Genomic DNA, 63,635 nt, shown 5'->3' with positions numbered 1-63,635 from the left:
GCGTGAGACTGAGATTCGAGTGTCACCTTCTTCTGCGCGAGGAGGTGAATGTCTCGCCCAATGACTTCGGCTCGTGTTGAGTATAGTGCATCGTTACGCGTAGTATCGATGTTTTTACTCGTTAGTCCTTGAGGAGTCGGGGAGATAGGTCTGAAGTCGCGATGGATGACGGCTCGGGTCGCCTGTTATTGAGAGCAGGTTATGACGACGAATTACAAGTAAACGACATCAGTTTATGAAAGACTAGTGTGCAGTGTCATGTGAGTCGATTTATCATGGGAATTGTTATAGTATTTGTAGTGGGTTTATAGTGTGATAATTCTGGTTATTCATCTTGCATGTTGTGGCTGTGGTTTCTAACCGTGATGGTCGTACGGATACGAGAGAGATGGTAGTGTAGATAAAGTTGGATTTGGAGTACTTCTGCGAAAGAGACGGGGAGTAAAACTTGTTGAGTCTATAGGTAGTAACGAGCGTTCTTATTAGTGACGTTCGGTCTTGGTGTTAATTATTTTCAGGTAGCGAGCGTTATTAGATAACAGTTGATCTTGATGTTAGTGGATCTGAGGTAGCTAGCGTCCGATCTTAATTTGGTAACCTGAGGTTTAGTTTGATTACGTTCAGTCAATACTGAGGTGTTCAACAGAGTACTCTAGGCGTTTAACCCAGACTCAAGCGTTCCTTATTATAGTGTTCTGTCTAGTAGCGATGGTTCTCAGGGAATGATCTTTATTGGTGATGTTGCTTTGAGGTTGTAATCATTTATAGGGAGTGACCGGCTTTGATAGTCGTTGAAGTATCGATCGATTGATAAATAGTGATTAGTCGTGATGATACATGATTCAGGAAATGATCATTCATAGGTAGTGCTCGGGTCGGATGATGCCTGTCTCGGGTAAAGATCATTAATAGTTAGTGGTTGTACGTAGGGAACATTCGGTCTCGATGAGGTTACTCTCAGATAGAATTAAATTCAGTAAAGTGATCAATTAAGTGTTCGTCCGAATGGTACTTAATCTGTGGTGTGCGAGATTTGATCTTTGAGCAATCGTTCGAATAGTGTTCGAAATAATAGTAATTGTTTTAGTAGAGTACACTGTCTTAACGTGAAGTCTATGTACTCGATCTTAATTAGCGTTTGATCTTTTGGTATTCGACCTAATGGTATTCGGTATAATAGCGTTTGATGCTCAGTTTCTAGCTTAAGTGATCAATCTTAATGTTCGTGTAAACAGTATCCGATGTAATATAAGTTCGTTGTTTTATCGTTTGATTCAGTAATGTTATGATATCTGGGTATGTATTGAGGTTGAGGGTACTGTAGTAGGATGTTTGATCTGTGGTTGATTGTGGGCATATTGAGGAGACTAAGAATGAAATCACAAGTGGGGCACCTTCCGTTGATTTGCTCATCAACGTATCATCCGGATGAGAGTTTATTGTGTATTAGGTATTATTGTGGTACATTGGTTTGAGGATGTCGGACTTAATTATTATATGATATTTGTATTGAAATAACTATGCATGTTTTATAAATGATGTGTTTCAGGTTAGCTCACCCTTACTTTGCTTGTTTGTGCATGTGAATGCGATGATCGTATAATGTGTGATGTTATACGGGAGCAGTTGAAGGATTGTCGCGTAATCTTGTGAAAATGGAGGAAGAGATGGAAGATCGAATTAGAAGGATTCAAGGTTATCTTTGTTGTTGCGTTTGAGCTTAAGACTGATGTATAGATTTTAGTTTATGCTCGGGATGTTATGTATTATTACAACATTTAAGTTTTTGAAAAATTTATTTGTTTTAGGGTGTTTTTTTTTTTTTTGGGATGTTACAATAATGGTATCAGAGCAGTTCATCCTTAGGATGACCTCTGTGTTGTGGGTTTGCTGTGTCTTCGCTGTGAAGAATTTAGTGTAAATGGTATGATTTACCACTTCCTCCGTGTCTTTATAGTAAGGTGTGTATCTAACTAGATGTTTTGAGAACAGAAAACGTCTTGATAAGAGTAATGAGGGTGCACACTCATGACTTTTACCATAGATGGTTTTCCTTTCTTAATTCTGAAGGTTAGAGTTAAGAAAGAGTTAGAGTTTTAGTGGTGTTTCCTGTAGTAATTCATGTCTTGTTCTTGCTTTTGTGGTAGTGTAGTGTGCTCGATAGTAGGAGAGGAATGCATATTAAAGGACAACTTGAGTTGTATACCTTTATTAGGATTGGTTGAAGCCTTTGAGACAAGTTCTTGCCGCGAAGATAGGAGTTAGAAGACTTAAAGTTAAGCTTCGGAGGGCGAGTGAAGATATTGGAGTTTAGGAATAAGGTTATGAGTGATGAAAATTTCCAGAAATCAAGTCATAAGGTCATATGTTGTACGTTCGCAAGAATTTCAGAGGCTAGATTAAGAGAAGCTTTGGATAAATATGGTTGTAACAAGGTTGGAGAAATGAGTTGGGTTTAGAATATCAGTAACGTTAACAGTCAGAAGAAAAGGACGTGTTGGCGAGAAACGGGGTGACGCTGTGAGAGTTTGGTAACATGAACCTAGGTATTAGTGATGGTTGGAATCTGAATAAGAAAATGGAGGATGACCTAAAATTTAAGTTAAGAAAGGAATAGAAAATTCTATAGCAGACTAGGGGAAATAAGTATCAAGAAAGGAAGTAGAAGGAGAAAATTTCGAGAGGTAGTTAGAAAGGCAGGACATGAGGTATTTGAGAGAGAATGAAGTATTGTTAGGATCTTTTAGTTAAGTGAAAAATTTGAAGGATGAGATGAGAGAAACTTACCTCGACTAGTTCCGATAAGCTTAATTTTCGAGGACGAAAATTTTTGTTGTTGGGGAGAATGTAAGACCCGTATTTTGGATGATAGGGGACATGGTGGGGACATGGTGGCCACCCACCTCTTTGACTATTGGGAGTGCATTATTGGAGGTGCAATTACGGGGAAGCTTAGCAAGGGAGGGAATTCATTTTTGGTGGGCATGTGAGAAAGAAAGAGAGAGAGAACAGCCAAGGGAGGAAACCTTCCTTCCTTCCTTCCATTTCCAGCCGTCCGAAGAGCACCCATGGAAACTGTACCAACTTCAGAAGGGCTGAGAGGTAGATCTGGGTTGGGCATCTGGTGAGGGTGGAGTTCTTCCAGCAAGATCGGAAGAGAAAGTGGAGAGCTGATGAATTTGCTAGGAGATCTAGAGCTGCATGTATAGGAGGAGATAGATCCCAAAGCTTGCAAGGAAGTCTTCAAGAGGTAAGGGGAGTTTGATTTATTTCATTAATTGTTGGTATAATCTGTATTTTGATGCAAATTTGGGAAGAAGGGGTTGAAAATGGGGTTTTCTGGGTTTCTCTGGAAAATGTGCGATTCTGCAGAATTCTGCAGAATGCGCGTTCGTCCAATTTTGATGAGTCAAAATTGGACGTTCGTCCCAACAGTGCTCGACCAATTAGTGGTCGGCCTAACGTTCGTCCAATTCTGGTGAAATTGGACGTTCGTCCAAATTGCTATGTGGTGAACGTTCGGTTCTAAACGAACGTCCTTGTAGTGAGCGTTCGTCCTTGTAGTGAGCGTTCGTCCTTGTAGTGAGCGTTCGTCCTTGTAGTGAGCGTTCGTCCTTGTAGTGAGCGTTCGTCCTTGTAGTGAGCGTTCGTCCTTGGTGTAGTGAGCGTTCGTCCTTGGTGTAGTGAGCGTTCGTCCTTGGCGTAGTGAGCGTTCGTCCTTGGCGTAGTGAGCGTTCGTCCTTGGCGTAGTGAGCGTTCGTCCTTGGCGTAGTGAGCGTTCGTCCTTGGCGTAGTGAGCGTTCGTCCTTGGCGTAGTGAGCGTTCGTCCTTGGCGTAGTGAGCGTTCGTCCTTGGCGTAATCAAACTAAACCTCAGGTTACCAAATTAAGATCGGACGCTAGCTACCTCAGATCCACTAACATCAAGATCAACTGTTATCTAATAACGCTCGCTACCTGAAAATAATTAACACCAAGACCGAACGTCACTAATAAGAACGCTCGTTACTACCTATAGACTCAACAAGTTTTACTCCCCGTCTCTTTCGCAGAAGTACTCCAAATCCAACTTTATCTACACTACCATCTCTCTCGTATCCGTACGACCATCACGGTTAGAAACCACAGCCACAACATGCAAGATGAATAACCAGAATTATCACACTATAAACCCACTACAAATACTATAACAATTCCCATGATAAATCGACTCACATGACACTGCACACTAGTCTTTCATAAACTGATGTCGTTTACTTGTAATTCGTCGTCATAACCTGCTCTCAATAACAGGCGACCCGAGCCGTCATCCATCGCGACTTCAGACCTATCTCCCCGACTCCTCAAGGACTAACGAGTAAAAACATCGATACTACGCGTAACGATGCACTATACTCAACACGAGCCGAAGTCATTGGGCGAGACATTCACCTCCTCGCGCAGAAGAAGGTGACACTCGAATCTCAGTCTCACGCGTGAGACTAGCAAAAATGCTCAAAAGACAGACAAAGTTATAAGTAAATAACATAGTGTATGTACCACCTCTAACAGAATAAACGTGCTCAATCACGAAGTCATACATATTCCCAATAATATGTATAACTAAACCAATAGAATAAACGTGCTCAATCCCGAAGTCATACATATTCTCAATAATATGTATAACTAAACCAATAGAATAAACGTGCTCAATCACGAAGTCATACATATTCTCAATAATATGTATAACTAAACCAATAGAATAAACGTGCTCAATCACGAAGTCATACATATTCTCAATAATATGTATAACTAAACCAATAGAATAAACGTGCTCAATCACGAAGTCATACATATTCTCAATAATATGTATAACTAAACCAATATTGGATCAAGGAAATAACCAACAATTCTCAATAATTACTTCAAAATACACCCACGGATTATGCATTATTGCCGAACGCTATTTCCAACTCTGATGCTGTCTGAACGAACGTTCTGAAATCAATCTTCATCACAGGCCGAACGCTCACAAACCAAGGCCGAACGCTCACAACACCAAGGACGAACGCTCACAACACCAAGGACGAACGCTCACAATACCAAGGACGAACGCTCACAACGCCAAGGACGAACACTCACTACGCCAAGGACGAACGCTCACTACGCCAAGGACGAACGCTCACTACGCCAAAGACGAACGCTCACTACGCCAAGGACGAACGCTCACTACGCCAAGGACGAACGCTCACTACGCCAAGGACGAACGCTCACTACGCCAAGGACGAACGCTCACTACACCAAGGACGAACGCTCACTACAAGGACGAACGCTCACTACAAGGACGAACGCTCACTACAAGGACGAACGCTCACTACAAGGACGAACGCTCACTACAAGGACGAACGCTCACTACGCCAAGGACGAACGCTCACTACGCCAAGGACGAACGCTCACTACGCCAAGGACGAACGCTCACTACGCCAAGGACGAACGCTCACTACGCCAAGGACGAACGCTCACTACGCCAAGGACGAACGCTCACTACGCCAAGGACGAACGCTCACTACGCCAAGGACGAACGCTCACTACGCCAAGGACGAACGCTCACTACGCCAAGGACGAACGCTCACTACACCAAGGACGAACGCTCACTACACCAAGGACGAACGCTCACTACAAGGACGAACGCTCACTACAAGGACGAACGCTCACTACAAGGACGAACGCTCACTACAAGGACGAACGCTCACTACAAGGACGTTCGTTTAGAACCGAACGTTCACCACAGAGCAATTTGGACGAACGTCCAATTTCACCAGAATTGGACGAACGTTAGGCCGACCACTAATTGGTCGAGCACTGTTGGGACGAACGTCCAATTTTGACTCATCAAAATTGGACGAACGCGCATTCTGCAGAATTCTGCAGAATCGCACATTTTCCAGAGAAACCCAGAAAACCCCATTTTCAACCCCTTCTTCCCAAATTTGCATCAAAATACAGATTATACCAACAATTAATGAAATAAATCAAACTCCCCTTACCTCTTGAAGACTTCCTTGCAAGCTTTGGGATCTATCTCCTCCTATACATGCAGCTCTAGATCTCCTAGCAAATTCATCAGCTCTCCACTTTCTCTTCCGATCTTGCTGGAAGAACTCCACCCTCACCAGATGCCCAACCCAGATCTACCTCTCAGCCCTTCTGAAGTTGGTACAGTTTCCATGGGTGCTCTTCGGACGGCTGGAAATGGAAGGAAGGAAGGAAGGTTTCCTCCCTTGGCTGTTCTCTCTCTCTTTCTTTCTCACATGCCCACCAAAAATGAATTCCCTCCCTTGCTAAGCTTCCCCGTAATTGCACCTCCAATAATGCACTCCCAATAGTCAAAGAGGTGGGTGGCCACCATGTCCCCACCATGTCCCCTATCATCCAAAATACGGGTCTTACAACCGCTCGCGTAGGCCTTGTGCTGAAAATCTTTTCCTTTTCTTTTATAAAAATTAAAAATCAAATAAAAATATTTTGAAAAGGTTTAAGCACACGTGCGACCGCTCGCGTAGGCCTTGTGTTGAAAATCTTTTCCTTTTCTTTTACAAAAGTTAAAAATCAAATAAAAATATTTGAAAAGGTTTTAAGCACACGTGCGACCGCTCGCGTAGGCCTTGTGCTAGAAAACCTTTTCCTTCTTTATTAAAAGTACTAAAATATTCCCGGCTACAAGTAATCTCTCAGCTAGAACTACGTTACCCTTGATTCTTCACCAAAAATGGAGATACGTAGGAGCAAGGCCAGTCCTTGTCAGGTTCATTTCCCAAAAATACAAAATCATTTCCAAACAAATTTCTCAAACAGTTTCAGAAAGAACTACGTAACCCTGATTTCTCATTTTGAATGAGAATACGTAGGAGCAAGGTCAATCCTTGTCGGGCCCAAAAAAACTAAAAAATATATTTTGTTTATTTAGAGTTTTATTTTAGGGACAATTAAACATTTTGAAAACCACATCATATTCGCGTATTTAGTTAAAGGTACTGCCTTTGGGCAGGCGTTGTAGGGTGCTAACACCTTCCCTACGCGTAACCGACTCCCGAACCTAGAATATGGTTTTCGCGGACTGTGTCTTATTATTTTATGGTTTTTCCGTAGTTTTCCAGAATAAACTATGGTGGCGACTCCAAAATCTCTTTTCGAAACCCGTTTCTTTTTTGGATCGTCGTCCCGTCGCGATTCCGGTTGCGACAGATGGCGACTCCGCTGGGGAAGTTTAGAGAGTCGAGCCATTTAATTAAATGCGCGAATTCGATGTGGTTTTGCTTATGTGTTTTTCTTTCCCTTTTCTCTATTTGTGCTTGATATTTAGAATAACTGCAATAACTGTTGAATATTGAACCCTAGGGTAGACAATATGTTCATATCTGCCTGGGAATTTTTCTGGTTGTTTTGCAGGTGAGGGTTTGGGTGTGCATAATTTCCTCCCTTCACACACACACTTCTAGCATATCATGAGTGGGGCCCTATACCCGGGTCTGAGCGTAGCTTAGAATTAGAGGAGTTGTGTAGTGGTGTCACTCTGGGATGTACTTCCTGTTTGGCTATCGTGAGAACTCCAGCTAGAGTCTGTTCTCTTCATATGTGTTTCCACACCTAGTTGATTACTCGACTGTTGTGGAGATGCTATGAAGGGGGCCATAGCTCTAGTGACCTTTGACCTTTAGGTTCAGGGAATCATCCTTGTGAGATTGCATATACTTGACCTTGAACTCCAAGCAGTGAACCTTTGGTAGGGCACGATGGGAGGAATATGTACTTCTGTAACCCTCACGCTGTTCATTTTTTTTTTTTGTTGTGATATTACATTTCATACCATGCATGTGCTTTGTTTCGTCATGTTGTTTTATTTTCATGCATCATATTCATACATCATTTAGTAACATGTTAATTTTAAAGGAAATCACAGGTACCTACTTGACTTCATACAAGATGGATGTTAACACAAGATCCGATGCTACACGACACACCGATTCTTCCGATTTAAGAAAGAAGTATAGTCTAAGAATCTGTGTTGGAAACTTGACCGGGCTGATAAACTTGGGCAAAAAGCTTAAGACTATAAAGAGAGAAACCTTTCAAAGAAGATATGGAAATTTGTTGAATTTAATGGAGGTTGAAGTACAAATACCCGCTATCACAGCCTTGGCACAATATTATGATTCTCCGCTTCGATGTTTCACATTTCAAGATTTTCAGTTGGCGCCAACCATAGAGGAGTTCGAGCATATCTTGGGTTTGCCACTGGAGGACACCACTCCCTATCAACATTTAGAGCATCATGCCTCTATACCCACCATTGCTACCATTATGAAATTACATCCCAAGGAGCTGGAAGACAGGATGATGATGAGGAATCAATTGCATGGGTTATCACAGGGATATCTAGAGCAGTATTTACATCACCTGGCTGATAAAGAGGATTGGGAAACTTTCATGGATGTATTAGCCCTCACCATATATGGCATTGTCTTGTTTCCCAAAATAGAAGAATTCGTGGATTACACCGCGATAGACGTCTTCGTGGCGAGTAAAACCAGATCAGAGAATCCTGTAACAGCAGTCCTTGCGGATGTTTATGGGTCCTTAAGTTTTTGCCATGAGAGAAAGGGAAAGAAGATTCTTTGTTGCTTACCGGCGTTGTATATATGGATGACAGCGCGCGTGTTTAAGGAGATGGTCGATGTCAAGAGTCTATCGGAGACTTTGTCACACCAAGGGCTTAAAGGTAAAGGAGGAAACGATTGGGCCCGATTCCTTGCTGGTTTGAGCGAAAGAAGTATAAAATGGCGCCTTCCTTGGCTCGGAAATAAACTGGCTATCCAACATTGTGGTAGTTTTCCTAACGTGCCTCTCATAGGTGCCCGGTACTGTATAAATTACAACCCTCTTTTGGTGCAAAGACAATTTGGGCATCCCATGAAAGGGGCACCTTCATCAGATTACCTTGCTACCCTATTCATTTATTACGAAGACGGGCATTTCATCGAACTGTTAAGAAAGGTTAAAAGTGCATGGGAAAATGTTGTTCGAGCAGAGAAGGACTTGAGGGATGGAGTAGTGGATAGCAGGGTTAGTTATTACACCTGGATTCTGGAGAGAGTGAAAGTAGTCAAGCTGCCTTTCAAGCCAATCAAGGATCAATCAGTTAGTGAAGGACCATCCCAAGCTCCAGAAAGTGAAGAGGTGCAACAATTAAAAGCTGAGATGGAGAAATTGAAAATGAGGAATGCTAGGTTGGAAAACGAATTACAAAGGGCGCGTAATGATCTTGTGGATATGAAAAATGATAATGAAGAAAAGTCGCGGGCTTATGAAAACCTTGTCAAAAGCCAGAAGGCTGAGAGGGATTACACATTTCGAGTGAAACAGGATCTAGCTGCCGCGAGTAAGGAATTATCCATGAGGGTAAATGAGAAGAAGGTGGCTTTAGAAGAGGGAAAGGAGTGGAAGCACCTCTACGAAGAAGCCAAAAGAGATAAGCGAGAAGCCCTGAAGAGATTAAGAGAAGCGCAGATTCAGATAGAAAAAGCGGGGCATGAGATGAAAGATATGGCCATGTCGTTTGAGGCGGATATGAATCGGGAGCGTTGGAAGCTAACAGAAGCAGAGGAAGAGCATCGAACTCTGATAAAACAAATGAAGGAATATATCGAGGAACAGGAGGAGCGATGGAGGTCGATAGAATTTGAAGAAAGGCATCAGGCCTTGATAAAGCGAATGGAAGAGCACATCGCCGAACAAGAAATGGATGTAAAGCACTGGAAGGAAAGATTCTCTCAGTTGGCTGCTTTGGCAAACGGGGCAATTGAAGACATCCCCAGGATGGTGTCGAATGCTGAAGCAAGCACTCATTTTTGTAACTCATCAGCGGAAATAGAATTGTTTATTAATCATTGTAAATGGTTAGTGCGAGAGATGAAATCTTTCATTGCTCGGGCGCGGGATTGATGTACATCAGAGTTATGTGTTTTGTTCCTTAGACGATGTAATGGATCAAATTTCTTGAAATGAAAGATAGGGGATGTTTGTTTGGTATCGACTTGTGTTAATTTTCCATCAGTATTGTCATTGTTATCTTGTGATTTCCACTTATCACTAGCATGCATCATGTTTTCTTTTTGCATTTTTCATCCTTATCTAATTTAATTTAATAAAAAATAATCATCAGTACAAGTGAGAAAACAACGGCAAGTTTTCCAAGACATCCGTACAGGACCAGAGCTAATTCGAAGGTCATGGAGAATTGGGAGCAGTCACACGAATCTATTAAGGCCGATGTCAGCCAGTTGAAGGATCAGATGGCCCAGATTTTGGCGGCTCTCGAAGCCCTGAAGACTACGGGAGGGGTGACCCCTGCGCAAGTTGAGGGAAGTGCTCAATATTACCCTCCGTTGTTCAGTGCTGGGAGCCAATCTGTTTCATTCCCAATGTATGGATTGCCTCCAGGTTACACCCCACCTGTGGGAGAATACACAGAAGGGGAGCAGACTTCATTCTCTTTCCCTACCACTACTAACGTACCGCCAATCAGTACTCAGGGACCTGTTGTAATGTCTGCACCTATGGTAAATGAAGGGATGTATGCAAGCATGACTGATGGAATACGAGTAACCCCGGTGCCACCTGTGATTACCGGAGAGGGCTTTTCTACAAGGGCTGCGCCATATACTTCGTTTCAGGGGATAACTAGTAATGTTGATGGGGCGAAGGATAAACTGGAGAGCCTAGAGGCAAGATTGAGGGCTGTTGAGGGGTATGAAAGTTATGGATTTGGGGATGTTTCTAGATTGAGCTTGGTTCCTGGCGTCAAAATACCACATAAGTTCAAAGCGCCAGATTTTGAGAAGTATAAGGGAAATACATGCCCAAAGAGCCATCTAACCATGTTTTGCAGAAAGATGGCTGCTTATGCTTATGACGAGCAGCTGCTCATCCCTGTTTTTCAAGATAGTTTGGCTGGAGTGGCGTTAAACTGGTATACCCATTTAGAGCCGACTCAAATTCGTTGTTGGGCGGACTTGGCTGATGCTTTTGTGAAGCAGTATATATATAATACACATGTTGCGCCAGATCGTTTACAGCTGCAAAACATGTCAAAGAAAGACAACGAAACTTTTAAGGAGTATGCTCAGCGGTGGAGGGAATTGGCTGCACAAGTTGAGCCACCTTTGTATGATAGAGAAATGGGGGCAATGTTTGTTAATACGCTCCAACCACCATTCTATGAACATATGGTGGGAAATGTATCTTCAAATTTTGCCGAAATCATCGTGATAGGCGAGCGGATAGAGATCGGGTTGAAGAATGGGAAGATTGCATATGGCTCATCGGTGGTTGCACATTCCAAAAAACCCAATTTCAACTCAGGAAAAAGAAAGGAAGGAGATGTGCATGCAACATCTGCAACCCCGGTGTGGAGAGGTCAAGTTCCCACTCATAACTATCGACCATACTGGGGTCAACATCCACATGCAGCTAATGCGTCATTTGGTCATCAAATTAGGCCTCAACAGCAACCAGGGTACTATCAACCACAATACATTCCGACGAATAATTGGAGGGGAGGGGCGAACGTAGGTTCCAATATGAATGTGGGTCCAAATACTTATCCAAGAAGGAACCAAGAAAGAAATTATGTTAACTTTACCCCAATTCCTACTACTTATACGGAATTATTACCTCATCTTATCAAACAAGGTCTGGTTGTCGTTTGTCCCCTGAAGCCTTTGCAGCCTCCATACCCAAGAGGTTATGATGCAGATGCAAAGTGTAGCTATCATGGAGGGGCCGCTGGTCATTCCACTGAGAGGTGTCTGGCTTTCAAGCATAAAGTGCAGACTCTAATTGATTCTGGGTGGTTAAAGTTCCAAGAGGATAAGCCTAATATTGAGGCCAATCCTTTATCTGGGCATGGAAGTGCTTCGACGAATGCTGTCGAAGTAAAAGAGCATGAGCTGGTGAAGAATGTGAAAGAAGTCAGGAGCTCTAGGAGGTTTATTTTGGAGGCGTTGCTGAAAGTGGGTATCTTGAAGGGTGATTATAATGAGAGTATGGCATGCGCGCTCCACCCAGATGCTGAGCACTCTATTGAGGAGTGTGTTAAGTTTGAAGAAATTCTGCAAGACCTGTTAGATCGTGGCCTGATGCAGGTATGCTACAAGAAGGAGGAGGGAAATGTATTTGCACAAACTGGTGATGAATCCGGCATGAGTTTACCAGAACCATTGGTGATTCGTTTCACTAAGACTACCTCTATCCCACCAACTCAAGGAAGGTCGCCCGTTGTTATCCGTGTACCAGCTCCTTTTCCTTACAAGAACGAAAAAGCCGTCCCATGGAGATATGGGACGCATGCGTCAAGCGAAGAACAAAGCGTTGACCCTGTCGTCAAAAACATATCAGGGATAGGTGGAATGACTAGGAGTGGTCGAATTTTCACATCACCAGAGTTGGCACGAGAAAGAGTCAATGATAAGGAAGCAACGATGGCCGCGAAGGCAAAAGAATTCTTAAAGGGGAAGGGTGCACAGACGGAGGAGATCCCCGACAAGGAAGAGAGGAGAGAAGTTTCTGAAGAGGAGGCTTGTGAATTTTTAAAATTCATACAACAAAGTGAATATAAGGTGGTAGAACAGTTAAACCGTATGCCTGCTCGTATATCCTTGTTAGACCTTCTCATGCATTCAGCATCACATAGAAAGTTGCTAATGAAGATACTCAGTGAGGCTCACGTAGAGCAAGGTATTTCGTTGAATAAATTCGAGGGTATTGTTGGCAATATTGTTGCTAATAATTATCTCACCTTTACGGATGAAGAGATACCAGCTGAGGGAAGAGGGCATAACAAGGCTCTTCACGTCTCTGTGAAATGCCTGGATCATGTTATAGCACGTGTTTTAGTGGACAATGGGTCCTCTTTGAATGTCATGCCGAAAGCAACCTTGGAAAAGCTACCTTGCGAAGGAATGCATATGAGACCGAGTTCAATGATTGTGAGGGCGTTTGATGGTAGCAAACGAGAGGTGATGGGAGAGGTGGATTTACCAATGCAAGTTGGCCCTTGTGTCTTTCAAATAACGTTCCAGGTTATGGATATCCTGCCAGCTTATAGTTGTCTGTTGGGGCGCCCATGGATCCATTCGGCTGGGGTTGTGCCTTCTACACTACACCAGAAGTTGAAGTATGTGATGGGAGATAAGCTGGTGATAGTATCAGGAGAAGAAGATCTTCTTGTGAGTGGGCCATCATCCACACGCTACATCGAGGCGGCTGAAGAAGCTCTCGAAACAGCCTTCCAGTCGTTGGAGATTGTGGGAAATGCTTGTGTGGAACCGTTTCCAGTAAATCCTCGTCTATCATGTGCTTCTATTATGATGGCCAAGATTATGATAAAAGGGGGCTATGTATATGGGGAAGGTTTGGGCAAATATCGGCAGGGGCGAGCATTCCCTATAGAAATCGTTGAAAACAAGAACAGATATGGCTTGGGATACAAACCTACCAAGGAAGACAGGAAAAGGATGATTGAAGAAAGAAAAGAACGCAGTTTGGCCCGTGCAGAAAGACGAGGGCCCAAAGAGAGCAAAATTCACATTGTTGACATCAAGGAAAGCTTCCGCAGTGCAGGGTGGATCAACACTGGCCAGATAGCAGCTGTGGAGGATGAAGAAAGGACTCAAAGTTTGAGCTTTGTGTGGGCTTGCTCCCCTGATACTCAACTCAACAATTGGGAAACACTGGATTTACCTGTGATGCTTAATGTGAACAAAATGTAATAGTTTTAATTAAGCTTATAGTTTCGATTGGGGCTTTAGAACTGAGATTTTGCGGATTGATTCTTTTTTACTTTTCACTCAGCGTGATAATAAAGATGCATTTCATCATCATTTGGCATTTTTCTTTGTTTATCTTATTTATTTATACTTTTTCATAAATTTAAATGATGCAGATGTGACAATGATTGTTTTGAAAATAACGATATCAATGTTCCTAATTTTGAGCACCCTATCAATAATACGGAAGATGATTTCGAAGATGATGTGGAACCCTCTCCAGAATTGTTGAGATTAGTGGAACAAGAATCTAAGGAGATTAAACCCCATCAGGAGGAGATTGAAATACTCAACTTGGGAGAGAAGGATGAGATAAAGGAGGTGAAAATCGGTACTAGTATGAAAACGGAAGTGAGGGAAAGATTGCGTGTACTGTTGAAGGAATTTAAAGATGTGTTCGCGTGGTCTTACAATGACATGCCGGGTCTAGATACCGATATTGTGCAGCATAGGCTCCCACTCAAGCCGGAATGCCCTCCAGTCAAGCAAAAATTGAGAAGAATGAAGCCGGAAATGTCCTTAAAAATTAAAGAAGAGGTCCAAAAGCAATTTGACGCAGGATTTTTGGCTGTGGCAAGATACCCACAATGGGTAGCGAATGTTGTACCAGTGCCTAAGAAGGATGGGAAGGTTCGAATGTGTGTTGACTATCGTGATTTAAATCGTGCAAGTCCGAAAGATAATTTCCCGTTACCACACATCGATACTCTGGTTGATAATACGGCCAAATTTTCGTTATTTTCGTTCATGGACGGATTCTCGGGGTATAATCAAATTAAAATGGCACCGGAAGATATGGAAAAAACGACCTTTATCACGTTATGGGGAACATTCTGTTATAAGGTGATGTCTTTTGGACTCAAGAATGCTGGGGCAACATACCAAAGGGCAATGGTGACACTCTTTCATGATATGATGCATAAGGAAATTGAAGTTTATGTGGATGACATGATTGCAAAGTCGAAGTCAGAAGAGGAGCATATTTTCAATCTAAGGAAATTATTTGAGAGACTGAGAAAATACAAGCTCAGGTTAAATCCCACCAAATGCACGTTTGGAGTAAAGTCTGGAAAATTGTTGGGCTTTATTGTCAGCCAAAGAGGGGTAGAAGTTGATCCTGACAAAGTAAGAGCGATAACGGAAATGCCTGCGCCCAGAACAGAAAAAGAGGTTCGAGGTTTTCTGGGAAGGCTGAACTACATTGCTAGGTTCATCTCCCAATTAACTGCTACTTGTGAACCAATGTTCAAGTTGCTACGAAAAAATCAGGCTGTAGTCTGGAATGAAGATTGTCAAGTTGCTTTCGAAAAGATCAAACAATACCTGCAGGACCCTCCTGTATTGCGTCCACCTATGCCAGGAAGACCGCTCATTTTGTATTTGACCGTACTGGATAATTCAATGGGTTGTGTATTGGGTCAGCATGATGAAGACGGGAAAAGAGAGCATGCCATATATTACTTGAGCAAGAGGTTCACAGATTGCGAACAACGATATTCGTCGTTAGAGCGAACTTGTTGTGCACTGGCGTGGGCTGCTCATCGTTTAAGGCAATATATGTTGAGTCACTCTACTTGGTTGATATCTAAAATGGATCCTATCAAGTACATATTCGAAAAGCCCGCTCTCACTGGAAGGATAGCTCGATGGCAGATGCTATTATCGGAGTACGACATTGTATATGTTACTCAGAAATCTATCAAGGGTAGCTCTTTAGCAGAATTTTTAGCCCATCAACCCATTAGTGATTATCAGCCGATGCAACCTGAGTTTCCTGATGAAGATATCATGGCTTTATTTGCTGAGAGCAGAGATGACAAAAATGAAAATGCTTGGACAGTGTTATTCGATGGGGCATCGAATGTAATGGGGCATGGAATAGGGGCAGTGCTTATCTCTCCTAAGAATCAATACATTCCAATGACGGCAAGGTTGTGTTTTAATTGCACAAATAATATCGCAGAATACGAAGCCTGTGCTATGGGTATTCGAGCAGCAATAGAGTCTAAAGCAAAAATTCTGGATGTATACGGAGATTCAGCTTTGGTTATCCATCAATTGAAGGGAGAGTGGGAGACTAGGGATACTAAATTAATTCCATACCAAGCTTACATCAGGGGATTAATTGAGTATTTCGATTCCATCACGTTTAATCATATACCGCGAGAAGATAATCAATTAGCAGACGCGTTGGCTACCTTGTCGTCGATGTTTGAAGTTGATCAAGATGCAGAATTGCCAATGATTGAAATGAAGAGTCATGCGGGGCTAGTGTATTGTCATTTCATCGAGGAGGAAGTAGATGGTAAACCTTGGTACTTTGATATCAAGCATTATCTTAAGACTCGAGAATATCCAGAGAAGGCATCCGAAAACGATAAAAGGGCGTTAAGGAGGTTGGTTGGCAGTTTCATTTTGAGTGGGGATATTCTATATAAGAGGAATCATGACATGGTTCTCCTCAGATGCGTAGATGCAAAAGAAGCCGAGCTGATACTAAAAGAAGTGCATGAGGGTACATTTGGCACGCACATGAATGGGCACTCAATGGCCAGGAAGATACTGAGAGCGGGGTATTTTTGGTTGACTATGGAAAATGATTGTTGTACACATGTGAGAAAGTGTGAGAAATGCCAGGTATACGCAAGTAATATCAATATGCCACCCACGACCTTGAACGTGTTGTCTGCACCGTGGCCCTTTTCGATGTGGGGAATAGATGTCATCGGAGCTATAGAGCCAAAAGCGTCAAATGGACACCGTTTCATATTAGTCGCAATCGACTACTTCACCAAGTGGGTTGAGGCTGCTTCTTATGCTAATGTGACTAGAAAGGTGGTGACCAAGTTCATAAAAAAGGAGTTGATTTGCAGATACGGGCTCCCTAACAGGATCATCACCGATAATGCCACTAACTTGAATAACCAGATGATGACAGAGTTATGTGAGGAGTTCAAAATTCATCATCTTAATTCTTCTCCTTATCGTCCAAAGATGAATGGGGCAGTAGAGGCTGCTAACAAAAATATCAAGAAGATTGTGCAGAAGATGGTGGTCACATATAAGGATTGGCATGAAATGCTTCCTTTTGCTTTACATGGTTATCGCACTTCGGTACGAACATCGACTGGGGCAACGCCTTTCTCGCTTGTATATGGAATGGAAGCAGTACTTCCGTTTGAAGTGGAAATTCCGTCCTTACGAGTTTTAATGGAAACCCAATTAGAAGAGGCTGAGTGGGTTCAAGCTCGTTTCGACCAGCTCAATCTCATCGATGAAAAAAGATTAACAGCAGTATGCCATGGACAATTGTACCAAAGAAGAATGAAGAAGGCATTTGATAAAAAGGTACACACAAGAGAATTTCATGAAGGTGAGCTGGTGTTGAAGAAGATTCTACCTATACAAAAGGATCATAGAGGCAAATGGACTCCAAATTATGAAGGGCCATTTGTAGTGAAAAAAGCATTTTCTAGTGGGGAACTAATTCTCACGAGAATGGACGGAGAGGAGTTACCATTGCCAGTTAATTCTGATGCAGTAAAAAAGTTTTACGCATGATGATTCCGTGATAGTGGTTGCTATTAAGGGGATGTTGATATTATCGTTAAAGATTATTGTACTCTGTGTTTTTTTTAATAAAGGAAGTTTGCGTAGTTCATTCATATTTTGGTTGTTTGCATCCCATCTGAAATATTGCATGTCACGCTGAGCTGTTAAGTAATCAAGGAAAAATGAAAATGAAAATAAGTAAACGCATGTCGATAAAAGCATCACAGGTATATCAGGTTGGTGAGCTCGGTCCTGGAGGATGTCGAAAAAGGAAAACGAAAAAAAAGAAGGTCACATGTTGAGTTTGTTGTTAATAAAGTTGTCAAGGACATAGTATTTTCACACACAAAAAAAAAAAAAAACAAAAAAAAGAAGAAGAGGGTTTTGAAAAAATACCGTTGGAGAGCCCTTTCTTGATTCAAGGTTTTGGGTGTAACCGGTGTTCTTATCTTGATAAAGCATCTGCATTCACATTACTTGAACCCTATTTTTTCCGTTTCCCACAAGACGAAGGATTTCGCCATATGCCTAATATTGGGGCAGTTTTCATCATGTTACATATCACCGATAATCCGTTGATTAGGGAGATGAGATAAAATAAAAAAAAATAAAAAAAAAGAGAAGAAGAAGGAGAAAACAAAGGAAACAAAACAAAGGAAAAATGAAGTTGATGTGTCAAGTACTACATAGTTTAGTTTCAGGGTTAAACTCAAGAGAAAGTCAGACAAACAAGATTCGGAGTGACGTGTGGCCGTTTTTCGTTACCCAATCGTCAAAAGCAGTTCAACCAATTGCACCCCTTTTGAGCCAAAATGCATAATTGTTTTCATCACCCTAGACAAGAATCATTAGCAGGTCGACGTCAATTTAAAAGGGTACATCATAAGCATCCAAAGAAAAAGGAAAAAATGAATGAAAAGGAAAGTATCATAAAAGATCACAACAGGGGCAACGAAAAGAATGATCCAAAGGGAAAGAAAGAAAAAACAACAATAAATATGCCTGAAGTTCAAATCCCTAAGGACAGTTGACTGGGCACCTTGCAAATGATTCTTGTCTAAAGATTTTAACCGTCAAACAATTATTTGGGCCTTCATTATCCTTTCTTTCAAAACCCTTTGACCTTTAACCACGGTACAAGCCCATAAAAGTCCACGCTGACTGAAGACTGTTGGTCCTAATCTTTCTCACGAATTTAACTTTGAAACAAAATGATGTGGTGAACGACACAATTCAGTGTTATTTTCAAAAAAAAAAAAAAAAAAAAAAAAAAAAAAAAGAGGTCTCCCTGTCAATCGAAGATCATCCAATTTGGGGGAATCCTTTATACTCAAATCTTTTCACTTTTCCATTGTGCAAAATTGGGGCAGTATGGGAGCACAATATGTTAATATCACTTTTCCCCAAATGAGGGGCACACATACGTTAATTTTTGCTCACAGAAAATCATTATTCATTTGTTTTTCATAGCCATTCTTCCACATCATACAGGGTTCAAGTTAATTTGGATTGCAAAAAGCGATAAAAAGAATTTTAACTTAGGGTTACACTTTCTTCCTGCTCATTAAAGGGTTCTATACCAATCAACGTTGTTTTAAGGAATGCGTTTTGAACATACATTGTGTTTGATGACAATTTTAACAATGGATTCCAAGCATGGAATTTTCAAAGAAAACAAAAAAAAAAAAATAAATAAATAAATAAATAAATAAAATAATAATAAAAAAAATGATGATGAAAAGCGAGAGTAAGAGAAAAGACCAAAATGAAGGTCTCATGTGTCCATGCATCCATGCATCATCATGACATAACATCATCTTAGAGGAAGCGAGGAGAATTGTTTGCAAAATCTTCATGTTTTACTTGGCATTTATCAACTTTTCAAAGTTACAAATCATGGTTTTAGTTTTCTGTTATCGACCCTCTGCATGGCAATGGTCAGATTTAAATTTCTGTTCTGTGAGTTTGGCCCTCTGCGAGGCAATGGTCAAATCCAGGTTTTAGTTTTCTGTTATCGACCCTCTGCATGGCAATGGTCGGATTTAAATTTCTGTTCTGTGAGTTTGGCCCTCTGCGAGGCAATGGTCAAATCCAGGTTTTAGTTTTCTGTTATCGACCCTCTGCATGGCAATGGTCGGATTTAAATTTCTGTTCTGTGAGTTTGGCCCTCTGCGAGGCAATGGTCAAATCCAGGTTTTAGTTTTCTGTTATCGACCCTCTGCATGGCAATGGTCGGATTTAAATTTCTGTTCTGTGAGTTTGGCCCTCTGCGAGGCAATGGTCGAATCCAGGTTTTAATTTTTTGTTATCGACCCTCTGCATGGCAATGGTCGGATTTAAATTTCTGTTCTGTGAGTTTGGCCCTCTGCGAGGCAATGGTCAAATCCAGGTTTTAATTTTTTTGTTATCGACCCTCTGCGTGGCAATGGTCGGATTTAAATTTCTGTTCTGTGAGTTTGGCCCTCTGCGAGGCAATGGCCGAATCCAGGTTTTAATTTTTTGTTATCGGCCCTCTGCATGGCAATGGTCGGATTTAAATTTTTGTTCTGTGAGTTTGGCCCTCTGCGAGGCAATGATCAAATCCAGGTTTTAGTTTTTTTTTTTATACTTTAATTGACATTGGTCATTTGGCATCGTGACTTGAATTATTTTGTTCGTTTTCTTTCATGATTGAAACCCGGACAAAATTAGTGTCTTTATCTTTACTTAGCTTTACTTAAATAATACGAAAAGATTAAATTTTCATATTATTTAGTAATATCTAAGTAAAGAGGGGCAGCTGTCAACACTCAATTTTGTCCGGGTTGTAAAAAATGTGTTTTTATTTTTTATTTTTTATTATTTTTCTTTATTTCACCTTTTTGTTTTATTCTATTTCTATGTATTCAGATTTGTTTGCTTGTAATTCAATTTCTATTTTATTTCTTATTTTCAATTTGTTTTAATAGAGTTAATTAATTAAAATAATTAAAAAATTGAAAAATAAAAAAAAATAAATAAAAAAAATGAAATAAAATCAAATAATAATAATAAAATAAAATTGAAACAAAAAAATAAATAAAAAGAAAAATCAAAACGTGGGAAATGGGTATGTGAGACGTGTCCGAAGGAGGGAGACCGGGGTTGTTAAGGAGAATTTTTCCAAGATTTTTGGAAGGAAGGGGACCAGGGAGTTAGAGGGTGATTTTGGGTCAAGATTTTGGGGAGCAGAATTCTGTTGGATCAGAGAGAGAAAAAAGGAAAAAGGGTGCACACGAGAAACCATCATCTGGGATCATCACCCAGAATCATCATCGGCACTGGTACTGGCAAGAGGAGGTCACCGGATACACAACTAGCAGTAGCAGCAGCCCCAGCAGCAGGTAGGTTTTTGCTCACTTGTACATTCAAATTCATCATATATGCTTACTGCATAAGCTCCTTGCACCCCTGTCTCGCCAGCCCATTCACCATTGTCACAGAATCACCTATCCCACTCATGCTCATATGCACACTACACACTCATCGTTTCCAATACCAAATGGACAAGATTCAACCAACATTAAACCCATCAGTAAACATTAAAAAATTAGGGGAAGCAGAGAGGTAAAAATGGTGTTGCAGGGGGGCATTAGGCCTTCGAGAAAATCCTCGAATGGGGAGGAAGAGGGTGGCTGATTGTTTCATGGTTGGCGGTTTGGAAGTAGTAGTCTGCTGTGTGGTGGTGGCAGTGGCGTCGCTAAGGTCATCCTAGTAGGTGATGGTGATCGTGTAGGTGGCCGAGAAGGTGGACGAGTATAGGCACGGGGGGAACATTATCGTGACAGTGGTCATGTTTGTCGTGGAGGCTTTAGCAATGGTGAAGTTGATGTTGATGGGTGATGATGGCACGAGCGGATCGGAGATGAAGACGGAGGAAAACCATCCCTGAGAATCGCTGGTTTTCGAAGAGAGAGGAGTGGAGACGGTGGTTTCTTGGCTGACGGTGGTTCTGGTTGTGCGAGGGGTCGTCGGCGAGGCCAAGGCGCGTTCTGTTTGAGGCGACGGTGGCCGGCTATGGCAGAGCGGGCGATGAACTTGTGGTGTCGAGCAGGAGACCTTGGGTCTCTAGAGAGGCCGTGAGCTAGAGAGTGGGAAGGAGGATGAACCTCCTGAACCCCTAGAAAATTCTAGGTTAGAAATTGACCATGTGGGCCGGGCCCAGAAATGAGCGTACGTCCGGGAGCCTTGGGCCTCTTTTGGAACGCTCGTTATATAGCGTTCGTTCGCCATCTCCCCAACACGAACGCTTGTTATGAAAACCAACGAGTGCTAGTTATCCAAACGAGCGAACGCTCGTTATCCTTAAGCCTTTTTGACCGTTCGTTCAACATTCTCACCAATGAGCGCTCGTTCGCCATCTCCCCACAACGAACGCTCGTTACTTAGCGCTCGTTCGCTACTTCCACAGCGAACGCTCGTTACTTAGCGCACGTTCGCCACTTCCACGGAGAACGCTCGTTACTTAGCGCTCGTTCGTCACTTCCACAGCGAACGCTCCTTACTTAGCGCTCGTTTGCCACTTCCACAGCGAGCGCTCGTTACTTAGCGCTCGTTCGCCACTTCCACAGCGAACGCTCGTTACTGAGCGCCCGTTCGCCACTCCCACAACGAACGCTCGTTACTTAGCGCTCGTTCGCCACTTCCACAGCGAACGCTCGTTACTTAGCGCTCGTTCGCCACTTCCACAGCGAACGATCGTTACTTAGCGCTCGTTCGCCACTTCCACAGCGAACGCTCGTTACTTAGCGCTCGTTCGCCACTTCCACAGCGAACGCTCGTTACTTAGCGCTCGTTCGCCACTTCCACAGCGAACGCTCGTTACTTAGCGCTCGTTCGCCACTTCCATAGCGAACGCTCGTTACTTAGCGCTCGTTCGCCACTTCCACAGCGAACGCTCGTTACCTAGCGCTCGTTCGCCACTTCCACAGCGAACGCTCGTATTTTAGCGTCCGTTCACCATCTGCCCAACGAACGCTCGTCATTCAGCTCACATATCTAAACGTCCGTCCGTTATGTTCCCCAATGGACGTTCGTCCTCTCCCCCAACGAACGTTCGTTGTTCTGAATCTCTTCCCAGCGTCCGTTCGGCATTTCCATTTCTTTTGTTTGTTCATTTTATTTTCTTTTATTTTTTTATTTTATTTTGTTTTATCTATTTATTTTAGACATTTACTTATCCTAAAATATATATTTAATAATACAATATTGATAGTTTAAATAAAAAGAATTTACAAGAATATTTTGAAAAGGTTTAAGCACACGTGCGACCGCTCGCGTAGGCCTTGTGCTGAAAATCTTTTCCTTTTCTTTTATAAAAATTAAAAATCAAATAAAAATATTTTGAAAAGGTTTAAGCACACGTGCGACCGCTCGCGTAGGCCTTGTGCTGAAAATCTTTTCCTTTTATTTTATAAAAATTAAAAATCAAATAAAAATATTTTGAAAAGGTTTAAGCACACGTGCGACCGCTCGCGTAGGCCTTGTGCTGAAAATCTTTTCCTTTTCTTTTATAAAAATTAAAAATCAAATAAAAATATTTTGAAAAGGTTTAAGCACACGTGCGACCGCTCGCGTAGGCCTTGTGCTGAAAATCTTTTCCTTTTATTTTATAAAAATTAAAATTCAAATAAAAATATTTTGAAAAGGTTTAAGCACACGTGCGACCGCTCGCGTAGGCCTTGTGCTGAAAATCTTTTCCTTTTCTTTTATAAAAATTAAAAATCAAATAAAACTATTTTGAAAAGGTTTAAGCACACGTGCGACCGCTCGCGTAGGCCTTGTGCTGAAAATCTTTTCCTTTTCTTTTACAAAAATTAAAAATCAAATAAAAATATTTTGAAAAGGTTTAAGCACACGTGCGACCGCTCGCGTAGGCCTTGTGCTAAAAATCTTTTCCTTTTCTTTTATAAAAATTAAAAATCAAATAAAAATATTTTGAAAAGGTTTAAGCACACGTGCGACCGCTCGCGTAGGCCTTGTGCTGAAAATCTTTTCCTTTTCTTTTATAAAAATTAAAAATCAAATAAAAATATTTTGAAAAGGTTTAAGCACACGTGCGACCGCTCGCGTAGGCCTTGTGTTGAAAATCTTTTCCTTTTCTTTTACAAAAGTTAAAAATCAAATAAAAATATTTGAAAAGGTTTTAAGCACACGTGCGACCGCTCGCGTAGGCCTTGTGCTAGAAAACCTTTTCCTTCTTTATTAAAAGTACTAAAATATTCCCGGCTACAAGTAATCTCTCAGCTAGAACTACGTTACCCTTGATTCTTCACCAAAAATGGAGATACGTAGGAGCAAGGCCAGTCCTTGTCAGGTTCATTTCCCAAAAATACAAAATCATTTCCAAACAAATTTCTCAAACAGTTTCAGAAAGAACTACGTAACCCTGATTTCTCATTTTGAATGAGAATACGTAGGAGCAAGGTCAATCCTTGTCGGGCCCAAAAAAACTAAAAAATATATTTTGTTTATTTAGAGTTTTATTTTAGGGACAGTTAAACATGTTGAAAACCACATCATATTCGCGTATTTAGTTAAAGGTACTGCCTTTGGGCAGGCGTTGTAGGGTGCTAACACCTTCCCTACGCGTAACCGACTCCCGAACCTAGAATATGGTTTTCGCGGACTGTGTCTTATTATTTTATGGTTTTTCCGTAGTTTTCCAGAATAAACTATGGTGGCGACTCCAAAATCTCTTTTCGAAACCCGTTTCTTTTTTGGATCGTCGTCCCGTCGCGATTCCGGTTGCGACAGAAGGTATACCAACCCTATGGATGAAGTGACTGAGGTGTAGCAACCTCGTGGAGGGTGTACCAACCCTATGGATAAAGTGAATGAGGTGTAGCAACCTCGTGGATGGTGTACCAACCCTATGGATAAAGTGAATGAGGTGTAGCAACCTCGTGGAGGGTGTACCAACCCTATGGAAGTGAATGAGGATTTTGAGTTTGATTATTGGGTTCGACCATTGCCATGCAGAGGGTCGTTTGACAATCTGGACTTGACCATTGCCTTGCAGAGGGTCAAGATCGCAGAGGAAAAAAAGTAAAATTTGTGTGATTGTTTTGAATTGGAAACTTTTGAATTTGTTCATTTGTTTTGAAATTTTGAGATGTTGAATTTTTTATTTTTGAGTGATTTTTTTTTTGAGATAGAACTGAGTGTCCATTTTTTTTTTTTGAAACGAGAAACAAGGTTTTAAAATTTTTTCACATGGTTGACATTATCATTAAACAAGGCATTGCATTTTTGTACATGGATTTTGAAACCTCGATATGTAAGAGAAACATGGTTGATGTAAATTTTGAAATCGGAGGAGAAAACTTTGATGCATGTTGATTTTTTTGTCTTTTTGAAAGAAGAAGATTTGATAAACATTCATGAAAATATGTACCTGATGTTGACTTTTGATCCATGATGGAAGATTATGAAACTATGACACCTTTTTTACTGAGTCAATTTGTTTTCTTTGAAATCATCAAATTTATGACGATTTAGACTTTCACTTTCTTTTTACAATGGATATCCAAATTCTAAAGTCAAATGTTCAAAATGAAGCTTGTGTGCTGGACATTTTCTGATGAAACACCTGTGTATACATGCTTGATATGAGAGGTTGGTTAAAATGATAAGAAAGATTTTTGGCAGGGTTTAGAGGGGACTGAGATGACTTTTTGGGCATATCATTCCTCATACAATCATCAATGAAGATGTAATATGTGGATGTCAATGTGAAATATGATATACCAAAAGGTTACCCCGGTTTGGCGTTTGTGAAAAGGAATGTGGGGGGATAAGTTATAAATCAGGGATTGAGCTTTGCAAAAAAAATTGCCCAAATTTTGGTGGTAATAGATCCAAGATCATGCGAGGCCCAACAAGGGATGCCCTAGTCTTGGTATGAGCTTTGAATATAAAGATGAAGAAATTTGAGATTAACAAAGTTGCTCAATATTTTGAATGGGCCAAAACATATGAAACTCTCAAAGTGGCCCTAGTTTTGGAGAACGGGTGAAAAAGGTTATGTAAAACCTACAAAGTTGCCCCCTAGTTTAGGAATCGAGGAAGGAGTTCGAATGGGATATGAATGTGTTCAAAAATGTGTGATGGATATGGAAATGATTAGCTTGAAAAGATTGCCCCAATTGGCTTGATTTTCCTTCCTATAATTCTGAACAATAGGAACAAACCTTTCTTTTTTTTTCTTTTTTTTCTTTTTTTTTTCTTTTATTCTTGATGAAAATAAATCAATTAGTCAATCTGGACGAAATTGGGTGTTCACACAAGGTAATCCACACACTCACTCATCTTTACACTCGCATAGTCTACTGGCACTCCCCAACACTATGCAAGGTAAATCCACACACACGACTCATCTTTACACTCGCATAGTCTGCTGGCACTCCCCAACACTAGGCAAGGTAAATCCACACACACAACTCATCCGGATTTGTATAACTGTCAAACCAACAGTCGTCTTTGCACTTGCATAGTTCTGCTGGCACTTCCCAACACTATGCAAGGTAAATCCCCAACCTGCCTATATCTGCCATTAAAGGCTATAGACGAGGACCTCCCTCTACTCTCACCACTGACACTGTTCTTCTCTATGTGAGCATGAACAATGCTTTAAGTGTAGGGATAGACAGACCGATCCTAAGTTCACTACAGTTATACCGAACAACCACAACATCACATAACCACTTATAGCCATCTCTCCCTGAGATGCCTACTTCATACTCCATACCACATTTGCATTTACAATTGTATCACATTTCATACATTCTCATTCCACATACATCACATCACATTATACATCCCAAATATTTGCACACTTAATCCAACCCAAGAGTAAAGGAACTTAGAATTCAACATATTTGTAGAATACAATATAACCGAGCACTATTCACCGAACACTGTGGAACGAACGCTACTGGACGAACGCCATTTTCCAAACAACAGGCCGAACACTATTTGGACGGACGTCATTCACCAAAATGATCTGGACGAACGTGCCGACAGCTATATTGCCGAACACTATATTATTTGGACGAACGCTATGAGAATCAGGCCGAACGTTCAAGATGGAAATCTAAGAATACTAACTCAAGGCCGAACGCTCACAAACAAAACAATACCAAGGCCGAACGCTCTCATCACAACCATACCCAGGCCGAACGTTCAAGATTGAATCCTTAGAATACCAATTCAAGACTGAACATTCAAGATGAAAGAAACACTATTAAACCGGACACCATTAGTACGAACGTTTGGACTATTGATCGAACACCAAGAGGACTATGTCGAACACCTAAAGAAGTAGACGATCGTCTAGAATCCGGACCAAATCAACACTTAATCGAACAGTAAGTATTAAATCAAAACCTAACCGAACGGTACTAAATCCAATTCTTAACCGAACGGTGCTAAGCATGCAAGACCGAACGGTAACAGATCAATACTTAACAGAAAACTAACCAATCAAATATCAACCGAACGGTATAAAATAAACCTTGACCGAACCAGACAAATTACTACCTAACCGAACGGTACCAAAAATCATGTTTAACCTATTCTAACGACCGAACGCTATTATCACTTAATACAGTATTAGGACCGAACGTTAATTAATCATTAGCACATATCAAGGACGAACGCCGACGCTCGTATCTGAGAATACAAGACCGAACGCTCATTATATTTTGGCCGACCACTAATTGGTCGAGCCATTTGGACGAACGTCCCATTTTGACTGACCAAAATTGGACGTACGCGCGTTTTGCAGAATTGCACCAGAGTTTCCAGAAAACCCATGCAGTTGATCCAACAAATCATCTATCCTTGGCAACGGGTATTTGTTCTTGATGGTCAGCTTATTTAATTGCCTGTAGTCAATACACAATCGAGAGCTGCCATCTTTCTTCTTTACCAAGAGAACAGGCGCTCCTCAGGGTGATACGCTCGGCCTGATGAACTGCTTGTCCATCAACTCTTCAATTTGCTTCTTGAGTTCAGATAACTCCGCAGGCGACATTCGATAAGGTTGAACAGAGATGGGTGTTGCCGTCGTCACTAAATCAATGGTGAATTCAACTTCTCGAGGAGGGGGAAGTCCAGGTATTTCTTTCGGAAAGACGTCCGGGAATTCATCCACAATCAATCGTCCGTTACTGTTACTGCTGGACGATCGTTCTAAGTTCACTTCTCCCATCTCTTTGTCTGCGTGCGTCATGATCAGGAAACAACTGGCACCTTCCATGATGTCTTCCTTCAATTGACCGAGCGTTACTGACAACTCTTCTTGGTCTTCATCAGGAAATACCAATTCCTTCTTACCACAATCTATGAGAATGTGATTGGTAGCCAACCAATCCATTCCTAAAATCACCTCCAAACCTTGAAGAGGTAAGCAGATGAGATTGACTTTATACTTACGCCCTTCCACTTCTATAGGGCATCTGACGCACATAGTGGACGTCCTAACCTCGCCAGCCGCTGGGGTTGACACCACTAGATCGAACTGCATCTCTCTCACTTCTAAACCCAGTTTTCCAACGCACACCTTCGAGATGAAGGAATGTGTTGCTCCCGAATCATACAATACACAGCAAGATCTACCATATACTAAGCAGGTACTGATGGTGAGTGTACCTGAGCTTGCTGCCTCAGCGCCCGTTATCGCATATACACGCCCAACCGCTTGGGCTCGTCTACCTCTTGGCTGATTCCTTCCAGCGTTCGGTGGTCTCATCACTGCGCGTCTCCCCATGTTGCACTCATTTTCCAGATGTCCACTTCTTCTACAACGAGCGTAGAATTTTCCTCCCATCAGTTGAGGACATGACGAACGGTAGTGTGGTCCTCCACACTGGAAACAAGTGACGTTTCCTTGCTGCCCAGACTGTCCGGCAGTGACTAGCGCTTCAGATCCACTTGTATTTGGTGGTTGATTTGGACGAGTGTAGGGGGTCCTTCTCAGATTAGCATTGTTTCTAGATACGATCGGTCCCCTACCCACCTGTTGTTGCTTCTTATGTTGTTCCGCTTCTGCCATATTCTTCTCCAATACTTTGGCCCTCTCAACCATTGCCGGAAATGAGCGAATACACAGGCTAGAAATTAACACCTTCAAATCACTCCTCAGCCCATTTTCAAACTTTCTGCATTGCCACTCCTCACTGGTAGCCATAGTGTTGAAACGAACCAAGTGCTTGAACTTGTTCGTATATTCAGAAACGGACATTCTACCTTGAACCAGTTGCAGGAAACTCCACCTCCTTGGCAAAACGAACGCTGTCTGGAAAGTATTCCTCATAAAACTTGCTTATGAATACTTCCCATGTGATGGGGCTTTGGGCGTCCATCAAGATGGCTCTCATGCTCGCCCACCAGTGGCTCGCTTCCCTGGTTAGTAGGTATTCAGTGAACGCCAACCTGTTCTCATCCGGACATCTCTTGGCGTTGTAAATCCTCTCCATGTCCCGCAGCCACTGATCTGCCTCATCAGGGAGGCACTTCCACTGAACTTGGCTGGGTGGTGTTGAAGGAAGCTCTCCAAGCTCCATTCAGCCTGATGAGTAGCGTTGGAAGAGGACGCTCCTGGTGTGCCTCTAGTAGCAGCAATGATCTCCATTAACTGCCTTTGAGTAGCTTCAGAGTTGGCGCGTGCGGCCTCCAAACTCTGTAGAGCAGCTGCATTCTGCTCCATTAGGGTAGTGTTTTGTTGTTGTAGTCTATCAATTACTGATTCCAACAACCTAGTGTTGTTGGGCGCATCAGGTTCATTGGCCTGTGGTGGAGGAGGGAGTCTAGGTGCCATTTGTTCTCTGGGAAACAGAGAAAACGAGCGTTAGTCATGTTCAAAGAGTTGAAAAGTAACTCATTAACCTGTTAAGCGAACATGTAACCGGTTACGCGTTTCCACCAATCTCGTGCGTTTCTTAACCGAGGGCACACACGACATTTCGCTCACAATCCGCGCAAATCTCTTCACAATCGCGGGTGACTGAACAGTGCAACCATCCCGCATTTCACCGCAAATCCGTCCGCGCATTTCACTCCAACCGAACGCATAACGAGCTTAATTCCTCGCTCGCAAAACTGTGTGAACAGTTAAATCGCTTCAAACGAACACAAGGTTATAGTATCTGCGATGAATTAAGTTATTCCTTTCTTATCATATATATATATATATATATATATATATATATATATATATATATATATATATATATATATATATGAACTTATCCATGATGCTACCAAATGTGACTATAGTGGCCAGCTACGAAGCAAACAAAGACATAATGAATAATGAATTACATACCTTCTAAATTTTCACCACGTGAAAACATTTTTTTAGGTAAAAGTTTTATTAGATCTTTTCATATTAAGTTTTATTATATTTAAGTAATTTTCCTCATGTTACATGATTTGTAAGATAGTTTTAAAATTTTGATTGTAAGTTGTTATAGATTCTACAAAATTCATTTTTTTAATCTTTTATACCATTTAAAATGTAATTTTATTATATAATTAAACACTTGTTTATGCTTAAAAAGAGTGTTTCGGTGTGGATATTTTCCTGTGTGTCTTTGTTGCTCCTGCTGTCTGGGACGCGTGCTTTTCTCCAATTGTTGTTGTTCATATTCTCCAAAGGAGGGGGAAGTACCTGCAAAGATACTCCGACGCTCAAGTCAGATGTGAGCTATGGAGCCTCAGCTCTCAAGAGAGTGATTATGATACTGCTCTGAAATATTATTTAGGGTCTCTAGAGCATAAAGAGAACGTACCTGGACTTTTGCCCTCTCATTGTATTTATAAGTCGAATAAAAATAACCACCTTACCTAAAAATGTGGTTAGTTACTTAACCGTCTAAGATATTTTATGTAAATATCTTACTACATAACATAACATGCCCCCCAAGTCCGAGTTAACCGTTCTGTTTTATGGACGTGGTAACTATAGGACTTATGGGTTTGAGGGAGGCTGTATTCGCTGTGTTGGGGAGCGTGTTTCTGGTTGTCGTTCATGTGTGAATTGAACGTTTTAAATCAAGGATGAACGAGCAGTGGAGTTTGATGGATCAAGAAGAGGTGGAGACTAACGGCAAAAAGCTAGAATGAGTGAGGCCGAACGTGAGGATATGTATGGCCGAGCGGTAGAAACCGAAGGGAGGCCGGACGACTGTTTGAACGTTCGTACTCATTGATAAAGGGCGAGGCCGAGCGGTCGACTTTTTGAACACTCGTATTTGTCGAGCGTTCGAATCCAAAGGGCGAGGTCGAACGGTCGACTGATTGAACGCTCGTACACATTGATTGTCGAGCGTTCCAAAGGGCGAGGCCGAGCGGTCGACTGTTTGAACGCTCGTTTTCATTGATTGTCGAGCGTTCGAATCCAAAGGCCGAGGTCGAACGGTCGACTGATTGAACGCTCGTACAAATTGACTGTCGAGCGCTCGAATCCAATGGGCGAGGCCGAACGGCCGATTGTTTGAACGCTCGCACATATGGGTTGTCGAGCGGTTGAAACCAACTGACGAACGCTTTTGAGGCTGAACGGCCGACACTATGAACGTTCGTTGACACTGATGGTCGAGCAGTGAAACCAAATGACGAACGCTTTGAGGTCGAACGGCCGACACTATGAACGTTCGTTGACACTGATGGTCGAGCAGTGAAACCAAACGACGAACGCTTTTGACGCCGAACGGCGGAATGTTTGAAAATTTGATGTTCTTGGGCGAACATAAGCTAGGCCAGAGGATGGTCCCCTAGGTGTGATGGGTGTTCTAGGGCGAACATCTACCAGCGGGAGTGTAGCCTTTTGTTCAATGCACCTGGGTGTTCTAGGGCGAACATCTACCAGCGGGAGTGTATCCCTTTATTCAATGTGCCTGGGTGTTCTAGGGCGAACATCTACCAGCGGGAGTGTATCCCTTTATTCAACGTGCCTGGGTGTTCTAGGGCGAACATCTACCAGGTCTAGGAGCGTCTTTCTCGGTTTTGAGTGCTTCAGCACGGACGAGTCTGGTGTTTGCCTATGCATGTAAGGTGTGCTTATCTGTGCTGTAACATTTAGAGAAAAAACAAACCAATGCATTTACAAGGTTTGGAAAATTTAACATAAAAAACAGATGTTGTAAGGCCGTTCGGTTTAGATAGTAGAATTCTCGGTTTTCGGTTGACCGTTTACTGTGACCTGCATAAGATATATATAAAATGCATAAATGAGACCGTTCGGTCGAGTTGTAAACCTGGCGGCCGAACGTCAGTTAGGCCGAACGTTGGACGCTTGAGGCCGCACGTCAAAGAGATCGAGTGACCGAACGCTTCCTGCGGAAATTGCCGAACGTTAATGGAGCGATTGGCCGAACGGTTGAAGCCAAGATGCCGAACGTTAATGAGGCTGAGGTGCCGATCAGGAGGCCGAAGAAGAGTATGGCCGAATGCGGGAGCGCTCGTGTTGAAGAATGGTCGAGCGGTAGAGACTGAACGTGAGGACGAGCGGTTGAAACCGAATGGATGCCGAATGACCGATTGTTTGAACGCTCATATACATAGGTTGTCGAGCGTTTGAACAAAAGGTCGAACATCTTCGAGGTCGAACGGCCGACAGCAAGGACGCTCGTACACAGGGATTGTCGAGCGTTCGAATCCGAAGGGCGAGGCCGAACGGCCGACTGTTTGGACGCTCGTACACACTGATGGTCGAGCGTTCGAGTGGTACGCGAGGCCGAGCGCTAGAGACCGAACGTTGATGATGAACGAAGTGACGAACGCTCTAGGCCGAACGTCAAAGAAATCTAATGGCCGAACGTTAATGCCGAGAGAACGAACGTCATTGGATGTTGGAGCGCTCGTAACCGTGGATTGTCGAGCGTCCTCGAGGCCGGATGGCTGTTCATCAGTTGGGTCGAAGCCGAACGTCCGTGAGATCTAACGGCCGAATGATTGAGTGTTGTGAGATCATGCATGACCGAGCGCTGGAGGCCGAACGTCAATAAGAAAGGCCGAACGGTCAAGGCCAAGCTGCCGAACGTTGATTAGACGGATGGTTGAACAGTTGTCGACAAAGTGGACGATCGGTTTGACGGTCGTAGGCCGTCTATCATCAGTGGTCGACAATTGGGCGATCGGTCACGGACGACCGTATGCTGTATATCACCAATGGTCGACAAATTAGGCGATCGGTCACGGACGACCGTATGCTGGAACGTTTGAGGTTAAGGAGACTGAACGCTGGACGCTGCCGAACGTCAGTGAGACCAAGGTGTCGAACGGTTAAGTGCCGAACGTGAAGAGGCCGATCATGAGTATCAGCGCTCGTGTTGATGTATGGTCGAGCGGTAGAGACCGAACGACATGTGAGGCCGAACGTGAGGACTGTTTGTACGCTCAACACATAGGTTGTCGAGCGGCCGAGTGGCACGTGAGGCAGAGCGCTAGAGACCGAACGTCAATCAGAAAGGTCGAACGATAGAGGCCAAGCTTTAAGAACGTCATTAAGAGGGGTGCCGAACGGTTGAGACTAAGACACTGAATGTCATTGAGGACCAATGGGCGAGCATCAGGTTAGTCGAATGGGCGAACGCTTGTGGATCCGACTGACCGAATGCTGAAGTGTTCGAGGCCATGGATGACCGAACGATTTGAGGGCGAGCGGACGAACGTTATTGAGGCGGGTGGCCCGTTACTGAGGCGGATGGCCGAATGGTTGAGGCTACGAGTGGCCGAACGTTGTGGACCGAGTGGACGAACGTCAGGGGACGCTCAATAACCGAGCATCATTTTGGTCGAATGACCGAACGCTGATTGAGCCGAGCGTCCGCATGCTGGAGTATTTGAGGATGAAGAACCGACAAAAGGTGTGCGGCTCGCTCTTGATGGTCGATCTGGACATTGTCGAACGGTGATGAAGAAGGTTTTGTCGATCGGTCACGGTCGACACTCGGTCTTGTCGGTCGACCAAGGTGGACGACCTTGATGTGCGGCTCGTTCTTGGTGGTCGACCTGGACATGGTCGAAGGTCGTTCGGAGTTTGAGGTTTGGGGAATAGTTGGATGATGTGGAGGCAGAACCGAACGAGGCGTGGATGGCGCGAGTGTTGCGGAAGACGTGGAGAATGGGTCTGACAATGCGGCGTACTTGGAGGCGCCGAAAGGGCTTGTCTCTAAGTTTGGGAATTTAGGGTTTTCGGTTTGCGGATTGTGCGATCGTGGAGATGATAGGGATGACCTAATGGTGCTCCTGTGACAGCAGTGCCTGGTGGCGCGACGGAGGCTGATGGGTGGACCCGATTTGGGGATTGTCTTTGGAACACGTTGGGTGCAGTTTTCAGAAGAGATGTTGCCATTGAAGACGAAGAATGAGAACCTGAGCTCAATTTGGGGATTTAGGGTTTTCCGTTCTCAGTCTCGATTCTGATCTTGGGGGTTTCGATTCCTGTGTGAAGAGCTCGCAATTTTGAATGCATGAAGATGGAGAGGGCAGCGACGCAGTGATTTGAAAAAGCGGCGGCGCCATTGAGCTTTGGGTTTTCATTGATTGGAATTGATTGGAATTGTGGTTTTGATCTTCGCAGTGGCGACGATGAAGGCGGCAGCCCTTTCCGACGAGGATTTCCCGTGTTTACCAACAAAGGAGACGGTGAAACTAGATATTGTTCCGAAGCGTCACGGTCCCTGCAGCAATCTTCAACTCTTTCTTGAATAATTGGATCGTGACATTGTTGTTTCCTCCAAATGGAAGGAAAAACTGGGGTGACGACGTCGAGATTAAAAGAGGCAGTGAAAGAAGTTTTCTCTCATTTGTCCACCATAGTTGAGGGAGGTGAATGATGAGTTTAAGCATGTTTTTGCGCTGGATCTGACCCACAAAGGGGTGTGATTTCAAGGGGCGTGATTTCGCTGATGTGCTCACTGGCGCGATTTTGCAGAGGTGCACGTGCTGGCGTCAATGGCTCGCGGAGGAGACTTCTGGCGGTGATGGAGTAGCTTTATCCGAAGAAATGATTCATCGAGGCCGAGTGCTCCTCTTGTGGTTTTTGTGAGATGACACTCGGCCCCACGGTGGGCGCCAAAATGTTTCTGTGTAAATGTTGTCTGGTGTGTCTTTGTTGCTCCTGGCTGCCTGGGACGCTTGCTCTTCTCCAATTGTTGTTGTTCATGCTTGCCAAAGGAGGGGGAGGTACCTGCAAAGATACTCCGACGCTCAAGTCAGATGTGAGTTATGGAGCCTCAGCTCTCAAGGGAGTGATTATGATACTGCTCTGAAATATATTCAGGGTATTTAGAACATAAAGAGAACGTACCTGGACTTTTGCCCTGTCATTGTATTTATAAGTCAAATAAAAATAACCACCTTACCTAAAAATGTGGTTAGTTACTTAACCGTCTAAGATATTTTATGTAAATATCTTACTACATAACAAAGAGTCTTATATAAGACCCATAATAATTACAGTGAGTACAATATCGCTTAAACATTTTACTTTATTTTTTATTTCCATTTCAAATTTTTTTTGCAATTTAAAAATTAATTTAATTATATAATTGAATAGTTTTTTAAGATATGTCGCAACCGGAATCGCGATGGGACGACGATCCGAGGAATACAACGCGGGGTTTTGAAAAAGAAATTTGGAGTCGCCACCATAGTTTATTCTGGAAAACTACGGAAAAACCATAAAATGATAAGGCATAGTCTGCGAAACTGAGATTCTTGGTTCGGGAGTCGGTTACGTGTAGGGAAGGTATTAGCACCCTACAACGCCTGCCCTAAGGTAGTACCTTTAACTAAATACGCGAATATGATGTGGTTTTCAAAATGCTTAACTTTCCCTTAAAATAAAATTCTAAAGAAACAAAATGTATTTTTTAGTTTTTTGGGCCCGACAAGGATTGACCTTGCTCCTACGTATTCTCATTAAGAATGAGAAATCAGGGTTCCGTAGTTCTTTTAGAAAACTGCTTGAAAATTTGTTTGAAAATTGTTGAGAAAATTTGTTTGGAAAATGATTATGGATAAATTTGGATTTTTGGGAAAGTGAACCTGACAAGGACTGGCCTTGCTTCTACGTATCTCCACTTTTGATGGAGAACCAAGGATCACGTAGTTCTGGCCAGAAAGATTGTTTGTTTGCTTGAAAGTGTTGCTGTTTTTGGTTTTTGAAGATTTTATTTTTTTTTTGGTATTTTTTGTATAAAAAGAGTAAAGGTTTTTAGCACAAGGACGATGTGAGCGATCACACATGTGCTTAACCTTTAAAACATATTTTTGTATTTTTATATAAGGAATAGAAAAGATTTTAGCACAAGGACGATGCGTGCGATCACACATGTGCCTAAACCTTTAAAACATATTTTTGTATTTTTTGAGAAGAAAAAGTTTAGCACAAGGACGATGCGTGCGATCACACATGTGCCTAACCTTTAAAACATATTTTTGTAATTTTATTTTAGGAAGAGAAAAGGTTTTTAGCACAAGGACGATGCGTGCGATCACACATGTGCCTAAACCTTTGAAATATATTTTGTAATTTTATTTAAGGAAGAGAAAAGGTTTTTAGCACAAGGACGATGCGTGCGATCACATGTGTTCTTAAACCTTTAAAACATATTTTTGTAATTTTATTTAAGGAAGAGAAAAGGTTTTTAGCACAAGGACGATGCGTGCGATCACACATGTGCTTAAACCTTTAAAACATATTTTTGTAATTTTATTTAAGGAAGAGAAAAGGTTTTTAGCACAAGGACGATGCGTGCGATCACACATGTGCCTAAACCTTTGAAATATATTTTTGTAATTTTATTTAAGGAAGAGAAAAGGTTTTTAGCACAAGGACGATGCGTGCGATCACACATGTGCCTAAACCTTTGAAATATATTTTTGTAATTTTATTTAAGGAAGAGAAAAGGTTTTTAGCACAAGGACGATGCGTGCGATCACGATCACACACGTGCTTAAACCTTTAAAACATATTTTTGTAATTTTATTTAAGGAAGAGAAAAGGTTTTTAGCACAAGGACGATGCGTGCGATCACACATGTGCTTAAACCTTTAAAACATATTTTTGTATTATTTGAGAAAGGGAAAAGGTTTTTAGCACAAGGACGATGCGTGCAACCACACGTGTGTCTAAACCTTTAAAACATATTTTTTATATTTTTAATTTTATTTTATTTGTAAATTTTATGTAAAACGAAACAAAGAAGCCAATAGACAAAAATAAAACGAAACAGGTGGGGAAACTATACAAGGGGTTACGTACAATACAGACCAAATAATCAAATAAAGAGACAAGCATAAGAAATAAAACAAAAGAAAAAGCCCAACAGGAATAGGGGTACAAAGATAAAAACCAGGGGTGCCGAGTGAAATTGAAGCTCCTTTGTTTGGGCCAATACTCTTCTTCTCCAACTTTGGATCTGCTGGGGTGTAAACATGAAAAATGGAGGTGCATCTCGAAATGTGTGTCAGGTCCAATTCCTTCTTTATTTTGTATTTTGCTGGCAGAAAAACACACCACAGTCTCTTGATTCCAACGTTGACAGCCACTTCCCACCTCATGTTCTTGCCGCTGGCGATGCGGGTTGGCGGACGGACGTCGCGGTAGCAGGCGAGGCAGAGCGAGGCGGTGTCGGCCTTGCAAGTGACATTCGCGGGCGCCCACTCGCAGACCTCACAGAGTGTAACGCGTGGATGGCGCGAGGCGAAGGTAATGAGGTGGATGATGGTGGTTCGGTGATTGCGGACAAGAGTAGCAGAGGGAGCCAGCGTCCCTAGGCCGTGGGCATGAGGTGTTGGCCGTGTGTAAGGATGATGATGTTGGGTGAGGTAATAAGGAAGAAGATGATGAAGTTGGTCGTGAGGTTCCAGATGAAGGTGATAGTGGGTGCTCGAGGGTGGCTATGACAGTGGGTGAGTATGGATGAAGATGACGACTGGGTGAGGATAGGTGGTGGCCGTGAGGTGTTGGTAGTGGCTAAGTATAAGGTGTAGAAAGTATGTTCTAGATGATGGTGATCATGTTGGCTGTGTGAATGATGATGGTCCTCCAGTAGCCGTGGGTGTTTGACCGTGTCAAGATGGCTATGGTAGTGAGTGAATATAGAGGATGGGCAGTTACTAGTAGCAGTGGGCGTAGGGATGAAGAGATGGATGTTGGAGGTGATGGGTGCTCCTAGTAGCCGTGAGCGGTGGAGATGAAGGGAGGCTTGAAAGCTTGGTTCTCTGGTCTGAAAAGTGGTAGTGGAAGGAAAAGGTGGCTGGAAGGGTGTCGCGGGGGAGCCAGTGCCCCCCCCCCCCCTAGCCGTGGTCACCAGGTGTTCCAGATGAATGAAGAGTAAGATGAAGACGATGTGATGAAGATGATGATGTTCGAGAGAATAAGGATGGTGACGGGAAATGTAGTGGAGGTAGTAAGTGAGTTGTGAAGAAGAAATGGTTGGGATGGTTACGGATGAGAGGAGCAGAGGGGTTGGAGAGTGGTCCGAGAAGTGTCTGATAGATGATGGATGTTGGCAGTGTATAAGGTGTTGGCCGTGAGGTGTGTTCCAGATGAGGAACTTCCCCGTAGCCGTGAGTGTTGGAGGTTCAGTGTTGGAGCAGTGTTGGAGATGATAGTGATGTTGTTGGTCGAATGGTAAGGATGAAGATGGTGGGCTGGAGTGGGTGAATATAGGTGTTTGGCCGTGCGTGTTAGCAGTGGCCGTGGGTGTCAAGATGGTTGGGTATGATGATTGTTCGGTAACAACAGACATGTACAAATATTCACAACACTATGCATCTATTTAACAGCACCACATGCAAACTTAACACATGCAAACTTAGCAACAACATAACATAGACATGTTCAAGGGCAACGCAACAGAGATATGTTTAAGGGCAACGTAAAAGAGACATGAGGGCAAGTAACCAATTCAGTAAAACATGGAGTGCAAGGAATTACTTACCTTTTTGAAGCTTGGTTCGGATGGATTCTTTCTCCTTGTGGCTGACCTTCTTTTTCCAGTAACCAGTCCCTGTTTCTCCTCCCTCTTTGGATTGATCTCTCTTTTTCAATAAGATGCTCCTTCCCCAATTCTCGGAGTAATGTCTCTTGTTCCTCTCCCGATGAATCCTCTCCTTTGCCCTTTTCTCTTTCGTAATCTCCTCCTCCCTTTTTTCGTCACCTCTGTCCCATGAGAATCCCCTAGTCTTAACGGTGTAAAAGGCAACTGTAGCAGGGAGAGCCGATCGCCGTACGGAAGGACGCCCACGTAAAGGACCGTCCGCCCATGTAGATGCCCACGTCATCCGAACTACAAAGGACCGTCCGCCAATTTAGATGCCCACGTCATCCGAACTACAAAGGGCCGTCCGCCCATTTCGATGTCCACGGCACATGGGCGGACGCCCATACCTCGGAGCCGGCCAAGTCAGTAATCATCGTGGCTTAAGGTAAATTAACCTGGTTCGAAGGTAAGTAGAGATTAGAAGCTATTGGGCTATGTTGGGCCGTGATTAACTTTTCACTAATCCCAAGCCCATAGCAAAAACTATAAATACAGGTCCACGGTGAGTGGTAGATAGGTTACATTGAATGCACATTTATTACTATCCCTGAGAAAAGCCATTGCTCTAAGACTGACTTTGGCATCGGAGAATCTTTTGCAGGTCTCCACCCCTCAGGATCAAGAAGAGAATCAAGACTTAAAGAGAAGATCAGCCACTAGAACAGGAAAGCAGGAGAATTTGGAGATTTAGTATAGCACAGCCCTACACATCCGAAACAGCAACTTTACAGAGTTGCCAAGATGGGCTTCGTGGAAGACAACGTGAAAGTGTCAGAAAAATGATTCCCTTCTTCCCTTTTTAATTTGTGAAACCCATACTGCGAGTGGCTTTCACTTTGGCCGCGTGGTGTGCTTGATCATGTGCTCCCAGCAATTACTGTGATGTGGTCTGCTCCTCTTCCAGCCAGGCCTTGAGTATGGAGCTGCCCATGCTGCCAACGTGTTGCTCGCGTGTCTATTTCCAGCCATGCACCCACCTTTCTCCAAATTAAAATCCAAAAGTGAAAGTCTGCCAAAAATATTCTCTTGCAGAAACTGTGACATCCCAAAAATACAACCAAAAGTATATATTCAGAAAAATCACTTTTAACAATAATCCAAAACAGTTTTTCCACTAAGAATTTAAAATTTTAGAAACGAACGAGCGCTCAAGGACGAACGTCCTTGAGTACAGTTACGACATAACGAACGAACGCGCCAAGCCACACGTCTTACAATAAGAGTTACAAATGAAGTCGAACGCACAAATAAAAACCTGACCGAACGGTTTACATGGTAAAAATACCGAACGGTCAAACTTAAAAGAAAACGAATGAGTAGGTCGAACGACCACTCAGTTCAACAACTACACTACTAGCCGAGCGTCTCACTGCTCGGTCTTCACTTCCACATCAACCAGGTTCTCTTCGTTCAGCGCCTCCTCCAAACGCTCGTCTCCCTCTGCTCACATCCACATGGATGATCATTGCAATGACAAGACGGACGTACATGACGAGACAACACAAGGAAAAACGCAGGGTAAGCTTATGTAATTTAACTCATGCATCAACATATAAATTCCAGCAAACAGTTCATTTCACACATACATATCAACGTACGCATTCATCACACATCAATATATTTTAACGCACGTACGAAATAAAACTCAACACAACTGATTGTCCGGACTGTATGAATTTCCCGTGTAGCTACGACGATCGCGCACCCGGGTGGTGTGGTAACTGGCATTCTCATCAGCTGCCACCCGAGGTTAGTCCGTTCCGTCCAAATTACAGTTATGTGACGAGGACCTCCTGCCGTTCCCACGCATGACATACCCCCTCTATGTGAGGACGAGTACTCACGGAACATCAGGATCAGATCGTCCGCTAAGTCTGGCCACGGTCACACTTTACAAATTCTCATAATCATAAGAGTGGTTCCTCCCCGGAACGCTCGTTCAACCTTCATACTTTCATTTCATCTCATATACTGTTCATCATTCACTATTCATCATACATTCATACTTTCATTTCATCTCATATACTGTTCATCATTCACCATATGTCAATCCATAATCATTTTCATCATTCATAAGTAAAACACCAAAAACCGAACGTTCTGCCCCCAATAAGACCGAGGACGAACGCTGGGAGTAAGACCAAAGGACGCTCGTTCGAATAAGAGTACGAACGGCAGAATTTCAATGACGTACAAGAATAGATGCATAATACACTGTTCATTGGACGAACGTTGTTTACCCTGAGAATCAGTTTAAGGAACTGACGCTCGTGAATATTCCAGAAATAATTTAAGTGTAGAGGCCCTAGGCCGAATACATCACACGCGAACGTTTCAAGACTTCAAAGGAACGTCTATAAGACTTCTCAATCTGGAAATCCACTTCCAGTCAATGACCGAACGTAGCAAATATGAAGTTGGACGTACGCTAATTTGCAATAAGAGTACGAGCGCTCAAAACAATAGCGAGCGTCATTTAGGACGAACGCTCAGCATAAGACCGAGCCTCATTTTGAGCGAGCAGTCGGTATAAGACCGAGCGTCAATCTGAGCGTACGTTCAGTGCAAGACCGAACACCATTTAGCGCGAGCGCTCAGTATAAGACCGAGCCCCATTTTAGGACGAACGCTCATTACAAAACCGAGCACCATTAGAACGAACGTTCAGTATAAAATAGAACACCATTTAGGACGAACGCTCAGTTCAAACCGAGCACCATTTGGACGAACGCTCAATGTGAGACCGAGCACCAATTAGAGCGAGAGTTCATTATGAACCGAACACAAAACAGAACGAGCGTTCAGTATAAGACTGAACACCAACTAGGACGAACGCTCAGTTCAAAACCGAGCACCCTAAAGGACGAACGCTCAGTTCAATTCGAGCACCATTTGGACGAGCGTTCGGTATAAGACCGAACACTCCTAAGTACGAACGTCAAGAGTGAGACCGAACGTTTAATCACTAAGTAACAGAATTGATAAATTTACTAATGGATTTTTGAAGAAGTGTTTACAAACGGGAAATGTACTGTTACATATACATATACAATTACCAAAGAAGGGAGTTTATCCAAAAATACCAGATTCAACAGTACTTGACCGAACGCTCAAACAGAGCATTTTAGAACGAGGACGTTCGTCCTCTACCAGAATTCTATTCAGATGAGAGAATCCCATTTCTATTATGTTTGCCTAGAAAACCGAACGGTCAATGACCGTCCAGAACGAACGTACAACTTTTCATGGGAAAGTTCATTTTCAATTCCAGATGCATTCCAGTTCATCCCTCATCAAAATCACATAATTTCATTCGTCCATATCAACCCAAAATCTCAGATTTCATATATCTCATTTCATCCAATATCTCATACATCATAGGTAACTTAGTCATATATCATTTTCATTCCATAAATAACGAACGTCCATGCAAGTCAATCACAGTAACATCATGCATTATTTCCATACAATTGAATAACGAACGTTCACACAACATACATCAACCCAGTTAAATTAAATAAGCTTCCCTTACCTGGAAATGAACGAACGTCCACAACACAAGGACACGACCTCTCAACACTGATTTTCCTACTCTCAACGCTCGTCACTCCAACAGCTCAGTCTTCACGAAACGAACGTTCTTCTCTGGAAGTCCTTGACGCCGAGCGTCCTTCAACAGTACCGGAAAATAGAACGGAGGGGATGCTACGGTGGTTCCTTAGAGAGAGAAAGAGGTGCAGAGGTGTAGAGAGAAGGAGGAGAGAATTGAGTCTCAGAAACTGAAGGAAAGAGGTGCGTGACGGGGGAGTGGAGAATAAGTTCAAACTCTCAGATTTGCTTTCCACTCCGCCAGCGCACGTCCGCACTCGCCAGCGCACGCCACTACGCCTCTGAAAGCCCATGCCGGACGGTCGTCCATTCTGAGTCGGACACGTGTAATCCACTCCCGCGAACGCACGTTCACTCTGACTGTAGATGCCGGACGTCCACTCCCAGGCGGACACGTGTACTCCACTACTGTCGGGCGTACGTTCACAGCCTGGCAGACGGCGCTCCACTTTGACTCACCCGAACGTGCGGCAGCTGGCGTCCGTCAGTGGATGTCGGGCACTGCTGTCGGCCATGTGCGCTGCTGAGGTGGCGCGCTCTCCTGCCGCCACGTGGACTCCACTGTGCACGCTATTTTCTGAAGCCTGACAGAAACCCATACTGCAAATAGCTTTTCAGACGGTTAATGGCGGACAGCGGCAGCTGGAGGTGGGAAATCTTCGCTGTAATGCTCAGACCAATTAAAAACGCAGCCACCCCTACTTTTTGGACGCTCGGTCAATACGGGAAATGGACGACCATTCACAAAAATGACCGAACGCTGGGACCGAACGTTCACTACTATGACCGAACGCTAACAACATGAACAGAAAAGACGAACGTCCGTGAAGAGAGAAATGTCGAACGTCAACGAGACCGAATGGTTAACAGATGAGGACGAACGACCAAACGTATTTGAGGTCGAAAGGTTTGAGGCCGAACGGCCGAAAAGGCGGAGCTACCTGGGCGAGCGCTAGAAGAGGGAGAACGAGCGGTAGAAGAGGGAGGACGACCATGGCGAGCGATAGATGAGGGGAGCGACCTTGACGAGCGGTATAAGGCATAGGACGAGCGTTCCAAACCGAACGCTGTAAGAAAATAAGCACTAATAGTATGAACGCTGAAGACAAACATTATGGAGACCGAACGTTCAAATAAAGACCGAACGTTTATCAAAACACTATGACCGAACGGGAAGCTGCGATGACGAACGGTCGAATGTTTGAACTGAAAATAGCCGAACGTCAGAAAGACCAAATGGCCGAACGATTGAGGACGAGCGGTGGACTCTCTTCATGACCGAACGTCCTAAAGGTATGAATGGCCGAACGGTCGAGTAGTGGCTTGGGGATGACCGAACGGTTGAAGCTGAGAATAGGTGAGGACGAACGTCAATAGAGGACGGACGGTTGCATAGTGGAAGAAACTGAACGGTCGGTCAGGGAAGAGGACGAACGGTTGCCCCATGCAGAGGACGAACGATCCTCGAAAACGATCACGAACGCTCGTTCTGAAGCTACAGTAGAGGACGAACGCTGTTTTTATTTTATTATTATTATTATTATTTTATTTTATTTATTTATTTATTTATTTATTTTATTTTATTTTATTTTATTTTTATTTTTATTTTTTTTAATTTATTTGTTTTTATTTTATTTTATGAGGAAAATACAATAAAATAAACTGATTAGTCAATCCGAACGAAATTGGGTGTTGACAAGATAATAGCTTTATATTAGAACAAGGTCTTCAATTTAATCTTTATATGTTATATAATCATATTTTAATGATATTCTTATAAAAATTAAATGTTAATTTAATATTCTTATAAAATCTAAAGTGTTGCTAAGTTTTTAAACAACAATAATTAAATTAGTATATAGGAATACCATTCAAATGTTTTTTCCTTATTGAGATTCTCCGTGCATATAAAATAGTTAATGAAAGAAAATAACAGGAACCAAAACTAATATGTTGATAAAATTCAAAAAAATTTAAAAATAATAAAGGACCGATTTTAAATGTAATTGTTGTTGCTTTATGATCAAAGAATCCAACCAATTTAATTGATCAATTCAAAAAATTATCGTGTTTACATCCATCATAAAAAAAAAAGTTATATCTTTATGGACGTAACATTTAATGAGCATGAATCTTTTTTATATTGATTTTTAACTTCGGCAGGTCATGTGAAGTGTATAATCATGATGTTAGTATGTTTGATATCTTCAATCTAAAATTATATTGTAAAAATAAATTATCGTGTAAGGATCATTTTGTAGAAAGTGAGTCAATCTTAAATATGAACACTTCTTTTTCGAATAATACAATGTTTTTTTTATCATAACCAATTGGTTCAATCTTTTTCACAAGTTCGGCTTGACTCTTCAGAGGTACTATTTGATCTTATCTTTGATAATACTAATTTAGATGAAACTGATCATAGAATTGATTTTTGTCTGTGTGAGACCACCAATACATCAAACACTGAGTCTACTACTGTTCAATATATTATTCCACCTTGTTTTAACCGTAGTCAACCTCCAGCTAAATATGAATCAGACCTCCAAGTCAAAGTTAAATATCCCATTAGTAAATATGTGTCATGTCATAGGTTATCTCAGTCATATGCATAATTTATATCTCCATTATACAGGAAGCTTTGACAGATCCTAAATGGACCAAAGCAATGGTTGAGGAGATGACAACTTTAGTAAAAAACAACACTTTGGGATCTTGTGTCCTTACCAAGAGGAAAGAATATCGCGGGCTGCAAATGGACATTTACAATTAAGCATAAAGTTGATGGAACTATTGAGAGATATAAAGCACGACTTGTGCTAAAGGTTACATCCAACCTAACCTTATGGTGTAGATTACCAAGTTACGTTCGCACTAGTAGCCAAACTCAATACCGTGAGAATACTTTTGACGCTAGCAATAAACTAAGATTGACCTCCTCTACAATTTGATGTGAAAAATGTTTTCCTACATGGAGAAATTTTAGAAGAAATTTATATGGATTCTCCACCAGGAATGACAGATTCAATTGGAACGAAGGTTTGCAAAATAAAGAAGGCTCTATATGGATTAAAACAATCCCCAAGAGGATGGTTTGGAAGGTTTACCAAATCTATGAAGGCTTTTGGCTATAAAGCAAGTAACTTTGATCACACCTTATTTTTGAAGAGAGGAAAAGGAAAAATTTATAGCTTTGATTATATATGTAAATGACATGATTGTTACAAGAAATGACCAATATGAGATTTCTAGTTTACAACAATATCTTGCATCTGAAATTGAGATGAAACAACTTGAAAACCTCAAATATTTTTTGGGTATTGAAATAGCTAGATCAAAACACGGTATTCTCCTATGTCAAATACTATTAATCTACCTCTGGATACATTACTTTTGTAGGAGGGAATCTTGTAACTTGGAGGAGTAAAAAACAGTCTTTAGTAGCAAGATCTAGTGCTAAAGCAGAATTAAGAGACATGACACTAGGTGTATGTGAACTTTTGTGGATTAAAAATGTGTTATCAGGAACCAAATGAAACTATGAATTTGTACTGTGACAATACGTCAGCTATAACAATTGTTCACAATCATGTGCAACATGATAGAACAAAGCATGTGGAGATTGATAGACATTTCATCAAAGAGAAGCTTGAAGTTGGAATAATTTTCTTTCCCTTTGCAAGATTAGAATTGTAGTTGGCTGATGTTCTCACCAAAAGAGTGTCAAATAGAGTGTTTAGTGAGTCTCTATTCAAGTTGGGAATATGTGATATTCATGTACCAACTTGAGTAGGGGTGTTAAGAGATGTCAAATATTTTATTACCTAATGTTAGACAATCAAATATTGTGTTAATTATAATTTAGATATTATTATGTTTTGTCTAGATTTATGCAGATGTCATTCCTTTAATAGGTGAGAAATTATAGGATCTTGTACATTTATATATATATATATATATATATATATATATATATATATATATATATATATATATATATATATATATATATATATATATATATATATATATATATGGTACACTACTCTTTGAAATAACACATCAAAATTATTCTTTAAACTTCTTTATAATCTAATATAATAAAAAATATTATTTAAATTCTAAAGAAATCGATTAAGAACAATTGTATTTTTCAATGAAAACAAATAAAAAGAATGTAGAAATCAAATTTTAAATTTGAATAGAATTGTCAATTTGGTCTCATTCACATTGTTTAATCCTAACTCATATAAGTTAGAGTCAGGAAAATTTACGAGTCAAAAGGCCACATTGAAAAAGTTCATGAAGTCAAAATATCCATAAAAATTTTATGGGCTTCGATCATCATATGGACTTTTTTTTAGAAAAAAATATTCATTTTGAATACAATAAAACCATGCAATTAATTCTTAATCTATTGCAAATATAACTATTTTTAATTTGTCAAAGAACTATATAAAAATATTTTAATCAAATTAACATAGATTCTGTAAGAGGTTTTAATAAACTTGGTTAGTGGCTTGTATAGGAAAATAACAAAGCAACATAAGATGTTGAACTCCTTGACTCACTAAATATATTTAATTTATTTTAAAAGATGGTAATTTAATTTTGTTGTGCAAAAAAAGTATCAATCAAAACTAAATAACAATCTTAATTTGAAAGTTTAAAATAATGAATTTATGAAGTTTATAATTTTTCTTATTATATTTTTTCTTTTTTTCTTTTTTGTAATGTATGATTTAAATTTGTACTTAAATTCTATCCATTATTTTATCTTTAATAATCAATGTATATACATATAATAAATATATTTAGTAATTATAAAAAAAGTTTAGTATGAATTTATTAGAATTAATCTAATATTTTTACATTTTGGTTAGACTTTATGTTTTTTCTATCGTATTTGGAACTTTATCTTAATGCATGCTACTTTATTAAATGTTATAAGTTTTCTTCTAATTAATAAAATTAATAAATAGATTATAGTTAGTATTAAATTATATATTATATATTTTATTTAAGGTTTAATGTCTTTATAGGTTCTTATTTTTGTCCAGAATTTTAAATAACATTTTTTTTTCGGCGTCTCAATTAGGTTCTTATTTTTGTAAAATTGAATGAAATAGAGATTGTCCGTCAAATTGAGAAGACATCGTTAAGGAGGATGTTACCTAGCATGTTGATAGTATAGTTTTAAATGACGTAGTCGTTAACACCCTTGACACATCATCATCTCCTCCAAACACAGTAGAAACCCTAATTTCATCACCTCACCATGTCGCGCCGCCGCACCACTGCCAAAAAGTTGTCGCCATAGAGTCGCACAGTCACACTCCACGGCCAGTCACCATTTGAGTCATCTTCATCGCAGCCACACTCCACGGCCTGCCACCATCATCCTCACGCATCTCCTTCGCACAACCTGCAGAGAAGAAGAATTCTAAAACAAAAATAGGGAAAACCCACAATCTCATCGCAACCACACACCATGGCCTGCCACCATCATCCTCACGCATCTTCTTCCGCAACCTGCAGAGAAGAAGAATTACAAAGCATAAATAGGGAAAACCCACAATCTCATCGCAGCCACACTCCACGGCCTGCCACCATCATCCTCACGCATCTCCTTCGCGCAACCTGTAGAGAAGAAGAATTCCAAAACAGAAATAGGGAAAGCCCACAATCTTGCGAGTTTCATCTTCTTCACACTGCCACCCAGAGCTTCCTTTTCGCGTCGCAGCAGCGCCGTTTAAATTACCACCGTGAGGGCAGCATGTAAACCATGGAAGTATCTGCATTCTCGCATCTTCATCGTCAACCTGAAACAGAAATTGCGTCAAGGTGGTTTAATGCCATGTGTGCTTAGTGAATACACTGACCATGTCACGTAACTCATACTTAAACAGTCGTTTATCCAATTTGACGATATACCTCTAATTGCTTCAATTTTACAAAAACAAGAACCCTATTGATACGCCGAAAAGAAAGAGGACCTATTTGAGATTCCAGACCAAAATAGAGACCTACCAAGACCTTAAAACTTTATTTAACAACATAATTGTTTCAGTAGGGATGTGGAGACCAAGACTCGAACCAAATAACTCGGGACCACTTTTCTTTGTACTGCTCTCACTGTGCTATTTCTCTATGTCTTCTCTGCTTCTCTGAGTAAAGATGGGATGGGTACCTGCAAAGGCACTCCGACGCTCAAGTCAGAAAGGGAGGTGATTAATTAGATCAAGAGCAAATATTTCTTCTTAGGGGAAAAACCTACCTTTTCTCTGATGTGTTTCGTATATTTAAAACAGTAAAATAAACTGTTACCTGAAAATCCGGGCAGTTATCGAGTTGGACTATGTAGAAGTTGTAACTGCTAGGTTGTGTATTGACACTGAGTCAATTACTTCCGTGATTCACGGCGCTGGTTAGCTAATATGCGTAACCGCTTATCTGTAACCGCTAAACCGTATGCTACGATATCGCGCGCTGTATGTCGATCGTTCTGTGTGTCGACCCGGATAGACGACTTGGATTAAAAAGAATCCTACGGCGCTGGGCGATTAAACGTTTTGCCTTCTTCAATACGATTCAGAAAGGGGTTTGTCATTTGTGTGGAGGAACAGAGTTTGCCAGTATTCATCGTGAGCGAGATTGTTTCCTCTCCATCACCGTTGCTTACGCTGCTACGAGATTGTTCCAGGTAACCCTAAAATTTCCTTCTTCTTAGTGTGTTTAGTGCTGATCATGAAAGGAAGGGGGCAGAACACCGGTGGCGATACGCCGGGGCCGTCATCGACGGCGGAATGCCCTGAAGTTACCACTATACCTTATGGTGACGAGGCTTTTGTATATGGAAATGTGTGCGGTGAGGGTCCCGGGGGACGTATAATATCTCCGATTAGCGGAGATGAGTATGCCTGGGCGGCGCGTGAGGTGAAAGAACTTAGAAGTCAATTTAGGAGTAGGGCTGTGATAACAAACTGGATTGAGAATAGTTGTGTGTTGAGAACCCTAGGGTACCAAACCTGTATAAAGTTAATAGCTTGCCGAGATGATGAGAGGGTATGCCACGGTCGGGAGAATGCTTCTGATGAATTTTTTTATTGTTACGCTGCGTTGTTCTACGATTTGTATTTGAGATTGTCGTTTACCACTTTTCAAATGGATGTTTTGCGCACCCTGAACGTTGCTCCTAGCCAGTTACATCCCAACAGTTGGGGGTATGTGCAGGCTTTCGGGGTGTTGTGTCGGGCGTTAGCAATTAGGCCCACTGTAGGATTGTTTCTATATTTCTTTAGATGTCGACCGGTGGCCACGAAGGGATGGGTGTCATTGATATCTGAGCCAGGTAATGCGCTATTAGAGCTTTACCTGCAGTCATATAGGAATTTTAAAGAGAAATTCTTTAAGGTGTCGATCACCGATGTCGGTCGGCGGTATTTTTTCGATGGTGAGGGGAACCCCCGATTCCCCCTGTACTGGACACAGGACCCATTGAGGTTCACTTCTTGGCCGGAAGATAAGATGACGATTGAAGAGCTAGAGGCGTTGAATGTGTTGGCTGCGTTGCCACGCCCCTTTTCTTCCCGTCAGCTTATAGATTGCCTTGAGTTCGACGACGCGGAGGCGAGGGTGTTTGGTATGTGTTTTGCTTATTGTTGTTGTAGATTGCATTGTTGCTATTGACTGTTCTGGGTGGATTGTGGTTTTTGCAGAGATAATGGGGAGAAAAGGAAGTAACAAAAGTTGGTTTCAATCAATCGGCAATGAGAGGGCTGAAGTTAACCGCCCGGGGCCGTCTGCCGGACATGCCGTTGGTCAAGTACGCCCACAAGTGCCATCAACCGGGCCAGTACCAGTGATACTGTCGGCGTCGACTGACGAGACAACAGCTGCTGAAGTTCCGCTAGTGCGCAAAAGGAAAACGAAGGCGGTCGACACCAGTCGCGAAGCCTCAAAGAAGAGGAAGGAGGTAGTCGATGAAACTGAGCGTCCCCTCCCACAAGGGGTATGGGATCCCGCTTTCACGTTGGGTCATAAGGTGGATCTGAACATGGATGCCTCGGAGAAGAAGGTTTTCGAAAACATGAGTGAGCAAGAAATTGCCGATACCATGTTGGAGATGACAACACGGGCACAGGCATTGGCTTGGCATCTGGCCTACGCTTCTGATAGAGGTATGGTTCGGGTCGAGTTGGAAAAGGTGCGGACTCAGCTGAAAGAACTCACCGAGGTTCATACTGCTTGTGAAACCAAGCAGAAGCGCGCGGAGCAACTTCTGAAAGAGGCCGAGATATTGTTGAACGATACACGGGAAGCTGGCTCGACCCTCCGAAAGGAATGCGATCAGATGGCGAGCGAGCTGGAGCAAGCCAAGAGGGCAATGGTGGTATTGGCCAAAGAGAGAAATGAATTGAAGGCAGAGGCCTCGGAAAGGAATGAGCTGGTAGAAGAGTTGAAGGATGCAATTATGATTGAACATACTAGAGGTTTTCGGAAGGCTTTAAGGCAGGTCGGTCACTTGCTCCAGGTGTCGACCGAGGGAGTGGAATTTGACGTTCAGAAGGACGTGTATGAGGGCCAACTGAAACCCTTAAATGAAATACCTGAAGATGTTGTCCTGGAAGGTGAAGAGGATGAAGAGGTGGTCGACAACACTGAACATAATGGAGCGGTCGACGGGGGTGAACCTGCCGCGGAGACTGTCTAAGAGGTTGCGGGCGACCCACCTAACATTGTAATAGATTAGGGTTTGCGACGTACATGTAGATATAAACACATTTGAACTTGGATTAGTTGAAATTTTTAATGACTGTGAATGTTTGAACTGTATTGAGTTTTGAATGTTTGACGCTAAGTAGAACTTGTTGAACTTCTGTGCATGTTGAGCGTTTAACTTGGCCGATTTCGCAATTTGTTTGCCGTAGCGATCGCTAAGTATCAATGTCGAGTGTATTGATAGCGCGATGTGTGACCGTCGAGAGTGATGGTCGAGTGAGGGGAATACTGGGTGTTCCAGGGGGAACATCTACCAGGGGGAGTGTATCCCACGCGGATTGGGTGTTCACGGGTGAACATCTACCAATGGGAGTGTATCCCGACTGGGCTGGGTGTTCAGGGAAGAACATCTACCAGGTGGTTTGTCCCCAATTCATTTGTGTGTGGAAATGTTCGAGATGACGACCCTGGACTCGACATTAAAGAAGTGTTAAATGGCACTAATTATGAATCATAATGAAAAGTACTGTTTATTTGGAAACGGAATTGGAAAACGTTGTAGAAATAATCAACAAGAAATGAATGCTAACTAAAGTAGTATTTAAGGTGGGTGGCATTCTAGGTGTTGGGAACTGGTTGCCCATCAAGAAGCTGGAGGCGATATGCACCGTTCGACATGTCCTCTACTATTCGAAATGGTCCTTCCCAGTTGGCTGCCAGCTTACCGTGTGCTCGATTCCTCCTAGCCTCTCCCCGCTTTCGCCATACCAGATCTCCACTTTTGAAGGTTCTGGGTTTGACTTTGGTGTTGTATCGGCGAGATAGCATTCGCTTCTGTGCCTCTGCACGGATGGCGGCGACTTCGCGACGTTCAGGAAGGACGTCGAGATTCATCCGCAACTGTTCCTCATTAAGGGACATATCCGTGATATTGCGCCTCAACGAAGGTTCGCCAAGTTCGACTGGGAGCATTGCATCAGTGCCATAAGTCAGGTTGAATGGCGTGTCCCCTGTGGATCCATGAGGAGTGCACCTGTATGCCCATAAAACCTCAGGTAGTTCCTCCACCCATAAACCTTTGGCTTCACCGAGTCGCTTCTTTAACTCTGTCAGTATGGCTTTGTTCGCGGCTTCTGCTTGGCCGTTTGTTTGAGGATGCTCAACTGACGAGGTGACATGTTTGATGCCCAACTTGCTAAGGAAATCTTCTAGCTTGCGCTCAACGAATTGGCGACCGTTGTCGGTGATGATCTTCTTAGGGAGGCCGAACCGACAGATGAGACGCCAGATGAACTTCTGCACTCGTTGGGCATTGATAACGGACAACGGCTTGGCTTCTATCCATTTTGTGAAGTAGTCGACCGCCACTAGGAGGAACTTGTTTTGCGCTTTGGCGATCGACAGCAGTCCAACTATGTCGAGACCCCACTGAGCGAAGGGCCAAGGAGAGACAATATTGTGCAGATCTTCGGGAGGGGCGTGGATGTCGTGACCATGGGCCTGACAAGGGATACACCTCTTGACGAATGTTTCACAGTCGTGGTCGAGCGTAGGCCAATAGTACCCTGCGCGGAGAACACGCGCTCTCAGGGTCCGTTTGCCAGAGTGCAATCCGCATATCCCGGTGTGTAACTCGCGCAGTATGTAGTCTGCCTCTTCCTCTAATATGCATTTCAACAGAGGAGTGCTATAGCCGCGACGGTATAGGTCGTCACCTATGCATACAAAACGTGCAATGCGTTTGGAATCAACCACAGAAATGTTATCTCCTTTGTCTTGTTTGTCCATAAGATCCTTGACCTTCTGACGCCAGTCTGTTGTAGGTGTCGATATACTGGTGGCGAATGCTTCCACCACAGGGCGATCGAGCGTCATCTTAATGATTGAGGATAGCTGAGCTCGCTCCTTGGAATGAGTTAATTTAGACAAGAGATCAGCTCTTGCGTTTTGTTCCCTGGGTACATGGATGACGCTAACCTCGATGAAATTTCGGAGTAAGGTTTGAGCCTTGTGGAAATAACGCAATAGCTGATTATCTTTGACCTGAGAGGTTTCGTTTACGTGTCCGACTACCAACTTTGAGTCCATCCGACACTCTACACGATCAACCGTGAACTCCCTGGCCAGGGATAGGCCAGCAATCAAGGCTTCGTATTCGGCCTGGTTATTGCTAGCTGGGAATTTGAAGGTGATGGCTTGCTCGATGACAAAATCATCCGGTCCTTCTAGAACGACACCGGCTCCTCCCCCCCTTTTGTCAGAGGAACCATCTACACTGAGTAGCCATTTTGTGATGGAGTCCTCTGATGTGGGTAGCAACTCAGTCGCAAAGTCTGCTAAGTGTTGACCCTTGACGGACCCACGCGGCTCGTAGCGGAGTCCGAATTCTGACAGTTCTACGGACCAGGAGACCATCCTTCCTGCCAAGTCTGGTTTGCGAAGGATCTTGGCTATGGGATGGTCTGTGCGGACTATCACTTGATGACTTTGAAAATACGGGCGGAGGCGTCGAGAAGCGGTGAGCAATGCCAGGGCAATTTTCTCAATTCGAGAATAGCGCTCTTCGGCCCCCTGCAGCGTACGACTGATGAAGTATATCAGTTTAAGGGAGGGTGCCTCCTGTATCAAGGCAGCACTAACAGCGTGGTGGGATGCCGCAATGTACAGCTGCAAGTCAGATCCATCATCCGGCCGAGCCATAATCGGAGGACTGGTGAGAATGTGTTTGACAGTGTCGAATGCTGCTTCACAATCATCGTCCCAGTGTCGAGTGGTGCCCTTTTTCAAATTCTTCAGGATGGGCTTAATGTGCTCAGCGAGCTTCGGGATGAATCGGGACAAAGCTGTGAGTCGCCCCACTAGACGTTGTACATCCCTTAAAGTTTGCGGAGCAGTCATGTCGAGTACAGCTCTGCACTTGTCCGGATTAGCTTCAATGCCTCGACGTGTGAGCATGAAGCCCAAGAACTTACCTGCGGGAACGCCGAAAGTGCACTTGGAATGGTTAAGGCGCAGGCTGTACCGTCGAAGTTGGCCAAAAACTTCCTTCAAATCCTGCAGGTGTTGCTCCATAGAATTGCTGCGAATAACCATGTCGTCGACATATACATCCATGCATCGTCCTATTTGATGATGGAATACTTTATCCATGAGGCGCTGGTAAGTGGCCCCGGCATTCTTCAATCCAAACGGCATTACCTCATAACAGTAATTAGCGCGTTCGGTAATGAAGGCCGTCTTGCTTTGATCGGGCTTGTACATTGGGATCTGGTTGTATCCTGAATAAGCGTCGAGAAAACTCAGTATAACATGACCTGAAGCTCCATCTACCAAGCGATCGATGCTAGGTAGGGGATATGAATCTTTGGGACATGCCTTGTTGAGATTTGTGAAGTCGACACACATTCTCCACTGGCCATTCGACTTCTTAACCATGACTACGTTTGACAGCCACGTAGTGTAAGTTAACTCCCTGATAAACTGGGCGTTCATCAACTTCTCGACCTCCGCTTGAATGGCTTTGCGCTTCTCCTCCCCGAACCATCACTTTTTCTGGGCGACAGGCCGTGCCTCCCGGAAGATGGATAATTTGTGGGCCATGACCCCAGGGTGAATTCCTGGCATGTCGGCGGTCGTCCATGCAAATAAATCGGCATGGTTCCGTAGTATATGCTCCAGATCGCGTTCTTCGCTTGAGGTGAGGTCCCCGCCAATGGTGGTGGTTTTAGATGCGTCACTTGTCAAGGATAGGAGTTTAACTTCGCCTTGCGGAAGAAGACGCTCGTCTACATTGGTTCGGGGGTCCAAGTCGACTGCCGCTGCCTCGGCTCCCTTTGCCCTTCTAGTTGGAATGAAAGGGGTTACTTTCAGCCCAGCCACATAACACTGTCGGGCTGTTCGTTGATCTGCCCTTACGGTACAAATGTCACCATGCTCTGTCGGAAATTTCATGGCGAGGTGAGGAGTGGATACAATTGCCCCGAACGCATTCAGGCAAGGGCGTCCTAGTAGGGCGTTATACGATGTATTCGCCTCGACCAGCAGGAACCGAATTCAAAGTTCAGGTGCTTCCCGACTTGTTCCGAGCTGAGTTCGCAGGTCCAGGTATCCTCTGGTATCCACCCTTTCTCCTGAGAATCCTACGATTTGTTCGTTAAACGGGGCGATGAGATCCTCAGATAGGTCCATTTTCTGAAAGGTGGACTAGTACAAAATGTTGACCGAACTCCCTTGGTCGACGAGGACCTTGCTGACATCATACCGAGCGATACTAGCTGTGATGACCATAGGGTCATCATGATCAGGGTCGGGTGCATGGAAGTCGGCGTTCGTAAAGGTGATGTCAGGAATCGATCGACATTTGCGTTCGACCATGTGAACCGACTTCAATTGTCTCAAATGTCGCTTCCTTGCTGAAGCTGACACGCCCCCCCCCCCCCCCCCCCCCCCCCCCCCCCCCCCCCCCCCCCCCCCCCCCTCCCCCGGCGAAACCGCCAGATATGGTGTCAATGCGGCCTCGGACTGAGCGCTCTCTCTCTGTCCGTCGAGGCGGACTACGTGATCGTCTGCGGGGTCGATCATCTCTAGGGTGTGATCGTTGGGGGCTTCGCCTAGAAGGATCTCCACAGCGAGGAGTGGCAGCTCTAGTGGAGACTCTATCCTTAATGTAATTCTGGAGATAACCTGCACGGATGAGTCTCTCTAGTTCGTCTTTCACCATGTTGCATTCTTCTGTGTCGTGTCCCTGGTTCATATGGAACCGGCAGGTTTTGTTACTGTCTGCGTTTTTCGGGGTGGCCTTTCGTCGCACGGTCAAGAGTTCGGCGTGCAAGGCCTCTTCAAGCACCCTCGCCCGTGGTGCATTGAGGGTCGTGTAACGATCGTACTTAGACATCCACCCTGCCTCCTTCCGAGGTGGTCGGTCCGGTTTGTAGTCGTTAGTGGATCGCTTCACTGGTTTCCTTGCCTCCTGGCTGGAGATATCCTGGTGCTGTTTCTTTCTGGAGTTACGGTGGTCTTCGATGCGGATGAATTTTGCAATAGTGGATTGCAATTCTTCCATGGAGGCGGGAGGATCAGCATACAACTGTTCCGCAAACTGCCTCGGCCTTAAGCAGGACGATAAATTGCTGATAATGAAAGCGGGAGTGATATCCTTTACGCGCCGGGCCGTCTCGATATACCGTTGCATAAAAGCTTTCAAGGTCTCATCCTTCTCCTGCTTGGTATGGACAAGCTCCGCAGCAGTCACCGCCGGTTTTTTGTTGGCCGCATACTGCTTTCGGAATAAGGATTCGATTGTGGCGAAACAATCTACTGAATTCCGTGGAAGATTATGGAACCACTCCAGAGCTTCGCCCTTAAGAGATAAAGAAAAAGCTCTGCATATTACCGGGTCGTTGTCAGTATAGAATGCCATGGCATCTATAAAATTACGTAGATGGTTGTCGGGGTCATCAGAACCATTGTAACGTTCTAAGGTTGGGGGAGGTTTGTCTGGCATGTTTGCTTGCACAATGGCCTCTGTGAACGGAAGCAGGTTGGTGAGGCGGACGGGAGTAGGCCCCTTTCTTCCCCCGCCAGCGGGATCAGAAGCTTCTCCATGATGACTTACCTCGTTCTCCTCCTGTCTGTTCGAGGCAGAAAATTCTGGTGGCGGGAGCTGTGCCCTCAACGCCGCCATCTCCTCCGCCTGTTTGCGTTGGACCTCTTGCTGCTCCTTTATGGTTTGTGTTTGTGTCTCAATCTGTGCCTGCAGCTGCCTGATCAAATCACGCGTGTTGAAATCGTCCATTGCTCCGGTGGCGTTGTTGGGATAGTAAATCTCGGGCCCCACGGTGGGCGCCAAAATGTTTCAGTAGGGATGTGGAGACCAAGACTCGAACCAAACAACTCGGGACCACTTCTCTTTGTACTGCTCTCACTGTGCTATTTCTCTATGTCTTCTCTGCTTCTCTGAGTAAAGATGGGATGGGTACCTGCAAAGGCACTCCGACGCTCAAGTCAGAAAGGGAGGTGATTAATTAGATCAAGAGCAAATATTTCTTCTTAGGGGAAAAACCTACCTTTTCTCTGATGTGTTTCGTATATTTAAAACAGTAAAATAAACTGTTACCTGAAAATCCGGGCAGTTATCGAGTTGGACTATGTAGAAGTTGTAACTGCTAGGTTGTGTATTGACACTGAGTTAATTACTTCCGTGATTCACGGCGCTGGTTAGCTAATATGCGTAACCGCTTATCTGTAACCGCTAAACCGTATGCTACGATATCGCGCGCTGTATGTCGATCGTTCTGTGTGTCGACCCGGATAGGCGACTTGTCGTATGAACGTCACATGTCGCGACATTACTGTTTGGTTGTCGAGCACCAAGTGGTCGACAACAATGTGCGAGCATACGATATTATGACGTCTGTCGTCAGGTCGCCCGGATTACCGATCGACCGTTGGAAGATCAGGTATCCTATAGTACAATAATAATAAGTACGATATAAGAATGTTGATTTAAATATAATAAAATTACAACATATTAGATTATATAATAAAATATATACTTTTATGTATATATAAATAATATTGTTTCTAAGAATTAATTAGGTTTAATATCACTTTTGGTTCCTATTTTTATTCACTTTGTTATTTCACTCTTTTTAGTGTTTAATGATTTTTATAATTTTTGTTTAATTTAGTCTTCTTTTCCCTTATCAAGTTTAAATCGTTAACAACACCGTGTTTGTACGAGCAATCAATGAATGAGTTGTTCTTTTTGGCATGTGTGCCTTGTCCAACATAGTTATTCATATTTCCACATCATATTCAACCTCAAAACACATAAACTTTAACCACCACACAATACCGACGACGTGCCAAAATGAAACACCTGCATGCATATATCAAAAACCAAAATACGGTTTCTTAAATAAATCCCTAAATCGTAAATTCCTAAATTGTAAATCCTTAAATAAATCCCTAAATCATAATAAGTAAATCCTCAAATTGTTCCCATGTTGCCTTCTATTTCTTACATAATCAAAACCAAAGTCAAACATTCTACTCAAACAACCAAAAACAAAAAAACAAAGCACACATTTATTATATCTATTTTCAAAACAAAATACCTTAAATGCAATTCTACTAAATTCGAGCTATAAACCCAAATTATAGAAAGAAAGTGAAAATAAAATACATGAATTAAGACAAATAAAATATAGAAGGTGAGAGAAAAGAAAGAAAAAGTAAAAGTTTGAAACCCTAATATAGGTGACAATGTGTAGAATGAAAAAGGAAATTGAAAGTTTGAAACCCTAGTATGGATAGGCCTTGCCAAAAACAGACATCTCATTCACTGATTGTTTACATTGAGATTGTGTTGTTAATGATTTAGACACTGCTAGAAAAAAAAATCGAGTCTCACACTGAACAAAATGGACAAAAATAGAAAATAAAAGTGATATTAAATCAGTTAATTAAAATTTTATTCTATGATCAAACTTATGTTAACCCTAACCCTAATTCACTTGAAAAAAGTTTGGGACTATGACTTTTTATTTACTCTCACTTGCTAAAAGAAAACCTTTTAAAGGGCAAACTAGGACTAGCCCATGTAGCATGGTCATGTTAGACAACTCTAAATTTGGACTTTTAGCATCATTAAAAATCAAACAATGGTTGCATCTGCCATTTGAACAAATTGAAATAGTCAGCCATGAAGTATCAAATTTTTTTAACTATGAATATTTTCATATATTTTAGGGTTTACTTTAGGGCGACGCTTACTTTATTTGACCAACAGATCCTATTGAACCAGTGACTTGAAACTTAGGTTTAACAAATCTGAAAGACATTTTAAAATTGACGAGTGATTGCGATGTAACTACAACTATAAATCATAAAACTCCAAATAACATATTGCAGAGCTTTCTTTTCCATCTAGAAAACCAAGGCATATTAGAGTAGCTCATAAAAATTGTAGTTCTAAAATTTTCAAAATGTTCTGGTGAACATATTGTTTTGTTGTTTATGTAGAACTATACTTTGAAATTACATTTTGAAATAAAAGATTGATCTCTAACAACTCTTTCGCCACTTTGCCATTAATATCGTTGTGGAATTTAAAGCAGGATTAACAAGTAAAATGACAAACATAAGTTCATAATTATATATTTAAATTCATGTTCCCACATAAATCCCTTCATTGGAGAGTACCTATGAATCCTTGCTTGCAAACAGGCAAGTTAGAATTACATGTATATGGTATTGTTTATGTAGAACTATACTTTGAAATAAAAGATTGATCTCTAACAACTCTTTCGCCACTTTGCCATTAATATCGTTGTGGGATTTAAAGCAGGATTAACAAGTAAAATGACAAACAGAAGTTCATAATTATATATTTAAATTTATGTTCCAATATAAACCCCTTCATTGGAGAGTACCTATGAATCCAACCCTTGCTTGCAAACAGGCAAGTTAGAATTACATGTATATGGTACAAAATGCCTTGTACTTTCTTGTAGCTGAAGGTATAATTAATCATTGGACATTGTAGTATTGGATTTAATACTAAATTCTGGATATCATGTAAACGAAAAAAATCAACAGATTTGTTTAAACACAATTCCATGACGAAAATCGAAGCTAAATGGATAAATATCTCACACCAGATTCTAGCGTTTGAGATTTAATTGCTAGTCCTGTGTCCCTTACCACCTGCCAAATCAGTAATTATAAGTTATTAAAGTGTGAGAGAAAAAACTACACTAACATTGTAAAATAATTTTATACTATAACTCAAGCAAATCACCATATATTAACATTTACAAAAATTACCTTCAAAGTCACACCAATGATGATTTATGATTTAATGATAACGTAAAATTGTATTACATAGTCAACATTAAACTATTCCAGATACTCGTATAACCAAAAGAATATTAATACAATACATCCACAGTTTTGAAATAAATTCAGTTGAAAATATTTAAGCAATGCTGCCAAGTGTCTGACACTTGTTTTGATATATGTACATGTACATGAAGAAAATAACTGCCATTAGAACTCGAAAGGAGGGAATTGATGATCAGAGTTGGTCGAACGAATAACCTACATCACCATGTCAGTTTGGAGTTCAGACCATTTTAATTTGGATAGATTTATGATTTTACTTAAATACCAAACAAGACGCTCGAAAACAACAGAATTCGAAGGGACCAAACTCAGCAGTACACACATACGGACCTCCATGAAAGGAAATCAACCAACATTACCTGCTACTGTCCGGAGTTCCCCAAAAGCCGCTCAACTGCTGCGTGAACGTTCCCTGATGTGGCAATAAGAGCCCTTATGTTCTCTTGCGTGTCAAAGAACCCCATCTCTTGAAGCTGAGAAAGTTGGGTGGCATACAATTGCTCTGGTGGCTCTGATTAACAACAAAGAAACACAAGTTAGGGAGAACGTATAGAAACCATTTGAGCAGAAGACAACAACAATGTCAAAATCTATTTAAAAAATTACAAAACTATTCCTAACCATTTGATCTGTTAGGAACAGCAAGGCTACCAGCTCCAAGTCCACCAAACATGCTCGATAACATCTCCAGTCCCATGTTGTTCAACGGTCCTACCATTAAAACAATTCAATAGCAATTACTTAAAATAAACAATTAACTTATGCATGCACTCAAATGGCAATTGCATCATCCAGCCGCAACCTTAGAACCTAAAAGCTCCCCCTTTGTTACTCTATAGATGCATGGGGCCCTTAAAGAGTTCACAAAGAATAAGTACAAAGAGAACACCTGATCACATATTCCACATTCCACCGATTCAAAAAATTATAATCCAAACTAAATCAAGTACTAGCAGGCTGCATATGATCTTAATGATAGCCAAGCGATTCAAATTTCCAATGCAAAACCACAGCCACAAAAAAATCCAAAAATCCTACTACCAGAGCGTAGTTTCTAGAACTAAACAGAAACAAAGAAAAATCAGAGTTCTCTTGCATACCAGTGCCTCCTCCTGTTTGACCTGGTTCCCTGCAAACGTATTCAGTTTAGAAGATTAGGCTAGCAACAACCATGAAACAATAAAGTAAATAAAATTCAAGCGATAACTACTTATTTTGCCTCCAAGAAAACTTTCATTTCAAGGGCGTTGTGCACACTAAGTGAAAGTTTAAGGTGAAGGAAGGCTCTCCACAACTCAAATCACCAACCTCAGAGCAATGATTTTCATGGGGATTCAAATTCTATTTGGTGGAACCCTGGCCTCAAACCCAAGTCATGCAATTGTTATGAACAAAAAGTCAACCATGTAGGCTTAAACCCCAACTGGCTGTGTTGAACGCAGGTTTTGTTAGATACATGAATCATAAAAATGAATGACTGTGTTTAGTAAGAAAATTTGCATCTATTAATGGAAATTAAGCAAATGGTTTGGATAAGTTAATTGAATAATTAGTAGGATGATTAGCTTACGTTAGAGAGAAGATGATTCATTCCATTTTGCTATGAGAACTGAGCATTAGCTCTGTTATAAGACAGGGAAAACCTTTCATGACGGGAACTACTCGAAAGGAGGAATCTGTCCTTATAGATCCTTCATTATTCAATGAACGTTATCATAGCCCTACAGGCACTTGCTATGGTACAGAAAGTTTAGAGTAGGAGAAGGTTGTCCCATTCTCAGGAGCGTTTTGATAGAAATCTCAATCTTATATTTCAAGTGTAGGATCAGACAGTAATAACTAGAAAAAGTAAAAACAAACACGTTAAAATTTTCCTCTTTAAAGAGATTGTAGTTGGACAAATGCTAGCATGGGAGACGAACAAAAGTTTCAAACCATGAGAAAGACATTAATTTTAATATAAGTGGGTGGGATTTTTTTAACTTTTTTTCTTATTCTTTCTATCTCAAGGAGAAACTGCACAACACAATGCTGGCATGAAAGCTTCCAATGCCTCCAACTACGACACTAAAGCCACAATCACCCTCATTTGCAATCCTTCTTGTCTCTGGCGTACACAAATATTCCAAAACCCCTCTATTTATTTCAATGTCTCAGAACCCAAATCTGGGAGCTCAGATTCTAGAGGGAATGAACGCATCATGGCTTAAAGAAGATTCAAGAGATCTAAAAAAATTGACATTATTTAAACACGCCTACAAATCAGTATTCATATCCAGCCTTCTACTTTAAACATGTGCAACAATGGAAAGAACAGTGGCGCCGCAAAAGAAAGCAAGGAAAATCTGGTAGCAGAGTCTTCTCTCCCTCATCCATCTTCTCTCACCATTGTCTCAAACTTCCTCAATCATTAACTGAGACAACCTCTCAAAGCTTCTCACACATTCCACACTTGTTGATGAAGGAGGAAAGGTATCAGATGGGGCTCAAAGTGGGAGGTGACATCGTAGGTTTTGGGCATGTGGGGGAATAGGAGGAGCCCAGGGACAAATTGGGAAAGTGAACCAAAAAACAAATAGTATATCTACTGGACTACAACTGTTTCCCATGGTGGATACATCTCTGTTATCCTACCCTAGGCATCTTGTTACCGGCCAGGAATCCAAAACTCTGGTATTTCAAGCATAGCTTCAGCCAGTAACATTCAGCAAAACTAAAAAGCAACAACAATGACTACATATCCAGAATTATAGAACAATTATGCGAACAGCATCTGCCAATAATGATCATCAAAAATAAAAAAAGTAACAACAAAGAGAAAATGATAGGACAGTCTATGAGTAGTACGGCAGTTATGTGTGTTTAGTAGTAATTCATAGGACAGTTTTGTTGTTTAGAAACCCTTCTACAGTCATGCATGTCTTTCTTGCATATGATGTGTCAGGTACATTGTATTTTGGGAGTATTTGAAGGAGCAAGACTCTGCTAAGGTTAGGCCAGTGTATTGTGTACTAAAAGAAGTTTACTGTGAGGAACTCTTTCCTTTTATTCTTTTGCTGTCTGATGTCCGTTGAAACTTTTCTGGTTAAATTTACAAAAAATATAAATAACATTACCAGAATTGTTTGTAACTCTCATGTCAGATTCTGTCCAGGCCTAAGCTAAGTTGCAACAGGTGTACTAGGGATAAACAAATAACTAATTCATCAAGCTAGAGGATTGAAGCACTGGCACATTATAGTACAAATCCAGTTAGCAGAACTAAAAGGACTCAGTAAAAAACATAAGGTACGTAAAAATAGAAATACAATGATTTCTTCATTTCTTACTGTGTTGATTGTTGCTGACCAATCTGAGACAGAAGAGCTTGCTGGAAAGACAAGAGTTGCTGCCATTGAACATAGGACCACGTCATTGTGAGAAAATTACTTAAAAGAAGTATCAATTATATAGAAAAATATAATAATAAAACATCTTTTTCATATTAAAACACGTTTTATGCAACCTAATTTTTCAATGCAATATATACACACACACACTTAATCATGGATGTAAAACTCATTTTTCCCCAAATCCTTAGCTAGGAGGCCATTATGCAACTCTCAGTCAAGCTAGATCATATGCTCGTTTATTAGAATTTTCCACAGAAGAAACAAAAACAAAATAGCAGTAGAAAACAATCATAACTACCATTCTTCATGCACTGTATATTAGCATGGCTAAAAGTCCTAATATTTAAACACATAAAGTACACAAAGACATGTATACAACCGTACAATTGAAAATATTGACTCAATAAAAACTTATTAAGAGACTCAAAATTTTGAATCTTTCTACCTGCAGTGTCTCGGGTGAGGAAAACAGTCGTAAAAACTCTGGGTTTTGCATAACCTCCCTTAGAG

The 63,635-nt window shown here is 42.1% G+C and overlaps 4 protein-coding genes across 7 annotated transcripts in view; 1 reads left to right on the top strand and 3 right to left on the bottom strand.

Moving 5' to 3' along the window:
- The first annotated feature begins 10,267 nt into the window (after positions 1 to 10,267).
- LOC128194371 (uncharacterized) lies at positions 10,268 to 17,425 on the top strand. Its single transcript, XM_052869954.1, has 2 exons — positions 10,268 to 13,803; positions 13,981 to 17,425. Exons 1-2 carry the CDS (start codon positions 10,268 to 10,270, stop codon positions 17,423 to 17,425), a joined length of 6,981 nt encoding a protein of 2,326 aa, XP_052725914.1.
- Positions 17,426 to 27,383: 9,958 nt separating this feature from the next.
- On the bottom strand, positions 27,384 to 28,679 carry LOC108334815 (uncharacterized). Its single transcript, XM_017570748.1, has 2 exons — positions 27,872 to 28,679; positions 27,384 to 27,778 (listed from the first exon to the last, which is right to left on the bottom strand). The coding sequence occupies exons 1-2, from the start codon at positions 28,677 to 28,679 to the stop codon at positions 27,384 to 27,386; spliced, it is 1,203 nt and encodes a 400-aa protein (XP_017426237.1).
- A 26,200-nt stretch (positions 28,680 to 54,879) lies between these two features.
- On the bottom strand, positions 54,880 to 56,620 carry LOC108334816 (uncharacterized). The gene is made up of 2 exons (XM_017570749.2): positions 55,318 to 56,620; positions 54,880 to 54,965 (listed from the first exon to the last, which is right to left on the bottom strand). Exons 1-2 carry the CDS (start codon positions 56,618 to 56,620, stop codon positions 54,880 to 54,882), a joined length of 1,389 nt encoding a protein of 462 aa, XP_017426238.2.
- A 2,571-nt stretch (positions 56,621 to 59,191) lies between these two features.
- LOC108335732 (ubiquitin domain-containing protein DSK2b) overlaps positions 59,192 to 63,635 on the bottom strand; it is a 6,698-nt gene continuing 2,254 nt past the window's right edge. For 2 of the 4 annotated variants that reach the window (XM_017571855.2, XM_017571852.2), the window contains 6 exons: positions 63,571 to 63,635; positions 63,063 to 63,121; positions 60,834 to 60,862; positions 60,355 to 60,444; positions 60,093 to 60,244; positions 59,192 to 59,535 (listed from right to left, as the gene is read on the bottom strand). The exon at positions 63,571 to 63,635 is cut by the window's right edge and continues 46 nt beyond it. In XM_017571855.2, the coding sequence (XP_017427344.1) occupies positions 60,096 to 60,244; positions 60,355 to 60,444; positions 60,834 to 60,862; positions 63,063 to 63,121; positions 63,571 to 63,635 (392 nt within the window). In that variant the 3' untranslated portion in view covers positions 59,192 to 59,535; positions 60,093 to 60,095. Of the gene's footprint in view, positions 59,536 to 59,663; positions 59,929 to 60,092; positions 60,245 to 60,354; positions 60,445 to 60,833; positions 60,863 to 63,062; positions 63,122 to 63,570 lie in introns of those variants that run through there. The other 2 variants (XM_052869664.1, XM_017571853.2) reach the window with 1 other exon arrangement.

This window comes from Vigna angularis, chromosome 10 (assembly GCF_016808095.1).
Source record: "Vigna angularis cultivar LongXiaoDou No.4 chromosome 10, ASM1680809v1, whole genome shotgun sequence".
Taxonomy (NCBI): domain Eukaryota; kingdom Viridiplantae; phylum Streptophyta; class Magnoliopsida; order Fabales; family Fabaceae; genus Vigna; species Vigna angularis.
Note: the sequence above shows the minus strand (reverse complement) of the source record. Positions and strands in the feature narration are given on the sequence as shown.

Bases quoted from the DNA above. Each gene is read 5' to 3' on its own strand.
- LOC128194371 (XM_052869954.1), top strand. From the start codon at position 10,268: ATGGAGAATTGGGAGCAGTCACACGAATCTATTAAGGCCGATGTCAGC. The intron at 13,804-13,980 runs GTAATAGTTTTA...TAAATGATGCAG, and splicing joins ATGCTTAATGTGAACAAAAT to ATGTGACAATGATTGTTTTG.
- LOC108334816 (XM_017570749.2), bottom strand. From the start codon at position 56,620: ATGGACGATTTCAACACGCGTGATTTGATCAGGCAGCTGCAGGCACAG. The intron at 54,966-55,317 runs GTTTCGCCGGGG...AACAAATCGTAG, and splicing joins CATTGACACCATATCTGGCG to GATTCTCAGGAGAAAGGGTG.
- LOC108334815 (XM_017570748.1), bottom strand. From the start codon at position 28,679: ATGTCCGTTTCTGAATATACGAACAAGTTCAAGCACTTGGTTCGTTTC. The intron at 27,779-27,871 runs GTAAGTATAAAG...ACATTCTCATAG, and splicing joins CCCTATAGAAGTGGAAGGGC to ATTGTGGTAAGAAGGAATTG.